The sequence below is a fragment of the Schistocerca gregaria genome, chromosome 10 (assembly GCF_023897955.1).
Source record: "Schistocerca gregaria isolate iqSchGreg1 chromosome 10, iqSchGreg1.2, whole genome shotgun sequence".
Lineage (NCBI taxonomy): Eukaryota > Metazoa > Arthropoda > Insecta > Orthoptera > Acrididae > Schistocerca > Schistocerca gregaria.
In genome coordinates, this window is record NC_064929.1 from 122,665,737 (window position 1) to 122,737,825 (window position 72,089).

At 43.8% G+C, this 72,089-nt stretch overlaps 1 protein-coding gene across 1 annotated transcript; it reads right to left on the reverse strand.

Moving 5' to 3' along the window:
* Window positions 1–11,414: 11,414 nt before the first annotated feature.
* Window positions 11,415–48,984, reverse strand: LOC126293466 (uncharacterized). The gene is made up of 5 exons (XM_049986708.1): window positions 48,841–48,984; window positions 39,650–39,776; window positions 27,118–27,273; window positions 22,872–23,023; window positions 11,415–11,730 (listed from the first exon to the last, which is right to left on the reverse strand). Exons 1-5 carry the CDS (start codon window positions 48,933–48,935, stop codon window positions 11,538–11,540), a joined length of 723 nt encoding a protein of 240 aa, XP_049842665.1. The 5' UTR covers window positions 48,936–48,984; the 3' UTR covers window positions 11,415–11,537.
* Between the last annotated feature and the right edge of the window lie 23,105 nt (window positions 48,985–72,089).

Here is a 72,089-nt window from a genome sequence, read left to right on the forward strand (position 1 = left end):
TTATGAGAGCATTTTAAAATTATGTCTGTATTCTTACAAAACATACAAAATCAACTGTCTGTTGCATCAGGAAGTGATCAGACTAGGGTCCATGCAACAAGGATTGGCAGATCGTGCCTTTTAGGCAGCTGTTACGCAAACCAATTCTTTGGAAAAGTTCGTTTGTCAAATAGTCTAATAGGAAACGTTTCTCAAACGTTGCCTTTCTTCAGGTCTACTTCATCAAATGATGTAATTTACCTCTTCGCGGAAGACTTGATAAAAGGGAGTGATCTTCTTTTTTATGCAAGGAGAAATACGACCTCCTGTCTTTTGCAGATACAGTATTTCTGAGATGAGTGTTCCGCTTCGTAATACGATGATCCACTTTGCTGAGCGCTTTACGACCTCGAATTGCAGCTCCCGTAACAAATTCTGTCGACTGCTTTTATCATCTAACCGTGAAACTCACAGCTCCACCCAAGTACGTTTAATTTTTTTCTGCTCCTTGTCCAAATGTAAAAACACTGCAGTTGTATTACACTCAACTGTAGACCGAAGTAACATGTTTTCATCGGCCATTTCGAAATAACTGTAATGAAATATTTTATAACAATGTAATACCTGGCCGGCCGCTGGTGGCCGAGCGGTTCTGGCGCTGCAGTCTGGAACCGCGCGACCGCTACGGTCGCAGGTTCGAATCCTGCCTTGGGCATGGATGCGTGTGTTGTCCTTAGGTTAGTTAGGTTTAAGTAGTTCTAAGTTGTAGGGGACTTATGACCTCAGCAGTTGTGTCCCATAGTGCTCAGAGCTATTTGAACCATTTTTTTTTTTGTAATACCTGTTTTTTACGCAGCGTGAAAATCTCTGTCAAATAAATACGACGAATATTTGATGAATTTTCTTGTGTGTGTGTGTGCGTTCATCAAACACGCAGGAATCTGCCCTGGTGGAAATCTATCAAGTATTGTAGTCTTAAACTGTCGTAGGTACCTTCCTTTGTCCATTACGGCATAGGAATCTCGAAGACCTAATATTAAAGAAACTCTGTTACGTTTTCACGACTGTACTACAGAACTGATTCAGATGATATTTAGTGTCAAAGTAGCTTCAACCCCGAGGAAGGCCATAGGAAACTTTAGAAAGTTTTATCTTTTCGACTGTTATTAATATTTTAAAATATGGTATGTCTGAGAGGCATGCCGACAACACTGTCACGATGATCGGTGACTCTTAAGTGTCTATAAATTATTCCGCGGCAGCGTGTATCCACTTGTATTGTGGACGTGGTGGTGATAAATTCCTATGGGACCGAATTGCTGAAGTCATCAGTCTCTAGGCTTACGCACTACTTAATCTAGCTTAAACTAACGCTAAGGACAACACACACACCCATGCTCCAGGGAAGACTCGAACCTCCGACAAGGGCAGCCGTGCGAACCGTGGCAAGGCGCCTGAGACCGCGCGGATGCCCGCGCGGCTGTGAATGTGGTTCGTGATGTTGAGTCCCTACACTACCTGGCATTGCTGCTGAGTTTTGGTGGAGATACAACAGTAAAATCGGACGGTAATCCTGAGAACCATATTTAAAACTATTGCTATAAACCCCGCAAACGTGATTCTGCTTTAGGGCATAGTTCTAAGAGAGCACACGCTGCGAAAGTTACTCGAATCCAGAGAACCTCAGAGCAATGTCACGTCCGCCTGAACTTGGAGGCAGAGCATCAGGCAGCCTTAAGAGCTACAGAGACATTAGAATAGCTACGGGCCCACCACATTCTAGAGGCTAAATCTCAACCGTCTCCTATAGTTATGGAGACGCTGGAAAACACACAACGTCGGCGTCTTTTAACACTGTGCGACAGTCATGTGGAAAGGGAGGAGGGCTTTTGGTGAGGCTGCATTTGACTATGATCTACACTATGTGATCAAAAGTATCCGGACATCTGGCTGAAAATGACTTACAAGTTCGTGGCGTCCTCCATCGGTAATGCTCTAATTCAATATGGTGTTGGCCCACCCTTAGCCTTGATGACAGTTTCCACTCTAGTAGGCATCCGTTCAACCAGGTGCTGGAAGGTTTCTTGGGGAATGGCAGCCCATTCTTTACGGAGTGCTGTACTGAGGAGAGACATCGATGTCGGTCGGTGACGCCTGGCACGAAGTCGGCGTTCCAAAACATCCCAAAGGTGTTCTGTAGGATTCAGATCAGGACTCTGAGCAGGCCAGTCCATTACAGGGATGTTATTGGCGTGTAACCACTCCGCTCAGGGCCGCGAATTATGAACAGGTGTTCGATTTTGTTCAAAAATGCATTCGCCATCCACGAATTTCTCTTCAGTAGTGGGAAGCAATAAGGTGCTTAAAACATCAGTATAGGTCTCGTCACGCAAGAGAACAAGGGGTGCAAGCCCCTTCCACGAAGAACACGACCACACCACCGCCCCCGAATTTTACCGTTGGCGCCACAGACGCTGGCATTTACCATACTGACACCCTGCCATAGGATCGCCACATTGTGTACCATGATTCGTCACTACACACAAACTTTTTCCACAGTTAAATCGTCCAATGTTTACACTGCTCACACCAAGCAGGACGCCGTTTGGTATTTACCGGCGTGGTGTGTGGCTTATGAGCAGCCGCTCGACCATGAAATTCACATTTTCTAAACTCCCGCCAAACTGTCATAGTACTTGCAGTGGATCCTGATGGAGTTTGGAATTCCTGTGTTATGGTCTGAATAGATGTCTGCCTATTACACATAACGACCCTCTTCAAATGTTGGCGGACGAGATCGGCCTGTAAGATTTTTCGCTGTACGTGTCCCTTCTGTTTCCACGTCACTGTCACATCGGAAGCAGTGGACCTAGGGATGTTTAGGAGTGTGGAAATCTCCTATACAGACGTATGACACAAGTGACATCCAATCACCTGACCACGTTCGAAGTCCATGAGTTCCGCGGAACGTCTCAGTCTGTTCTCTCACAATGTCTAATGACTACTGAGGTCGCTGATATGGAGTACCTGCCAGTAAGTGGCAGCATTTTGCACCTAATATGAAAAACGTTTGTTTTGGGGTGGCCGGATCCTTTTCATCACATAGTGTATTAGTTTCCTATTTTTATCACGAGTTAGTCATCTTAGGAGGATAGATCAAAAAAAATTAGTAGTATACTTAAGGCATTAAAATGGAAGGAAGAAACGGTTTGCTCGTCTTCCCCATATGGCAAAATCTCACATCCAGTACTAGGTGAGCCAGTAGAACCACTCCTTTGGAATGAAACGAGTCGAGGGTCTATTTAAATACAATTACAAAATATGATGCGTGCTTCCGCATTCGACGTACATCACAATAATAGAAACACATTCATTGTGTACTTGCGTACCGGCACTGCGTACATTTTTACACGTACGTCACTAAGGGCATACCACAGAACTGCCGAAGTGCTTAAACAAGTCTGTATTTGCAGTGAGAATGATGTCAGATGTAGGAGATATAAATATAAAGAAAAACTTGTATAGTTTTCTTACTATCCTTCTATTATGTCAAAGGGATCATACTTTGGGGTAACTCATCGAAACGAGCAAAAGTTTTTAGCGTGCAAGAGCGTGTAATAAGGCTCATTTGCACTGTAAACTCAAGAAAGTCATATAGACACCTGTTCGAGGAACTTTGTATTCCAACAACTGATTCTCAGTATATTTATTCCTTAATGAAATTTTGTTGCAAGTAATATATCTCTATTAGCAACCAATAGCTCAATACATAGTATCAATACTAGGAATAAGATCAATCTACATAAAGATCTAATATCCCTTATCTTGGTCCAAAACGGGATCAAATATTCAGGGACTCACAATAAACTGCCAGCAACCATTAAAAACTTGGTATTAGATAAAGCACAGTTTAATGAGAGTTTGAAAGACTTTTTGATAGTTAACTCCTACTGTATAGATGAATATCTTAACAGGGACTGTTACATAAGCTTAAGTAAACATGTCTGTTATATTTCAGTTTTGACAGGTCTTGATCACAACACTCAAGATTAGGTATTTTGTAAAAAGTGGTTCAAACGACTCTGAGCACTATGGGACTTAACATCTGACGTCATCAGTGCCCTAGAACTTAGAACTACTTAAACCAACTAACCTAAGGACATGACACACATCCATGCCCAAGGCAGGATTCGAACCTCCGACTGTAGCGGTTGCGCTGCTCCAAACTGAGGCGCCTACAACCGCTCGGCCACAAGGCCGGCGGTATTTTGTATGTGACAAATTTATTGAAAGTGCGTAGCAATGTTTCATTCTGACAGTGTCTTAATTCTGTAAATATTAGAAGTTGCAGCTTACAGTAATGTATTCACCTATTTTAACAAACTCCTGACAAATGATCAGGGTAGTAAGTATTGCATTCAAATGTTGCGGTGTTAACATCGGCAAATACACGTGTCGTCGCCTGCCAGGGCCCATCGTTATTAGTACTCACTTGTACTCTGCCCAGCATTAAAGTGTGACATTAGTTCCACCTCAGTTCGCTGCCTGTTTTCTTTTACCAGTCTGCTCAGCCTCTGTAATGAGGGGTGGCCGTCCAACCCCACGACGTCTACACGTGGTTTCACCACAGCACTCCTCGAACACCGAAGTAGTGCAGTTTCGAAAGTGCTTATGCCAAGCCTCCAGGCTTTCACAATCTGCCCTCGGTCAAACTCAGCCAGACCTCCCGTCTTCTCCATTCAACACACGGGCAGCACACTCTCTGGTAGCACATGCACCGTGCGTGTGTCTGACTAGCAGGCATTCCTCCGCAGGTGACGCTACTATCTCCTGGACGGATTTCTATCAGTACTAGATAGATTATGGTAAGGCCCCCGGAGTAGGCAACATTCCATTGGAACTACTGACGGCCTTGGGAGAGCCAGTCCTGACAAAACTCTACCATCTGGTGATCAAGATGTATGAAACAGGCGAAATTCCCTCAGACTTCAAGAAGAATATAATAATTCCAATCTCAAAGAAAGCAGGTGTTTACAGATGTGAAAATTACCGAACTATCAGTTTAATAAGTCACAGCTGCAAAATACTAACGCGAATTCTTTACAGACGAATGGGAAAACTGGTAGAAGTCGACCTCAGCGAAGATCAGTTTGGATTCCGTAGAAATGTTGGAACACGTGAGGCAATACTGACCTTACTTCTTATCTTAGAAGAAAGATTAAGGAAAGCCACCCCTACGTTTGTAGGATTTGTAGACTTAGAGAAAGCTTTTGACAATGTTGACTGGAATACTCTCTTTCAAATTCTGAAGGTGGCAGGGGTAAAATACAGGGAGCGAAAGGCTATTTACAATTTATAGAGAAACCAGACGGTAGTTATAAGATTCGAGGGGCATGAAAGGGAAGCAGTGGTTGAGGAGGGAGTGAGACAGGGTTGTAGCCTATCCCCGATGTTATTCAATCTGTATGTTGAGCAAGCAGTAAAGGAAACAAAAGAAAAGTTCGGAGTAAGTATTAAAATCCAAGAAGAAGAAATAAAAACTTTGAGGTTCGCCGATGACATTGTAATTCTGTCAGAGACTGCAACGGACTTGGAAGACCAGCTGAACGGAATGGACAGTGTCTTGAAAGGAGGGTATAAGATGACATAAAAAAAGCAAAACGAGGATAATAGAATGTAGTCAAATTAAGTCAAGCCATGCTGAGAGAATTAGATTAGGAAATGAGACACTTAAAGTAGTAAAGGAGTTTTGCTATTTGGGGAGCAAAATAACTTATGATGGCCGAAGTAGAGAGGATGTAAAATGTAGACTGGCAATGGCAAGGAAAGCGTTTCTGAAGAAGGGAAATTTGTTAATATCGAGTACAGATTTAAGTGTCAGGAAGTCATTTCTGGAAGTATTTGTATGGAGTGTAGCCATGTATGGAAGTGAAATATCGACGATGAATAGTTTGGACAAGAAGAGAATAGAAACTTTCGAAATGTAGTGCTACAGAAGAACGCTGAAGATTAGATGGGTAGATCACATAACTAATGAGGAAGTACTGAATAGGATTTGGGAGAAGAGAAGTTTGTGGCACAATTTGACTAGAAGAAGGGATCGGTTGGTAGGACATGTTCTGAGGCATCAAGGGATCACCAATTTAGTATTGGAGGTCAGCGTGGAGAGCAAAAATCGTAGAGGGAGACCAAGAGATGAATACACTAAGCAAATTCAGAAGGATGTAGGCTGCAGTAGGTACTGGGAGATGAAGAGGCTTGCACAGGATAGCGAAGCATGGAGAGCTGCATCAAACCAGTCTCAGGACTGAAGACCACAACAACAACAACATTGTTCTGGCTGATCAGTGTATACATTTCCTGTATTATGCCTTTTGCCGTTAACTTCCTTTTTGTAGTACATCTCAACCTTTACCATGTGTTCTTCTGCTCCTACGTGACAGATATCTGACACAATGACAGATGGCTCGATATTAAAGTTACTTCTATTATTACTACATGCAAATAAAACAAAAGTTTTGCATCGCCTCGGTTCCGAGAGCTCCGGAACCTGTACAGAAATTGGAATAGAGTTCAACGTGAACATCATTTCCATCCTTTTATCGCTCAATAAAACCACACATTGTATGTCGTACCACCATACAGCGAGAGCTTCAGAGGTGGTGGTATGGATTGCTTTACACACCGGTACCTCTAATACCCAGTAGCGCATCCTCTGGCATTGATGCATGCCTGTATTCTTCGTGGTATACTGTCCACAAGTTATTCAAGGCACTGTTGGTCCAGAATGTCCAAAGCCTTAACGATTCGGCGATTCGGCGTAGATCCCTCACAGTGGTTGGTGGGTCACGTCGTCCATAAACAGCCCTTTTCAATGCGTTCAAATGGTTCAAATGACTATGAGCACCATGGAATTTAACATCCGAGGTCATCAGTCCCCTAGAACTACTGAAACCTAACTAACCTAAGGACATCACACACAACCACGCCCGTGGCAGGATTCGAACCTCTGATCATTGCGGTCGCGCGGTTCCATACTGAAGCGCGTAGAACCGCTCGGCCACTCCGGCCGGCTTTTCAATCTATCACAGGCATGTTCGATAGGGTTTATGCCTTTAGAACATGCTGGCCTCTCTAGTGATGTCATTATCCTGAAGGAAATCATTCTTAAGTTGTGCACGATTGGGGCGCGAATTGTCGTAGATGAAGACGAATGCCTCGCCAATATGCTGCCGATATGGTTGCACTATCGGTCGGAGGATGGCATTCACGTATCGCACGGCCGGTACGGTGCCTTCCATGACCACCAGCGGCGTGCATTGGCACCACATAATGCCACCGCAAAACAGCAGGGAACCTCCACCTTGCTGCACTCGCTGGACAGTGTGTCTAAGGCGATCAGCCTGACCGCGTTGCCTCCAAACACGTCTCAGACGATTGTCTGGTTGAAGGCATTTGAGACACTCATCGGTGAAGAGAACGTGATGCCAATCCTGAGCAGTCGATTCCACATGTTGTTTGGCCCATCTGTACCACACTGCATGTTGTCGTGTTTGCAAAGATGGACCTCGCCATGGACGTCAGGAGTAAAGTTGCGCATCATGCAACACATTGCACACAGCTAAGATCGTAACACGACGTCTTGTGGCTGTACGAAAAGCGTTATTCAACATGGTGGCGTTGCTGTCAGAATTCCTCCGATCCATAATCCGTTGGTATCGGTCATCCACTGCAGTAGTAGCCCTTGGGGGACGGGAGCGAGTCATCGCCGGCCGGTGTGGCCGAGCGGTTCTAGGCGCTTCAGCCTGGAACCGCGGGACCGCCACGGTCGCAGGTTCGAATCCTGCCTCGGGCATGGATGTGTGTGATGTCCTTAGGTTAGTTAGGTTTAAGTAGTTCTAAGTTCTAGGGGACTGATGACCTCAGCAGTTAAGTCCCATAATGCTCAGAGCCACTTCTTTGAGCGAGGCGAGTTCCTGTCTCTCTGTATCTCCTCCTTGTCTGAACAATATCGCTTTGGTTTGGTATTGAGAGCCCTTCCTGGCACAAAGTGACAATGGGGACGCGATCAATCGCGGTATTGACTGTCTAGGCATGGTTGAACTACAGACAACACGAGCCGTGTACCTCCTTCCTGGCGGAATGACTAGAACTGATCGGATGACGGACCCCCTCCGTCTAATAGGCGCTGCTCATGCATGGTTGTTTACATCTTTGGGCGGGTTTAGTGACACCTCAGAACAGTCAAAGGGACTGTGTCTGTGATACAGTATCCACAGTCAACATATATCTTCAAGAGTTCTGGGAACTTGAGCGATGCAAAACTTGTTTTGATGTGAGTATAAATTATTACTTGTACGAATAAAAATGAAGAAATATGCACGTTCACACCATCAGGCTTTCAACAGGAGCCATTCAATAATATCCCCACATTTCAAGCATTTCAGAAACTGAATGGTATATACGTGCACAAACCAGTACGTCTGTGACGTGAAGTACGTACAAAAGATTTGTAAATTTACATACCTCTTTGTCGTCTGGGTCATTTGGAAGTTATTCAGCATCCTGGTCGGATGCATCAGAGTCACTGAGAATGTCTTCATTACCTTGTAACTCGTAAAATGTGGCTATAATCTCGGAAAAAGTACGCTAGTCCCTCTTAGCGCCAACCGTTTTACCTGTCGATTGCCATTATGTTAACGTGGCAGGCACACTGGTATTTTCCACGAAGCATCGCCCTGACTCCCATTGTGTGACATTAGAACTTTTTCCTGGTTTATTACACATTTTGGTGACGAAAATCGTGTGATAGCGGTATGCACACACGCAGATGGCAGAAGTATCGCATACGCAACGCATAATAGGGCAGTGCATTGGTGGAACTGCCATTTGTGCTCTGGAGGTTCTAACAATACCACCGCATGCAAAGCAGGTACGAAATCAGATTCATAACGTTGCTCACGCAGCATATGTTCGCTTTATCGGGCAACAACAAAGTTATTGAGTATGGATGGTATCGTCAGAATCGAAATAATGAAGTCACTGTAAGGAAGTCATTAATTTTGGCACTTACCTTGAATCGATTCCCACATAGACGAAGTTGTTATGGCTCATGCTGCTGATTCTAGGTTGATTCCACTTTGACTGCTAGAAGGTCCAGATCTGTATTTTAGCAATATTTGAAGACCTAACAAATGCGTTTTTCAGGAAATTCTTAATGATCAAGCAATCCAAGATCAGAACAATGGTATGGTAGATATAATTTTTGACTTGGTCTTCACGATCTGCATTTTTGTTAAACTTCTTGTAAATTCACATATACTTCTTAATTGTCACATCATGAAGAATACATTTTTGTATCAATCGTCATATATTTAATTTCCACTTTAACCAAATGCAAGACTTGACTATTCTTTTACAAAGTGAAACAAAGACTGCACTGTGCGCATTCGCGCCAAAACGGTTGCAAGTAAGTCGAAGATTATGACAGTCTCACAGAAATGAATACACGAAGGATCCATATCACTGTAATATATCGATACATCTGAGTACCTATACATTAATAAAACCAAATGTGAATATTGTCACGAATTATGACTAACTGAAACTCTCAGCTGCCGACAGGTGTTGTTGGTATACCTCGATGTGGACAGCTGAAAATATGTGCCCGGACCGGGAGTCGAACCCGGGATTTCCTGCTTACATGGCAGACGCTCTATCCGCCTGTTTTTGTTTTGTTTTTTTGTTCTTTGTTTTTTTGTTTTTGTAATCTCATTTTCGTTCGTTATAGTTTGCTGCAATTGTTCGTGACGGACGTCCCCTGACGCCCGTTGAAGTTCGTTAGTGATCCATTCACACAGTTTTTTTTATTACAGAGGGCAGCTAACCCTCTGACCTACTGCTAGACGCTGAGCTACCGTGCCGGCTCCATCTGAGCCACCAAGGACACAGATGAATAGCGTGACTGCAGGGACTTATCCCTTGCACACTTCCCGTGAGACTCACATTCCCAACTGTCCACAATTCTACTTATGTAATGTACCTTACAGACATTTGCCCATTCACTCATTGCTCGCGCACGCATTGGCGATTCCCGTAAGAGTTTGGGCAACCTGTGCGCTTTCGCACAGATGAAGGTCAAAGGCTGGGTAGCCTTTTCACTATATATATATATATATATGAAGACGGTAACTGTTCTCCAAAGAACAGATTACTGTTGTTCACCGTGCAGCTTTTCCCTGGAATAAATGGTGACTAACTGAAACCCTCAGCTGCCGACAGGTGTTGTTCATATACCTCGATGTGGACAGCTGAAAATGTGTGCCCCGACCGGGACTCGAACCCGGGATCTCCTGCTTACATGGCAGACGCTGTTTCCATCTGAGCCACCGAGTACACAGATGAATAGCGCGACTGCAGGGACTTATCCCTTGCTGGCTTCCGGCAGAAAAGTAGTGCGATATTACTGGTATCGAGAACTGGGGTTGGAGTGCCGTAATGGTAAATAAAGAACCTTCATAAGGTACATCTGAAAAGTTTTCCGACGTGACTGTAATCGCCCGACGGGAATTAATAGCCTTTGCGCGAGGGATGGTAGTTAGAGCTGGACACATGGGAAATTCCATTTCGGAAATCGTTGGTGAATTCGATATCTCGAGATCCACAATGTCAAGAGTGCGCCGAGAGTACTCAGTTTCAAGCATATTCTCTCATTGAGTAGCTGTGTCCCCAGATGTGGAGGACTCAAATAATGTCCGATCAGGTACTGGGGGAGACAAGCTCAGAGGTGATGAAAACATTTGTTGATTAAGTGAATACAACTGGTAATCGGTATAAAGGTTAGTTTATTTATACCATCAGATCTGACAAGTAGGGCACCCATGGTCGTTTTAGATGTGTACAGACAGAACCAGCCAGTTGGGTAGCTGTGTCCCCAGATGTGGAGGACTCAAATAATGTCCGATCAGGTACTGGGGGAGACAAGGTCAGAGGTGATGAAAATATTTGTTGATTAAGTGAATCGGTATAAAGGTATAAAGGTTAGTTTATTTATACCATCATATCTGACAAGTAGGGCACCCATGGTCGTTTTAGATATGTACAGACAGAACCAGCCAGTTGAGTAGCTGTGTCCCCAGATGTGGAGGACTCAAATAATGTCCGATCAGGTACTGGGGGAGGCAAGGTCAGAGGTGATGAAAATATTTGTTGATTAAGTGAATACAACTGGTAATCGGTATAAAGGTTAGTTTATTTATACCATCATATCTGACAAGTAAGGCACCCATGGTCGTTTTAGATATGTACAGACAGAACCAGCCAGTTGAGTAGCTGTGTCCCCAGATGTGGAGGACTCAAATAATGTCCGATCAGGTACTGGGGGAGACAAGGTCAGAGGTGATGAAAATATTTGTTGAGAAAATTAATACAACTGGTAATCGTTATAAAGATCACTTTATTTGTACCATCAGAGCTGACAATCAGTGCACCTGTGTCGTGATAGGTATGTACAGACAGAATTACCCACTCGTACAATCGCATCCCCAGATGTGGAGGACTCAGAGCCCACACCTGACGCCGCCGCCGATTATGTCGGTCAGGTCGATCCTCTCCAGCAGCTGGGTGATGACTTCGCGCAGGGCGGTCTCCACGAATTCCATGATGGGCCCGCGGAATAGCGTCGTCACCACATCCAGGATCGCATTCCCGATGAAGTCCAGGATGTTGCCCTCGAGGTGGAAAGTCACTTTCCTGCAAGGAACGGAAACGGCAACAAGTAAGATTACAGCAAAGGACGCAACTCCAGAAACATCCAATGTACGGTAGCAGATCGAGCAACCAAACTACACTACTAGCCATTAGTGCTACAGACGCGAAATTATACCGACAGGAAGAAGATGCTGTGATATGCAAATGATTAGCTTTTCAGAGTATTCACGCATGACACGAGGAAAGTTTCCAACCGATTTCTCATACACAAACAGTAGTTGACCGGCGCTGCCTGGTGAGAGGTTGTTGTTATGCCTCGTGTAAGGAGGAGAAACGCGTACCATCATGTTTCCGACTTTGATAAAGGTCGGATTGTAGCCTATCGCGAGTGCGGTTTATCGTATCGCGACATTGCTGCTCGCCTTGGTCGAGATCCAATGACTGTTAGCAGAATATGGAATCGGTGGATTCAGGAGGGCAATGCGGAACGCCGTGCTGGCTCCCAACGGCCTCGTATCACTAGCAGTCGAGATGATAGGCATCTGATCCGCATGGCTGTAACGGATCGTGCAGCAACGTCTCGACCCATAAGTGAACAGATGGGGACATTTGAAGGACAACAACCATCTGCACGAACAGTTCGACCACGTTTGCAACATCATGGACTATCAGCTCGTAGACCAAGGTTGCGGTTACCCTTGATTCTGCATCACAGACAGGAGCGCCTGCAATGGTGAACTCAAGGACGAACCTGCGTGCACGAATGGCAAAACGTTATTTTATGGATGAATCCAGGTTCGTTTTACAGCATCGTGATGGTTGCATCCGTGTTTTGTGACATCGCGCATTGGAAGCGTGTATTCGTCATCGCCATACTGTGGTGTCATCCGGCGTGATTGTATGTGGTGTCATTGGTTACACGTCTCAGTCACCTCTTGTTCGCATTGCCGGCACTTTGAACAGTGGGAATTTCATTTCAGATGTGTTACGAGCCGTGGCGCTATCCTTCTTTCTATCCCAGCGAAACCCTACATTTCAGCAGGATAATGCACAACCACACGTTGCAGGACCTGTAAGGGCCTTTCTGGATACAGAAAATGTTCGACTGCTGCCCTGGCCAGCACATTCACCAGATCTCTCACCAATTGGAAACGCCTGGTCAATGGTGGCCGAGCAACTTGCTCGTCACAATAACCCAGTCACTACTCTTGATGAACTGCGGTATTGTGTTGAAGCTGCATGGGCAGCTGTACCTGTACACGTCATCCAAGGTCTGTTTGACTCAATGCCCGGGCGTATCAAGGCCGGTATTACGGCCAGAGGTGGTTGTTCTGGGTACTGATTTTTCAGGGTCTATGCACCCAAATTGCGTGAAAATGTTATCACATTCAGTTCTAGTATAATACATTTGTGCAATGTATGTCGGTTTATCATCTGCATTTGTTCTTAGTGTAGAAATTTTAATGGTCAGTAGTGTAATAAGTAGAACAATACACAAAATAATAGAAGGAAAAACTGAAGAACCACTCGACGGAAATAAGTTTCCACAAGGGAAAATGTGGCAGAGAAGTAGTTCCGCCCTTAGCGATGAATGACAGATTTAAGGAAGCTCTACAATCCAGACATCTAAAGTAGGAAACAATGTCCACAATCCCTAGAAAAAAAATATGGCTACAATTTACAGGCAAACGAATAATCTGCAAATACTATAGTAATTGCATTTACAGTGGGGGGGGGGGGCAATTATTGAACTATATCATAAAAAAAAACTTAAATTAGTTTCAAACTACGGCTTGCACACAGTTTATTCAAGATGGAAACGTCACTACAGACATTCGGGTTGAGGTTATTGCATGTTCGATACGCGTGCCATCATTGGCGATGATGTGACGCATATGAATAGCGAAATTCTGGATGACCGGCTGCAACATCGATGCTGTCAGTGACATCCTGAATTGCTGTTTCCAGCCCATCAATAGTTTTGGAGTTATTGCCGTACACCTTGTCCTTAATGCAGCCGCACGAAAAGGAGTCACGTGAGTTCAGATCCGGAGAATATGGCGGCCAATCGAAGCCCATGGCAGTGGGGTCTGGGAACCCCAGAACCAGAATGCGGTCTCCAAAGTGCCCCTCCAGGTCATCAAACACAATCCTGCTTCGATGGGGTCGAGCTCCATCTTGCATAAAACACACCTTGTCGACATCAGGCTCACTTTGGATCATAGGTACGAATTCATCTTCTAAACCCTTCAAGTACCATTCGGTAGTTGTCGAGGAATATCGCACCGTTTGTTTCGTGACTGGATACTGCACACCACACAGTTGAAGGTGAAGATACTTCTCCATCGGGAAATGCGGGGTCTCAGTTAACAGTCCCCAAATGCTCCAATTTTGCTTACTGACCAATCCAGCCAAATGAAATCGGGCTTCGTCGTTAAACCAAACCATATAGTGTATACTAATTCCCATCATGCCCCGCGGCCATCCCAGCAGGTCGAACGTCCTAACACAAACAGTTCAGAAGTTATCACTGTTTTATTTAATATAGTTCAATAACTGGTATCCTGTATCATCACAATCAGAGAACGTCATAAGTATGTGCCTTCTGGTCGTCATGGACATCTAGTTGCGAGGAAAAAAGTGAAGAAGTGACATTTTGAGACTTTGCCTCAGTACAAAATATAGGTTGGTTTATTCAGGGAAAAGGGGGGGGGGTGTCCAAACAGCGAGGTCATCGGATGGAGACGGAAGTCAGCAGTGCCCTTTCGAAGGAACCATCCCAGCATTTGCCTGAAGCGATTTAGGGAAATCACGAAAAACCTAAATCAGGTTGGCCGGACGCGGGTTTGAACCGTCGTCCTTCCGAATGCGAGTCCAGTGTGCAAACCACTGCGCCACCTCGCTCTGTACAAAATATAGGCTGATTCTTTCAAACAAAAACATAGCATCGCAAATACTACTGACAGTGCTGTCTATTTAAGAAAATAGCGGCGTAATCCACTTGAAACGACAGGTTCATCTTCAGGAGGCTGCTCGTAGGATGGACCCTTACTTGAAATGTACATAATTTGTTTGCATTTTATTACTCCTTGCGGTGAAAGATTCTTGGGCTGGTGGTGCCCTACAGTATATAAAAAACGATGTTGTAAATAACCAATTTAATCGTAACCATCCTTCGTAACAATCAATCACAGTGGTGTGAATAAATTTTTGAGAGTTAGTAGTAATACTACTTACGTCTCACGTCGAAAATACCGCGTAAATTTGTTGGGATGTTATAGTCCTATATTCACAGAAATGACGTAGATTATTCGCCGCACTTTAATGATCTGTACGTAACTACATGCGCAAAGCACCACACACAGTCTACACAAACATTCCACGCATTTCCCAAGTGGCATAAACTTTTTGGTGTGTGTGTGGTGCTTTGCGTATTGTACGTAACGCTTATCATGAAAAGCACTGCATGTGCTCTGTACTATTTCATGAATACAGGGCAGCAACTTAACATCGTTATTACGTGGGATTTGCGACCTAAGTACTGTTCCTACTTAGTCTTCAGTGGTTGTTTGCACTGTGTTCGATCGCTATGGAGGACAGTTACGTTTAAATGGATCTTTTCTAACGTCGCTTTTCACCATAGGGCAGCATCATAGCGAACTTAGAACTACTTAAACCTAACTAACCTAAGGATATCACACGGTTCCAGACTGTAGCGCCTAGAACCGCTCGGCCAGCTCAACGGGGAATAATAATAATAAAAAAAGATAAGATATGCAGAGTCCAAACAAAAGTGCGTTGCAAGTAACGGAGTATTCTGGAGGTAAACACAGGAGATACGTACAGAAGCATAGATACGTAAGAGAAAGCATAAACGGAGACGGCACCGTTGAAAAAGCTAGACGCAGCAGTCAAACAGAAGGCACTGGAGTGGAATCCCCAAGGAACAAGGAAGGGAGCACAAACCAGAGGTAGGCGAAGGGGAACGGAGGAACAGGGAGGAAGCAGAAGTCTGCAAAACCTAGCCGAAATTGAGGGAAATGGCCAAGGACAGAGTTGAGTGGCTAGTTCTCTTGGATGACCTATGCTCCCAAAGGCGCCAAAGAGAGTAAGTAAAGCGAGTGTTTCAATAAAACCGAAGAGGGATGACAGGCGGTGAAGAAATGCAATTTCGCGTTTTGACGCATGTAAGGTAGGGTTTCAGTTTAGCGCCACAGTTACAAACTTCTAAGATTTGTGAAGGAGACCGAGCGGGTAATATTTTGAATTTGAGCCATTCCGTGCTGCAGTCGTTTGAAAATAAGTTGGTAATGCGACCACCTACAAACCCAGTACATCACTTGTTTTTCAGTTTCGTTCTGTAATAACCGTAGGAACAAAAACGAATATTAATCAGCCATTTTTGGGCATTTATGTGACCGTGGGTCTCTTTTGACAGACCCATGTGCAGTGATGTGTTTGTTGTCTATGAGAGTACTTGTTTTGGTATAGCCGTGCTGTCCCTCAACCGTTTCCATGTACTTGGCCGTACACGAACACCATCATGACTTGTTACCGACATGAATATCGGACCATTCTGGTGCTTGCTGAACGCTGCGTCTATCACACAGCTAGCGGCACACGAGGAACACGCGACACGGGGTCAGAGGAACTTTCATTCGTCATCGCCATCTACTATGGCAATGCTGCATTTCCGAACACATGTTAGCATGACCAATTGCCTCCATTTCCACTAAGGAATCCGTTGATGCACTTTGTCGGTTTTATTAGTGTTGACTCCGTATATATCACGAGCTGTAGTCTCCACGCCATTACGTCACGTGCTCTGCTAGTATTGAAAAAGTGCAGTTATTGGTAAATTATGTAGGCCTATGAGTATTATAATGTTACTAAACTGGGATAATAGTACTGATCTTTTAAAAGTAATTTAGTTCAGCGACAGAAACACAATTGAAAACTTTCTTTTTTGCCATTCAGTAAACTGTATTTTACGCGTAAGGCGTGTTGATTAGCTCCACTGTTCTAAAAGGAACTGTAGAGCATAAACCCTGTAGGGAAACGCAGAGGAATATATTCGGCAAACAGCTGATGACGTGGTCTGCAAGTTTACTCTGAGATTAAGAGATTGCCAGAGGAGGGGGAGAAATGAATAGCCATAGCAAACCAGTGAGAGGGTGATGTCTTCACACACTGCTGCCTACTATTTCTCAGATATTGCTACAGTACTGCTATCGGATATTGTTATTCTATACACTCAAATTTAAGCTTCAATTACAAGTGAACCAATAGTCCTGCTTCAGAATGAGTGACGACAATATTTTTTTGTTTTGTTTTATTCAGCGTTAGGCTATACGGAGCAATTTGGTTTTAAAGCTCAAGATGTTTTTTTATCATTTTTTCAGTTTTCCGTCTTTCCCCTAGTTGCTATAGATTCGTCGAGGTAAGTTGCGCCTATGCAACTAACTGAAGGCGGTTTGTTTATGGCCATACACGTTTTGCTTCTTTTATTTGGGAAGCATCTTCAATGGCCTGTAATATATGTTTCTTTTTATACATACAATAAGCGTATTAAGTGGTAGATACAATACGCTGTCACGTTACGATTCCGACATAGAAAACAAGACCAAAACACGACAAAATGTAAGGTAGCAGCATATTGTATCTGCCACATAATACGTTTATGTATGTATAAAAAGAAAAAACCCCTTACAAGCCACTAAATATGTTCCCCCCCCCCCCCCCCCAAAAAAAAGCGAAACGGGTATGGCAATAAACAAACTGCCTTCAATTACTCACACAGAAGGAACTTACCTCCATGAATGTATTTTTTAATTTTAACCTGTAGTACGGACCGTCCGGTTTTCGGCGTCTTCGCTACGAACTGCTCACTTCAGCACTACATAGCTTCAAATGTATTTGTCCGATGTTAACATAACTGTAATGTGTTTTAGGAAGATATGTTAGTAGTATAAATCTCAAGTTATAGAATTTTTCAGTCATGTACAAAAATGTTCTTATGTTTCTTCTGAAGTAACTTTTTCTCAGCCCAGCAGAAACAAATAAGAGAAATCGTGGGGTTATTTCGAACATCTCTTTTCTTGTCGTAACAACCCACGACCACTGCGCCGTTCAGTGTGGTACTGATTTTATAAAGAGACAAAATGGTTCAAATGGCTCTGAGCACTATGGGACTTAACTTATGAGGTCATCAGTCCCCTAGAACTTAGAACTACTTAAACCTAACTAACCTAAGAACATCACACACATCCATGCCCGAGGCATATGAAGAGACATATTTAAGACGGGTTGTGTGCGTCGTGTACCGTGGAATAACAGCGGGTGCTCCATACGTGAATGGAACAGGAAGAAACGCAAAAAACTGGGACAATGGGACGTACCCTCTGCCATGCACCTCACGGTGGTTTACATACTACAGATGTAGATATAGAATCGGGTACGACCGTTGCCAGCCCCAGCCTCTGGGGTTAATCGCGAGGTCCAACACGCACAGAACCAGCCTTAAATATCAACCTTTATAAAATCTGTATCACTTTGATGGCCCAGATTGCTTGTAGCTCCTTACAACCACAAAAGAGACCTCCAAAACAAATCGACGCGTATTGTTGTATGTTTATCCTAGGCTGAGATGAAGTTACTGTAGATCAAAAGAACCTTCCTGTGTGTGAGTGATGAGTTTTGTATGTTGGGATTTCTACTGCCAATAAGCTAAAACATTGTGACAAAAGTACGTAAGCGGAACAGACACGGACAGGGATCACTGTAGCAAAGATGTGAGCTGCTGGTGGGAAAATTCATTGAGATAAAGGACTTTGACAGCGGGAAAATTGTTATTACGCAGAGCCTGTGGACGAGTATCTCGAAAACGGCGGAGCTGGTCGAATGCTCACGTGCTACTGTCGTGAGCACCTACGGAAAGGCATAGAAGGACAGTGAAACTACCATCAGGCGCTAGATGGTTGGACGTCCGAGACCCTTCACAGAATGTTGGCTTCGGAGGCTTTTCTGCTCTGTAAAGTAGGATAGATGGCGAACAGTGGCATCTTTGCCGTAGGATCGTAATGCTGGTGCCGACACAAGTGTTCCGGAGTACACTGTTCGTGGTACGATGTCGAAATTGGAGCTCCGCAGCTGAACACGCTGACGTGTCCACATGTTGCCGCTACGACTTCGTAAATTACGACTGCTGAGGACACGCGTGGCTCGGGATTCGGCCAACGATTAATGGAAACGTGTCGGCCCTTCGGGTGAATCACGTTTTCGCGCCAGTATGTCGATGGTCGTCTCCCCAAATGCCGTTATCGTGGCGAACGGAGGCTCGAAACGTGCAGCGCGCGACGTACTCGTGGTGCTGGGAGTAGTATTACGCTACAGGAAACATTATGAAATGGTTCAAATGGCTCTGAGCCCTATGGGACTTAACTTCTGAGGTCATCAGTCCCCTAGAACGTAGAGCTACTTAAACCTAACTAACCTAAGGACGTGACACACATCCATGCCCGAGGCCATACATAGCGATCGTTTTGTTCACAATAGCCATACATCAACGCGATATCGACCTTTCTCGCAATTGGTAAACGGTCCATTTTAACACGGGTAATGTATCACGAAGCAAATACCGTCCACACTGCTGGAATGTTCCGTGATACCACGTACTTATACGTTTGTGACTATTACAGCGCCATCTATCACAAAGCGAAAAAAGTGATTCAACTAAAACATTCATATGTCTTTACGTTCTACACGAATATGTAATAAAAAAAGGGCTCCTGTTTAAAAAAAAAATGCAGCTTTAAAACCAAGTTGCTGCCTATAGCCTTACGAAGAAAAATAAAAACAGGGAAAATATAGGTATAACTCGTTTCGTGGAAGAGCTCTTGGTTTGCTTGTAATGAAAGATTAAGCTCATGTCTCCGTAACAAAGTAGCCAATAGCAGCTCGTTTCACGAGAAGAGTAATGAATGTCGGAGGAGACTGTAAGGGGTCCGTAGGCCCTTACTATAACTTTGCACTTGGCACAGGTCGATAGGGTGAACAATCGATTGTGACGTGTTGCGAGAGCTAGTGTGGAGATGCGCCAGTGTGGTTGGCGGGAATGGTGTGTGTGTGTGTGTGTGTGTGGAGGCAATTATTGAAATACAGGGTTTTTAACCGAGAAGGGTGTTACCATCGCCTTGGTTAGATCCCTAAATAATAAATAAATACCGGCAAAGTGACGAAGTATCTTTATAAAAGTGATCAGTGAAGTTACTAGGGGCGATATATAGTTTCGCGTCTACCACGCCGGCCCAACATTGGATTGCAGTTTTGGATGCAGTGATGGATTAGCGTGTGACGGTAGTGGCAAATGAAGAAAGCCTGTGCTAAGATTTGCCGTAATTAGATATGTATGACGAAGGCTGTGGCTGTCTCCGTTTAGTGTTCTGAGAAGAATATAAGTTTGTAATTAGTAAAACTGTGTTGGTGTTCCTTAGTACCATACATTCAGTATTATAGTATTGAACAGGTCGAAATGGAAAGTAGCAACTTCCGTAGCAGTCAATTCCGATTACCAGCCCCATTAGGCTCACGGTCATCATCATCATCATCATTTAAGACTGACTACGCCCTTCAGCGCTCAGTCTGGAGCATAGCCCCCCTTATAAAATTCCTCCATGATCCCCTATTCCGTGCTAACATTGGTGCCTCTTCTGATGTTAAACCTATTACTTCAAAATCATTCTTAACCGAATCCAGGTACCTTTTCCTTGGTCTGCCCCGACTCCTCCTACCCTCTACTGCTGAACCCATGAGTCTCTTGGGTAACCTTGCTTCTCCCATGCGTGTAACATGACCCCACCATCTAAGCCTGTTCGCCCTGACTGCTACATCTATAGAGTTCATTCCCAGTTTTTCTTTGAGTTCCTCATTGTGGACACCCTCCTGCCATTGTTCCCATCTACTAGTATCTGCAATCATCCTAGCTACTTTCATATCCGTTATCTCAACCTTATAGATAAGGTACCCTGAATCCACCCAGCTTTCACTCCCATACAACAAAGTTGGTCGAAAGATTGAACGGTGCACCGATAACGTAGTCTTGGTACTGACTTCCTTCTTGCAGAAGAGAGTAGATCGTAGCTGAGCACTCACTGCATTAGCTTTGCTACACCTCGCTTCCAGTTCTTTCACTATGTTGCCATCCTGTGACAATATGCCTCCTAAGTACTTGACCCGTCCACCTGTTCTAACTTTGTTCCGCCTATTTGGCACTCAATCCGCTCATATCTCTTTCCCACTGACATTACTTTCGTTTTGGAGATGCTACTCGTCATACCATAGTCATTACATTTCTGATCTAGCTCTGAAATATTACTTTGCAACATTTCAATCGAATCTGCCATCACAACTACGTCATAGTGGGCTGCTGTTCGATCAGATCAGGTCGGGATAAAAATGGAGGTGTTACAAGACCACATGCTCCTTCTGCTACTATGGCATACCTAAGGGAACGAAAATGGCGACGGAAAAAAGATGGTTCAAATGGCTCTAAGGACTATGAGACGTAACATACACTCCTGGAAATTGAAATAAGAACACCGTGAATTCATTGTCCCAGGAAGGGGAAACTTTATTGACACATTCCTAGGGTCAGATACATCACATGATCACACTGACAGAACCACACGCACATAGACACAGGCAATAGAGCATGCACAATGTCGGCACTAGTACAGTGTATATCCACCTTTCGCAGCAACGCATGCTGCTATTCCCCCATGGAGACGATCGTAGAGATGCTGGATGTAGTCCTGTGGAACGGCTTGCCATGCCATTTCCACCTGGCGCCTCAGTTGGACCAGCGTTCGTGCTGGACGTGCAGACCGCGTGAGACGACGCTTCATCCAGTCCCAAACATGCTCAATGGGGGACAGATCCGGAGATCTTGCTGGCCAGGGTAGTTGACTTACACCTTCTAGAGCACGTTGGGTGGCACGGGATACATGCGGACGTGCATTGTCATGTTGGAACAGCAAGTTCCCTTCAGGTCTAGGAATGGTAGAACGATGGGTTCGATGACAGTTTGGATGTACCGTGCACTATTCAGTGTACCCTCGACGATCACCAGAGGTGTCCCCACACCATGATGCCGGGTGTTGGCCCTGTGTGCCTCAGTCGTATGCAGTCCTGATTGTGGCGCTCAGCTGCACGGCGCCAAACACGCATACGACCATCATTGGCACCAAGGCAGAAGCGACTCTCATCGCTGAAGACGACACGTCTCCATTCGTCCCTCCATTCACGCCTGTCGCGACACCACTGGAGGCGGGCTGCACGATGTTGGGGCGTGAGCGGAAGTCGGCCTAACGGTGTGCGGGACCGTAGCCCAGCTTCATGGAGACGGTTGCGAATGGTCCTCGCCGATACCCCTGGAGCAACAGTGTCCCTAATTTGCTGGGAAGTGGCGGTGCGGTCCCCTACGGCACTGCGTAGGATCCTACGGTCTTGGCGTGCATCCGTGCGTCGCTGCGGTCCGGTCCCAGGTCGACGGGCACGTGCACCTTCCGCCGACCACTGGCGACAACATCGATGTACTGTGGAGACCTCACGACCCACGTGTTGAGCAATTCGGCCGTGCGTCTACCCGGGCTCCCGCATGCCCACTATACGCCCTCGCTCAAAGTCCGTCAACTGCACATACGGTTCACGTCCACGCTGTCGCGGCATGCTACCAGTGTTAAAGACTGCGATGGAGCTCCGTATGCCACGGCAAACTGGCTGACACTGACGGCGGCGGTGCACAAATGCTGCACAGCTAGCGCCATTCGACGGCCAACACCGCGGTTCCTGGTGCGTCCACTGTGCCGTGCGTGTGATCATTGCTTGTACAGCCCTCTCGCAGTGTCCGGAGCAAGTATGGTGGGTCTGACACACCGGTGTCAATGTATTTTTTTTTTCCATTTCCATGAGTGTATGACGTCAACAGTCCCCTGGACTTAGAACTATTTAAACCTAACTAACCTAAGGACATCACACACATCCATGGCTGAGGCAGGATTCGAACCTGCGACCGTAGCAGCAACGCCGTTCCGGACTGGAGCGCTTACAACCGCTGGCGACGGAAGTCAACAGCTTGCAGCGGAGCGACTGCGGGCGAAGGGTGGAGAGGCAGACGGAGTACTCACCCGTAGTCCAGGTATTGGAAGTCGTAGAGCGCCAGCTTCAGATCGGACAGCTTGCCGCCCGCTTCGATGTGCACGATCAGGTTCTCCACCTTGCCGTGCACCGCGCCCTCTGGTCCGATGCCCATGATCTGCGCCACGTAGTCGTACGATAGCTGCGCACACGACCAACGAGCACGTCAGCATCTCATCGACCTCGGTACAAACGGTGGAGGCACCAATTTGGAATGGAATACCGGCAACGTAAGGAAACATTGACCTGGGCTTGCATGGGTGCATGGCAGGTTTGGACTATGTTAACATTATTGTCTACCTCCTGCATCCTTACATACCTGCTGCCTTCCTCAGTAGCTATGAAATCTTCCAGCAGGATAACACACTATGTCACAACGCCATCATCGGGCTATAGTGGTTTGAGGAGCAAGACAGTGAAATCAATATAATGTCTTAGCCACCAAATTCATGTACAGTGTAACATTTATGATTAAGAGCGATCAGTGCATTACAGAAGCGTCCGATTCCACTTGTCTGCTTTTTAGCCATGACGTTATCAATATGGTGGAATTGGCTAGTTCTCAATCTGAGGGAAGACAACTGGGGTGCTATTCAGCGCCCACAAACAATGTCTGCGTGGTAGCATGGGACAATGGCAGCTTTGGACTACGTCAACATTACTGTCGACCTCCTGCACCCTCATATACCTGCTGCCTTACTCAGTAGCTTTGGAATCTTCCAGTAGGATAACAGACTATGTCACAATGCCAGCATCGGGCTATAGTGGTTTGAGGAGCAAAATAGTGAATTTGAGATAATGTCTTAGCCACCAAATTCATGTACAGTGGAACATTTATGGACAAGGGCGATCAGTGCGTCACAGAAGCGTCTGATTCCACCTGTCTGCCTTGACGCATGACGTAATCAATATGGCGGAAAGGGCTCGTTCTCAATCTGATGGAAGACAACTGGGGTGCTATTCGGCGCCCGCAAACCATGGCAGCATGGGAGCATGGCAACTTTGGACTATGTCAACATTACTGTCGACCTCCGGCACCCTCGTATAGGTGCTACCTTCCTCAGTAGCCATGGAATCTTCCAGCAGGATAACACTCTACAATACCACGCCAGCGTCTGGCTATAGGGGTTTGAAGAGGAAGACAGTGAATTCACGATTAAGTCTTAACTACCAAATTCACTCACATTAGGTCAAATATGAATGAGAAAAATCAGGGGAATATAGAAGCGACCGATTCCACCTGTCTGCTTTCACTATCGCGGAAACGTCTAGTTTTCAATCTGGTGAATGATAATTGGGGTGCTATTCGGCGCCAGCAAACTACCAGCCCTGAATGTACAGCGATTCTGTGACCTGTGCAGAGGCATTTGGTGCCACAGCCGCCTGGAAACCTCATCAAGGACATGTCCAATTGCAAGCCACGTAGAATCCCTGCTATGCTGATTTCCAGAGATGAATCAGCTTGCTGTTAATCAATTGGGGGTAATATTTTGGTTCACCTCTGTGTGTCCATATAAACATACTTTTCTTAATCGCAATACAATTGAAGCGGTTGCAGTTTTTGAACAAGCATCTCCACATCACCAAAACGTACTGTGGATCGAGTACGAATAAGGGCAATCAGGGCATTACAGAAGTGTCCGATTCTGCCCGTCTGCTTGGATCATTGACGTCATCAATATGACGGAAACGGCTACTTCCAGCGTATACAACATAACGAATTTGACGTTACTACATACACACGCCAACAGACACTAACAAAAATAGAAGGGACACCGTAACGTCTCACTCGAAAAATAAAATGAAACTAACATGACTACAGCGAAAAATTGGGAATTAAGGGCAGCTTAAGGGCAAGTTTAACATACAACAATAAAAAAAACACCCCACCATCCCAAAACAAATAACATATAAAAATTGAAATTACAACTTTCCGCTAAACCAACAAAACAACAGGAATCGGATATTTCCCTTGAACTTAGCTGAACCGCAGCAATCGATGCCAAAACACACCTGTAACCATGAAAAATGGATTCAGTCATTTCCATTGACCTACAGCTCAAATGCAGCTATCTATACCAAAAAACAAGCCCCTGCAACCCCGGAAAGTTGAACCAAAACCCCAACAACTCAGAAACCAAAATACTCCCTATTAACTACATCAATTAAAACACAAGCTACCTACCATAAATATACATCACACAAAACATCGCAATTACTGTAGAATAACACTAAAACAAAAATTGGTTACCAACAGAAGCCTCCTGCAGTACCACATAGATTGACCACCCCACACACATACGCACACACGCACCGACGAAGCCATATATACATGTCCCTCTCCGATGCGCCTGAAATCTCGTCAACCTCATGTTGTTGCCACAAACGTGACACCTAATATATTAAGCAATAAGACCGAACACCTGCACAAACTGTATCTCAGATACATCATCATCCATCTCAGAACGTAATGAAACACTCATGAACTTCATTGTCATATCCATACCCAACAACAAATAAAATTAAATATTAGACTTCCTTCCACACATTAAACACCAAACTAATCAGCTCCAAGAAAAGCTCCAAATACTTACACAAAAAAGCCTCAATAACTCACTGAAAACACTTTCCACAACCCAGGTTACCACACCAACTGCCTAAATTCAAAATCACGGCGGTGACAACCAAAACTCAAATGAAACCAACAACACACGGTAAACTCAACAAGCTCACGTCCACCACCAGAGGGCACGATCAAATACAACAATACGACATCTACAAACACAACAAACTCCAAAATTCTGTGCCATAGTGACGTCACACACCAGAACACCATTATGTCATGGGTTAAGGCAGACAAGTGGAATCAGTTGCTCGGTGAAAGTTCAAGATAATTAGAATTAATAAGAAAGCGTTGAGAATGAAGACAAATTAACCCATAAACCGTCTTATGTAATTGAAACTATGAAATACGCTGTGAGATGTGACAACTGAGCGTACACACCAAACAGTAAACCGCCAATGCAATCAAAACGTGTCTAGTCAACTGGGAAAATGGTACACGGTCACTATCAGACTCATCGCTGTCAAACACTGTTGTAATCATGTAGCGTACCGCATCTCCAACTTCTGGGAACTAACACCATTAGAATCATGTTCAGTAAAAAAGCGAAGTTCAAATCTAACCTTCAGACGTACAATTCATATTCGGCTTACACGAGGGTCTCAAATATTTTTGTCATATGTCACTTTGTCGATTAAAATAAAAAAAAATAGCTGATGAAACGAAAGAACAAATTTGCTGTTACCAGTCACTGTTTATTTATCTCTACGACGCGTTTCAAAGGTTTGAACCTCCATCATCAGTTCGATTTACATTTGTTAATATGACATTTGTGTGTGTGTTGTGTTACGATTTTCGTTTTTCTTTGAGGAACTTATGGCACTGTCTCCAGTGGTCACAGGTTCCTTTCACAGTCGTAACACATCACATGTATACTGTCATACTTGGTAAATATTTGTTTACCTCAGTTATCAAAATATGACAGTATATATGTGACGTGTTTCGACAGTGAAAAGAACCTGTGACCAAACACACAAATGTCATATTAACAAATGTAGATCAACCTGATGATAGAAGTTTAAACCTTTGAAACGCGTCTTGGAGATAAATAAACAGTGACTGGTAGCAGTAAACTTGTTGTTTCATTTAATGTCGATAACAATCACGGTAAAGGCTAACCTAAAATGTTCGCATTTAAAAATAAAAGCTGATCCTGAAGAAGTGAAAGATCGGAAATGTCAGCTCGAAATAATACAAATGTGTATCCTCTGAGTCTGTAGTGGTAGCTCACTAAAGTAATATCTTCACAGTTTTCAAGATTTGTCATTTTTAATTAATCATTTGAGCCTTCGAAAGATGCCCCAACCATCATATGATAAGTGCTGGCTCTTTGGACTGGCTGACATCACTAGGTCCTGTGGAAGGACAACACTTGCTCACAGCACAACCCTTCCTGAAGGTCTTCGACACAATGCTATCGAGCAAATTTAAGCAGAAAGCTCTGACAGGCGCAGGAGTCGGCTATTTTTTGGTGCTGATGACGATTGCAGAGACAGGTGCTGAAAGCTGAGGCTTGACAACTGGAAAGATTTTATTCAGTATGTTACTACTGGTCACATGGAGAAGATAATAGATCAGTTAGCTTCTGCTGTGTGGCTTGGTGTGGTACTCACCGCCACGTCTGGGAACGCCAGGCTGATGCTGACGTTGAGCTCCAGATCGTCGTAGCTGACGTAAGCATCTCCGCTCCTCTGGAAGAGCGACAGGTCAGTCAGCCAGCCAGTCTTCAGCCCCAGTTCTCCAGTCCATTCGATACCCAGCAGGTCTGTCTGAAAAAAATAAAGAATCCAAGCTGAATGGTCAATCCAGTTCACTCCTCACCACCTCATCTACATCTACAACCAGATCATGTGAACCAGCTGGTCTTGAGTCTCAGGTCGCCACAATATTCAACACCCAGCATGTCTGGCTGGAAAATAAGGAACCGAAGATGAATGGTCACTCCAATTCATCCCTCAGCACCTCATCTACATCTACATCCAGACCAGGGTGTCTTGAGCCCCAGATCGTCCTTCCCAAGATGCTCAGCAGAACCGTCTGGAAGAACGCCCAACCCAAACGTTCACTTCACTTCAGTACTCCCCACAAAAAAATGGTTCAAATCGCTCTGAGCACTATGGGACTTAACATCTGTGGTCATCAGTCCCCTAGAACTTAGAACTACTTAAACCTAACTAACCTAAGGACATCACACAACACCCAGTCATCTGAAGGGTAGGGCCATGGGCCATAACACATCTGACATATAACGTCCACTGTTCAACGTGCCGTCAATGCGAACAAGGGGAGACCGAGACCTGTATCCAGTGGCACCCCATACCATGACGCCGGGTGAGACCCCATTATGGTGATGACAAACACACACTTCCAATGTGTGTTCACCGCGATGTCGCCAAGCAGGGATGCGACCATCATGATGCTGTAAACAGAACCTGGATTCATCCGAAAAGATGACGTTTTGCATTTCGTGCACCCAGGTTCGTCGTTGAGTACACCATTGCAGGCGCTCCTCATTGAGATGCAGCGTCAAGGGTAACCGCAGCCATGGTCTCCGAGCTGATAGTCCATGCTGCTGCAAATGTCATCGAACTGTTCGTGCACATGGTTGTTGTCTTGCAAACGTCCCCATCTGTTGACTCAGGGATCGAGACGTGGCTGCACGATCCGTTACAGCCATGCAGATAAGATGCCTGTCATCTCGACTGCTAGTGATACGATGCCGTTGGGATCCAGCACGGCGTTCCGTATTACCCTCCTGAACCCACAGATTCCAATTTCTGCTAACAGTCATTGGATCACGACCAAGGGGAGCAGCAATGTCACGATACGATAAACCGCAATCGCGATAGGCTACAATCCGACGTTTATAAAAGTCGAAAACGTGATGGTACGCATTTCTCCCCTTTACACGAGGCATCAAAACAACGTTTCACCAGGCAACGCTCGTCAACTGCTGTTTGTGTATGAGAAATCGGTGGAAACTTTCCTCATATTAGCACGTTTTAGGTGTCGCCACCGGCGCCAACATTGTGTGAATGCTCTGAAAAGTTATTTATTTTCACATCACAGCACCTTCTTCCAGTCGGTTAAATTTGATGTCTGTAGCACGTCATCTTCATGGTGTAGCAATTTTAACGGCCAATAGTGTACATCTACATCCCGTGCGCCAGCCAGGTCTAAGACCCACCTTAGCGTACCACAAGATGCCCAGCAGGTCCCTCTGGAAAGAGAGTCCAAACCAAATGGCCACTTCAGTTCAGTCCCCACCACATCATCCCCATACACATCTGCATTAATACACTATAAATCACTGTTGAATTCATGGTTCTCAGAACTTCGTGAGTATCCTTCCACAGTGTAGTTTTTGAATGTCTTGAAACATATTCCACTTAAATTTTCTGAACCCCTCTGTGGCTCTTTCTCACAGACGAAGCAGATACGTGATCATTCGCACAAACTCCTTTGCATCTGTTACGGCCAAAGTACGAAGACCGATCAGTTGACTTGAAAACGAATTGGCCGGCAATTTTGCATTTGTGCATAGAGGACTGGCCAAAGTCCGATTACTTGAAAGAATCGGTGTACATCTGACTTTGGCCAGCCATTTCACTAATTTTTCTGACCGAACCGCGACATGATTACACATACGTCTGGAAATCCCTGGTTAAGTCGCACTGCGTAATGTGAAGAGGCAACAATGTACAGTACATAGGACTCCTCTCACCCTTGGTGTTGTTAACTGTACCGTGCACATAGTAGCCGGTGCTTTTCGGAGAAGGTCCTACCTAAGATTTTTTTTTCTTCCTGACGAATTCAACAGCCACTGTGGAGGTCGAAGCATCGGAAAGTCGAGACCAGTTAGCTGACTATTTTGTTGTTGTGGTCTCCAGTCTAGGGATTGGTCTGATGCAACTCTCCATGCTTCTCTATCCTATGTAAGGTTCTTCATCTCTTAAGTGGCTATTTCAACCTACAGCCTTCTGAATATGTTCAGTGTACTCATGCCTTAGTCACCCTCTACAATTTTTACCCTCCGTACATCCATCCAATACTAAACGGGTGACCCCTTGATGACTCAGAACGTGTCCAACCAACCGATCCCTTCTTCTAGTCAAGTTGTGCCACTTATTCCTCTTCTCCCCACTTCTATTTAGTATCTCCTCATTAGTTATGTGATCTACAATTTTATCTTCATCATTCTTCTGTAGCACCACATTTCGGAAGCTTCTATTCTCTTCTTGTGTTAACTATTTTATCGTCCACTTCCTTACATGGCTACACTCCATACAAATACTTTCAGAAACGACTACCTGACACTTAAATCTATACTCGATGTTAACAAATTTATCTTCTTCCGAAACTCTTTCCTTGTCATTGCCAATCTACATTTTATATCCTCTCTACTTCGACCATCAGCAGTTATTTTGCTCCCCAGATAGCAAAACTCCTGTACCACTTTAAGTGTCTTATTTCCTAATCTAATTCCCTCAGCATCACCCGACTTAATCTGACTACATTCCATTATCCTCGTTTTGCTTTTGTTGATGTTCATATTATAGCCTCCTTTCAAGACACTCTCCATTCCGTTCAACTGCCCTTCCACGTCCTTTATCATCTCTGACAGAAATACAAGGTCATCGGCAAACCTCAAAGATTTTATTTCTTCTCCATGGATTTTAATCCCTACTCTAAATATTTCTTTTCATTTCTATACTGCCTTCTCATTATACAGATTGAATAACATCATGGATAGGATCTAACCCTGTCTCACTCCCTTCTCAACCACTGCTTCTCTTTCGCACGCCTCGTCTCTTATAACTGCCGTAGTTTCTGTTCAAATTGTAAATAGCCTGTCGCCTCCTAATTTTTGTTCCCTGCCACCTTCAGAGTTTGAAAGAGAGTCTACAAATGATGGAAACGTACGTTTGTCCTTCGTTAATCTACCTTATAAGATAAGTCGTAGGTTCATTATTGCCTCACGTGTTCCAGGATTTCTACGGAACTCAAAATTCTTAGCCGTAGCCCAAACACTTTTGTCTAAACTGATGAGTTTCCTCCTGGCTCACTCCTTCTATTCTGTCAAGGAGCTCCTGGAAGAGCTGAAAAATTAAGCAAATTCCAATGTTACATTGTTTATTTTCTTTATCTAAACTTACGACTTGTTGCCTGAATATGTTTCTTATATTTTATTTTATCTGTTTCTATTATCGTGTTATTGTTCCATGTATTGACTCGTTCCAAGACGATGGACACTTCTCCTTAATTTTGTCCGACGAAATAATAAATAAATAAATAAATAAATAAAAAGAATTCAAATTGATCTTCCATGTGGTCGGCTTGTATCAGTTTTTCCATTCGTCAGTAAAGAATTTGTATTAGTATTTTGCATGCTTGACTTATTAAACTAATAGTTCGGTAATTTTCACACCTGTCAACACTTACTTTCTTTGGGATTGGAATTAATACATTCTTCTTGGTGTCTGGGAGTGTTTCACCAGAGTCACACATCTTCTTCACCAAATAGTAGAGTTTAGTCACGGCTGGCTCTTCCAAGGCTATCAGTAATTGTAATGGAATGTTGTCTACTCCAAGGGACTTGTTTCGACTGAAGTCTTTTAGTACTTTGTCAAATTCTTCACACCGTGTAGTATCTTCCATCTCATTAAGTCCTCTTCACTTCAAGCACATCGCCCTTGTATAGACCCTCTATATACTCATTCCACCTTTCTGTCTACCGTTCTTTGCTTAGACCTGCTGACAATAACAAGGTTAAACTGTTACGTGTGATTTTTGAAGAGCAGTGTGGTGCAGCTCATTGTTGTATATACTGTAGCAAAGATGTGCATGCAATTTGTAAAGGAAGGAATGAAGCAGTGGAACGAAATGGGTGGAAAATTATTTGGAAACTATGCAATAATTGGCGAGAGATTTAGGAGGAAAAGGGCAGGAGCACACGACGATTTGCAAGCACAAATTGCGAAGATGCTTAGAAAATCATGTGAAAAATCCCCATTTTCAAAAAGTTGGAGACTATGTTCGCATTCGTACATCAGACGTTGACGCAGTGTGCGGAGATCCCGGAAGCGTTCTTGCAGTTGTTATGAAAGTCGTTGGCGCTTTCTACAGGCTGGAAAGAGAATTTGTCTATTCTGCACGAGAAACTGGGTACGCTCGAATCCGTGAGCAAAGAAGAATAGTCACCACGAACCATTTCGTCTTCACAGTCACTGACCAGTGGCCAATTATGCAGTCGATGCCCAGCTGCTCTCCTAAATCGCTGCAAATGTAGAAATAAGTAAATACTGCGGAATTGCAAATGTCATAAAAGCTTCACTTGTAACAAGTAAATACCTGTTCTTCCAAAGGAAGATTTATAAAGTGAATGTAAAAAGTTTATATTTTTTATAAGTGAGACTGATAAAGTAAATAGACTGCACGCAGCTTGAAATTATACATATTCGTCCACTCTTTATTTATCTTCCAATTCTGGCCGATCTGTGTACGCCACTGGCCAAACTAGCCGGCGAGATCCCGAACTGAACAAAAGATACAGAATTTGAAACTGCTCAATCATATCTGCTTTGCTTATTTCTTCGGAGTTTGGGGGTCCCAGACACTTGGCGAAGTGGCCGGCCGATTCAGCAATTTGAAACGACATTGGCCACTTCGCGACTTTGCCGGCCAGTTCCCGCTTTGGACAATTTCGAGCTTTGGCCGTATCATATACGTTCAATATCTCTTTTGATGCCTGCAGCTCATATTCTGATTGTGAGCATTGTAGCTTCTAGACTGTAGAGCCGTTGGTCCAATTTCGTCCCCAAGAAGTGGGTGTTCTGTTGTCCTGATTATCATTTCGTTATCATCGGTACACTGCATCTCCTTTAGCCCTGATTGCTACGAGTTCCACACACTAGACCAGTGTTCTAGGTAGGTTCACAAGAGTGGTTTGTAAGCAGTTTCTTTTGAAGACTGATTAGGTTTTCCTTGTATTCTAGCAATTAACTGAAATTTTCCACTCGCTTTGCGAATGACTTAGTCCATGTTATGCTTCCATTCAATACCCCTACAAATTGTTACACACAGCTATTTGTGAGACTTGAACGATTCCAATATTCTCTCATTGATATTGTCGTCACACCATACTAAAAGTTTTTCGTTCTGTGAAGTACAGAATTTTACTTTGCTGAGCATTTGAAGCAAGTTACCAATGAAACTTCCTGGCAGATTAAAATGAAAACTGTGTGCCTGACCGAGACTCGAACTCGGCACCTTTTGTGGCCAAGTGCTCTACCAACTGAGCTACTCAGGCACGACTCGCGACCCCTCCTCACAGTTTTACTTCCGTCAGTACCTCGTCTCCTATCTTACAGAATTCACAGTAGCTTGACTGCGAAACTTACACGACAAACCCTTCTGGAAAACTGGGTATTCTTCGTCTGATATCCTTTGATTTTGACGTGACTAATGAGCTTGAACATTTATATGAGTTTGGACATTTACGACGTAGCTTACGACCACGACCAAATTATTTCGAGGACAAACTTTTATGGCAGTTAATCCAAACAAATACATTAATTACCATTTCCATTAATGTTCTAACTTGGAGGCCAGAACGAATTGTTTTTTCCCAGTCGATTCTGCGTGGTTTAAACCGACTAGCGGTATTGAACTGTGATACGTAGAATGATATCAAAACAGTGAAATCTGACGTACAACAGTTTTTCATTCGACATCTCCCAGAGTTTTAGTGTAGCACTTTTTCCTGTGGTACCCACCGTGATCGTATTTGTTTGGGCCACCAGGGAAACTGTTAGACGTAAATATGATTAACGGGGCGGGACCTGTTAATCATATGGCTTCCAACTTGATAACCGCTAATAATGTATCAGTCGAAGGACTTTACAAGGTAAATGGCGTTTTATCTTATCTGCATTACAGAAAGTAGAGAGCATCAGACACACGGGTCGATCAAAGAACAATAGCCACTCGTAATCAAAGCAATTACACTGGTATACCACAGCGCATAATTTTTTATAGCGTGATTTTGTACATGCATCGTGCGGATATGCAAAATCTGTTATTATAGCAGATGATACTAGTGTGCCAATAAAAAGCAGCTTACAGAAATGGATTTCATGGGATTCTTGAACACTAACGACCGATTAAAGGTAAACGGATTATTATTAATAATTTATAAGAAGAGGAGTATGAGGCACAACTAGACAAAAAGGAGGGACCGGTTAGTAGGACATGTTCTGAGGCACCAAGGGATCACAAATTTAGCACTGGAGGGCAGCGTGGAGGGTAAAATTCGTAGAGGGAGACCAAGAGATGAATACACAAAGCAGATTCAGAAGGACGTGGGTTGCACTAAGTACTGGGAGATGACGAATCTTGCTCAGGATAGGGTAGCATGGAGAGCTGCATGAATCCAGACTCAGGACTAAAGACCACAACAAAAACAACAAGTCTCAGTACAAAAATTTCAGACAGAAGACAAGGACAAAACAAACAGTCAACTCAATAACGAAGTACATGAAATGGATTGTGTTAAACTATTTCGACTATCGACAAATGAGAGCTATATTTGCAGAAAACGCTCAATAGAATTAATGGAGCGGCTTAGTTGAGTGGTGATTGCAGTAGATATGATCGTCACTGTAAACTACTTCCAATCGAAGAAACTAGGTTAATTCTCATACTTCCATTTTCTAATGACTTACATGATAATAATATGGGGAAACATAATTAAAAGGAAGGTTATTACCAGATCAGAAGCATATTTAAAGAAAGTACGTAGTATTTGATTCAGAATATCTTGAGCATACCTCTTCAAAGTAGAGAGTATCTAAAATATATATTGGCAATGTCAAGCAAATTGTTTCTGACGAGGGAAAATTTGTTAAGATTGAATACATTCTTAAGTGTAAGGAAGCCTTTTCTGAAGGTATTTGAGTGGAGTGTAGCCATGTATGGAAGCCAAACATGGTCGATAAACAGTTTAGACAAGAAGAGAACTGAAGCTTTTGTAATATAGTGCTACAGAACACTCATGAAGATTAGATGGGTAGATGAAGTAACTGATGAGGAGGTACTGAAGACAATTGAGGAGTCAAGAAATGTGTCGCACAAATTGTCTAAAACAAGGGATTAGTTGGTAGGATACCAATTAACGCAAATATGGGAAAAACGCATATATGGGAAAAACGCAAATATGGGAAAAACGCAAATATGGGAAAAACGCAAATATGGGGGAAGCCAAATGTGGGGCACAAAATGACTAGAAGAAGGAAACGAATGGTAGGATGGGTTCGTGAGATACGGGAAAAATGCAAATATGGGAAAAACGCACATATGAGAAAAACGCAAATATCGAAAAAACGCAAATATGGGAAAAATGCAAATATGGGAAAAACGCAAATATTGGAAAAACGCAAATATTGGTAAAACGCAACTACGGGAAAAACGCAAATATGGGAAAACGCAAATATGGGATGAACGCAAATATGGGAAAAACGCAAATGTGGGAAAAATGCAAATGTGGGAAAAACGCAAATATACGAAAAACGCAAATATGGGAAAAACGCAAATATGGGAAAAACGCAAATATGGGAAATACGCAAATATGGGATGAACGCAAATATGGGAAAAACGCAAACGTGGGAAAAATGCAAATGTGGGAAATACGCAAATATGGGAAAAACGCAAATATGGGAAAAATGCAAATATGGGAAATACGCAAAAATGGGAAAAACTCAAATATGGGAAAAACGCAAATATCGGAAAAACGCAAATATCGGAAAAACGCAAATGTGGGAAAACACGCAAATGTGGGAAATATGCAAATATGGGAAAAACGCAAATATGGGAAAAACGCAAATATGGCAAAAACGCAAATATGGCAAAAATGCAAATATGGGAAATACGCAAATATGGGGAAAGCCAAATGTGGGGCACAAAATGACTAGAAGAGGGGACGGTAAAATAATTGAGGGAGAGAAAGAGATGAATACAGTAAGCAGGTTCAGGATGTAGGTTGCAGTACTTAGGCGGAGATAAAGAGGCTCGCAGAGGACATATTAACACGGAAAGCTGCATCAAATCTGTCTTCGGACTAAAGAGCACAATAGCGAAAACAACAAAAAAAATAACATCAACAACCTCATAAAAAATTGTTTCATATGATACTAATGATGTTAAGCGTTCCCAACAACTACCGGCTCTGAAAAATTGAAAGTGCAGAACGTCAATCTAATACTAGGAATACAACCAACCTATGTAAGTTTTTCAAGGGCTTAAAATCAAAGGACATATATGTTACATACTTGGATCACGTGCATTCAGCAGCCTGCTACAACGTCTTCTCATGGAACACCTGTCCTACTGTATTGAAAATTATCTTCACAAATACTATTCAAATCAATACCCCAGAAATCTTCTAATTACTATTAGGACAACAATACAGTAAATTTTAATTAGGTTAAGTCACATCATAATATTCACCCATACCCTTGAAGAGTACTCCAAGCCAGTTATTTATTTACAGACAAACTATAGTTCCCTGCTTCCATGTAATGAGTCAAAGCCTGTAATTTGCATTAGATAAAAGTTAGTCTATGTGACTGTTTGGCTTTGCGTAGATACAAATCGTTACCACCAGCTATTTGAATGAGGTGACAGATTGTATCCTCAGCTCATGAAGACCAACTTCCACTTTGAGAAGCCACGTATCCATTTCCCTACTGTTGAATTGTTGGAGATACGAAGTGGAGCAATCAAATGACACTACGTTTATGTGATTTTTGGGACTTTATTAGTCATGGTTTATGGGAAAGCCTCATCTGAGGAACCTGTTGTTCATTAATATATAGACCTTATATAGGTGTAGTACCAACTACAAACACCCAGTCCATAGCCTTGGTATTGATGTAGATGAGTTATGAAAAACTAGTATATAGGTATGGGGAAATAGTTGCAGCTACCAATGTCTAATTTCAGACACTAGACATAGATGTGGGCATAGCTACAAACGTCAAGTTTGGGTGCGCTGAGATATATTTAAATTTAGCTACAAGCTTCTAGTCTCAGAGTCCAGATAAAGATGCAGACACAGCTACAAACCTCTGGTACATGTTTAGATATAGCTACTAACACCTAGTCTCAGAAAATTAGTTTAGAAGTAGTCAGTTCTTACTAAAAATATTTGTGTTACTGATAAATCAGTCTTTAACAATCATTCACTAAGCATTGCTGGAGAATTAAATAAAAGTCATACAATTCTCCTGGCAAATGCCTTTCTGAGACTGATGTCTGATACACTCATCTGTGATACAGACAAGAGTGGAGAACCGCTTAGTAATTAAATCACTGAAGACTAAGGAGTCTCATGGAAATGATGGAGTGCCTAGCAGAATATGAAAGTACTGTGCTGCACATGTTAGCTCTGTACTTAGCCATATCTGTAATTTCTCCTTTAGGAACGATCACTTTCCTCCTCGATTATAGTACTCAGTAGTAAAGCCACTTTATAACAAGGGAGAAAGGGATAATGTAGATAATTTTAGACCTGTTTCTATGCCATCAGTATTTGCTAAAGTTATTGAAAAGGCTGTGTATATAAGGATAATTTATTATTTTATATCACATAATTTGCCATGAAATGTACAGCTGGGCCTTAGAAATCGTTTAACAACTGACAAAGCTACATTCTCTTTTCTCTGTTAGGTACTGGATGGGTTAAACAAGAGGTTCCGACCACTCGGCATATTTTTTCGTTTAAGTAAGACGTTTGATTGTGTTAATCAGGAAATATTGATCCAGAAGTAGAACAATTACAGAATATGCTGAGTAACTCACAATTGCTTCACCTCTTACTTTATGAAGAGGCAGCAAAAAATCATTATTGACGGTTTTGAGAATGGCTGTGATGTGGGATATGAGTGGGGTGCAGTCAAATGTGGGATGCCCCAAGGATCAGTGTTGGGGCCACTCCTGTTCCTTATCTATATAAATGATATGCCCTCTAGTGTTACAGGTAACTCTAAAGTATTTCTGTTTGCTGATGACACTAGCTTGGTAGTAAAGGATGTTGTGTGCAACACTGGCCCTGTTTCAAACAGAGCTGTTCATGACATAAGTTAATGGCTTGTAGAAAATAAGCTGACGCTAAATCACAGTAAGACAAAGTTTTTACTGTTTCTAACACACCATCAATTTCACAGACAGGGCGCATGATTAGTGAAACTGAACAGTTAAAATTTCTAGGCGTTCAGATAGATAGTAAGCTGTCGTGGAAAGCCCACGTTCAGAATTTTGTTCAAAGACTTGTAAGTAGGCTGTTTAGGTTTTTTTTTATTGGTAACACCAGATAGCGTTCTGTATGAAAATCACTGGCTGTGCTGTGTGCAGTCTGTGGCTGGTTGGCATTGTTGTAATACTCGCCATTGTAGTGTTGGGCAGCGGCAGCTGGATGTTAACAGCGCGTGGTGTTGCGCAGTTGGAGGGTGACAGCCTAAAGGCCGAAATACAAAATGTCTTTTTCCAAAGCTGTTTCACAGAGGAAGACTGCACTGTAGTTCCTTCCCTAGATTGTCGTGCAGATGACAAAATGGTAGATATCGAAATAGACGACAGAGGGATAGAGATACAATTAAAATCGCTCAAAAGAGGAAAGGCCGCTAGACCTGATGGGATACCAGTTCGATTTTACATAGAGTGCGCGAAGGAACTTGCCCCCATTCTTGCACCGGTGTACCGTAGGTCTCTAGAAGAGCGTAGCGTTTCAAAGGATTGGAAAATGGCACAGGTCATCCCCGTTTTCAAGAAGGGACTTCGAACAGATGTGCAGAACTATAGACCTATATCTCTAACGTCAATCGAATTTTGGAAGACGTATTATGTTCGAGTATGATGGCTTTTCTGGAAATTAGAAATCTACACTGTAGGAATCAGCATGGATTTCGAAAGAGACGGTCGTGTGAAACCCAGCTCGCTCTATTCGTCCACGAGACTCAGAGGGCCATAGACACGGGTTCATAGGTAGATGTTTCTTGACTTCCACAAGGCGTTCGATACAGTACCCCACAGACGTTTAATGATCAAAGTAAGAACATATGGACTATCAGACCAATTGTTTGATTGGACTGAAGAGTTCCTAGATAACTGAACGCAGCATGTCATTCTCAATGGAGAGAAGTCATCCGAAGTAAGAGTGATTTCAGGTGTGCCGCAGGGGAGTGTCATAGGACCGTTGCTATTCACAATAGACATAAATGACCTTGTGGATGACATCGGAAGTTCACTGAGCATTTTTGCGGATGATGCTGTGGTATATCGAGAGGTTATAACAATGGAAAATCGTACTGAAATGCAGGAGAATCTACAGCGAATTGATACGTGGTGCAGGGAATGGCAATTGAATCTCAATGTAGACAAGTGTAATGTGCAGCGAATACACGGAAAGATAGATCCCTTATCATTTAGCTACAATATAGTAGGTCAGCAACTGGAAGCAGTTAATTCCATTAATTATCTGGGAGTACACATTAGGAGTGATTTAAAATGGAATGATCATATGAAGTTGATCGTCGGTAAAGCAGATGCCAGACTGAGATTTATTGGAAGAATCCGAAGGAAATGCAATCCGAAAACAAAGAAAGTATGATACAGTACGCTTGTTCGACCACTGCTTGCATACTGCTCAGTGGGGTGGGATCCGTACCAGATAGGGTTGATAGAGGAGATAGAGAAGATCCAACGGAGAACAGCGCGCTTCGTTACAGGATCGTTTAGTAATCGCGAAAGCGTTACGGAGATAATACATAAACTCCAGTGGAAGACTCTGCAGGAGATACGCTCAGTAGTTCGGTACGCGCTTTTGTTAAAGTTTCGAGAATACACGTTCACCGAAGAGTCAGTCAGTATATTGCTCCCTCCTACTCATATCTCGCGAAGAGACAATGAGGATAAAATCAGAGAGATTAGAGCCCACACGGAAGCATACCGACAATCCTTTATTCCACGAACAATAGGAGACTGGAACAGAAGGGAGAACCGATAGAGGTACTCAGGGTACCCTCCGCCACACACCGTCAGGTGGCTTGCGGAGTATGGATGTATATGTAGGTGTAGATGCAGAAGACTCACCACGCTGAAGTTCTGGACGAGGTCTGGCAACTGCAGAGGGTCGAGTCCTGCCGTGATGAAGAAGTCCTTGATCTGGGGGGTGATCTCGTCGAAGTATTCGTTGATGTTCGCTTGCGTCCTTTTCATCCTGCAAAGGACAACGGCATTGAAGTCTCACACAGAAATGAGCAAGATAATTTGAGCACACATCAAATAGTAACCGAACAAGTGTCTGTTACTTCGGGAACGGATTTTACAACTCAGGTATACACTGTGCGATCAAAAGTATCCGGAGACTCCCAAAAACATACATTTTTCATATTAGGTGCATTGTGCTGCCACCTACTGCTGGTACTGCAAATCAGCGACTTCAGTACGCATTAGACATCGTGAGAGAGCAGAATGGGACGCTCCACCAACTCGCGGACTTACAGCGTGGTCATGTGTCACTTGTGTCATACGTCTGTACGCGAGATTTCCACACTCCTAAATATCCCTAGGTCCACTGTTTCCGAGGTTATAGTGAAGTGGAAACGTTAAGGGACACGTACAGCACAAAAACATACAGGCCGATCTATTCTGTAGACTGACAGAGACTGGCGACAACGTGTAATAGGCACCTCGGTGTTTGGCCATGCGGTGCATTTGACCTGCGGTCGTAGCACGGTGGCACTGGCAGCAGTCCACATATGCAGACGTGTGTTCGTTCGTGTCAGAGTACGGTAAAGCGAGTAAGTATACACACGTTTTCAGACGTGCTAGCCGGTCGCGGTGGCCGTGCGGTTCTGGCGCTGCAGTCCGGACACCCGGGACTGCTACGGTCGCAGGTTCGAATCCTGCCTCGGGCATAGGTGTGTGTGATGTCCTTAGGTTAGCTATGTTTAAGTAGTTCTAAGTTCTAGGGGACTTATGGCCTAAGATGTTGAGTCCCATAGTGCTCAGAGCCATTTGAACTTTTTTTTTTTCAGACTTGCTAATGGTGACTGTATGTTGAAAATGGCTCAAAGAACACATATTGATGACGTTATGAGGGGTAGAATACTAGGGCGACTGGAGACTGGTCAAACACAGCAGGTCGTAGGATGGGCCTTCCGTGTGCCACAAAATGTAATCTCAAAGTTATGGCAACGATTCCAGCAGACAGGAAACGTGTCCAGGCGCTACAGTACGGGACGTCTACAGTGGATAACACCACAAGAAGACCGATATCTCACCATCAGTGCCTGCATACGACCACGGAGTACTGCAGGTAGCCTTGCTCGGGACCTTACCGCAGCCACTGGAACAGTAGTCTCCACAGTCTACAGACGACTGAACAGACACGGTTTATTGGCCTGGAGAAGTGCAAAGTGCATTCCACTGACCCCTCGTCACAGGAGAGCCCGTAAAGGCTGGTGTCAAGAAGACAGTACATGGTCATTGGAACAGTGGTCCCAGGTTACATTCACGGACGAGTCCTGGTATAGTCTGAATGTGATTCTCTGCGGGTTTTCATCTGGCATTAACCCGATACCAACCCCTTAATTAGCTTGAAAAGGACCTATATGGAGGTCGTGGTTTGATGATGTAGGGTGGGATTGGTGCGCGTACACCTCTGCATGTCTTTGATAGAGGAAATGTAACAGGTCAGGTGTATCGGGACATCATTTTGCACCAGCACGTACGTCTTTTCCGGGGGTGCAGAGACACACATCTGTGCCAACCTTTACCGAATTTTACCACTGCTGTCCATTTTGCAACCGATCGGATCTTACAAGGGTGAGTGAAATGGAAACCTTACATTTCTAATAACAGATCGAAATTTCGCGCCGTCGTCCTGTAAGTTGGTAAGCGTGTGACAAACATCGTGCAAAAAATGGCCTGTAGGTGGGAGCATAGTGCAGATGGACACATACTATCGTAGTGTCAGTATAAAGATGGCCCTCCCACTTGTGGCTTGCACCAGGGAAGAACAACGTTCTGTTATTCTGTTTTTGCGTAGTTAAGGTGTGAAACCTATTGAAATTCATCGACGAATGAAGGTTCAGTACGGTGATGCATGTTTGTCATAGCAGCAAGTCTACGAATGGAGTAGGAAGTTCGCAAATGGTATGACTTCAGTGGAACATGCTCCTCGTCCAGGTCAGGCACAACGAGTTGTGACTCCACAGAACATTGCAGCAGTTGAAGTCATAGTGAAGGTAAACAGCCCAGCGACATTGTGCATGATGTGCACCAATTTCACCAAGTACGAGGGCTATCCACAAAGTACATTACGTTTTGGAATTAAAAATAAATAAAGTATTGGAAATTTTTTATTATATACAGATGAAAGCCACACTTAAATACTTCTTTTCTACATACAGGGAGTTTCAAAAATGACCGATATATTTGAAACGGCAATAAAAACTAAACGAGCAGCGATAGAAATACAGCGTTTGTTGCAATATGCTTGGGACAACAGTACGTTTTCAGGCGGACAAACTTCCCAAGTTACAGTAGTTACAATTTTCAACAACAGATGGCGCTGCAAGTGATGTGAAAGATATAGAAGACAACGCAGTCTGTGGGTGCGCCATTCTGTACGTCGTCTTTCTGCTGTAAGAGTGTGCTGTTCACAACGTGCAAGTGTGCTGTGGACAACATGGTTTATTCCTTAGAACAGAGGATTTTGCTGGTGTTGGAATTCCACCATCTAGAACACAGTGTTGTTGCAACAAGACCAAGTTTTCAACGGAGGTTTAATGTAACCAAAGGACCGAAAAGCAATACAATAAAGGATCTGTTTGAAAAATTTCAACGGACTGGGAACGTGACGGATGAACGTGCTGGAAAGGTAGGGCGACCGCGTACAGCAACCACAGAGGGCAACGCGCAGCTAGTGCAGCAGGTGATCCAACATCAGCCTCGGGTTTCCCTTCGCCGTGTTGCAGCTGCGGTCCAAATGACGCCAACGTCCACATATCGTCTCACGCGCCAGAGTTTACACCACTATCCATACAAAATTCAAACGCGGCAACCTCTCAGCGCCGCTACCATTGCTGCACGAGAGACATTCGCTAACGATATAGTGCACAGGATTGATGACGGCGATATGCATGTGGGCAGCATTTGGTTTACTGACGAAGCTTATTTTTACCTCGACGGCTTCGTCAATAAACAGAACTGGCGCATATGGGGAACCAAAAAGCCCCATGTTGCAGTCCCATCGTCCCTGCATCCTCAAAAAGTACTGGTCTGGGCCGCCATTTCTTCCAAAGGAATCATTGGCCCATTTTTCAGATCCGAAACGATTACTGCATCACGCTATCTGGACATTCTTTGTGAATTTGTGGCGGTACAAACTGCCTTAGACGACACTGCGAACACCTCGTGGTTTATGCAAGATGGTGCCCGGCCACATCGCTCGGCCGACGTCTTTAATTTCCTGAATGAATATTTCGATGATCGTGTGATTCCTTTGGGCTATCCGAAACATACAGGAGGCGGCGTGGAATGGCCTCCCTATTCGCCAGACATGAACCCCTGTGACTTCTTTCTGTGGGGACACTTGAAAGACCAGGTGTACCGCCAGAATCCAGAAACAGTTGAATAGCTGAAGCAGTACATCTCATCTGCATGTGAAGCCATTCCGCCAGACACGTTGTCAAAGGTTTCGGGTAATTTCATTCAGAGACTACGCCATATTATTGCTACGCATGGTGGATATGTGGAAAATATCGTACTATAGAGTTTCCCAGACCGCAGCGCCATCTGTTGTTGACAATTGTAACTACTGTAATTTCGAAAGTCTGTCTGCCTGAAAATGTACTGTTGTCCCAAGCATATTGCAACAAACGGTGTATTTCTATCGCTGCTCGTTTAGTTTGTATTGCCGTTTCAAATATACCGGTCATTTTTGAAACACACTGTAGTTTCCATTTAAATTAAGGCACTTATCTTAGCGTTGGACGAGCTTGGAAATTCCTTCGTCGTAAAATTCGGCCGCCTGCGCCTTCAACCACGTGGATACCTCTTCTTGAAGCTGTGCGTCGTCATCAAAACGCTGCACAGCCAGCCACTTCTTCATTGCTGGGAATAAGTGGAAGTCGCTCGGTGCCAGGTCGGGACTGTACGGCGGATGAGGAAACAAATCCCACTTAAAAGATTCGAGAACTTCACGAGTGGCATATGCCGTGTGGGCCCGGGCGTTGTCGTGAATCAGCATCATCTTTGAGCCAACTTTCCCTTGCGCTTGTTTTGTATTGCTCTTCTGATGTTGTGCAGAGTTTGGAAATACCTTTGAGAGTTTATTGGAGTGCGTCTTTCCAGGAAATCCACAAAAATCACACCTTTTCTGTCCCAAAAGAAGCGGTAACCACGTGGTTGAAGGCGCAGGTGGCCGAATTTTACGACGAAGGAATTACCAAACTCGTCCATCGCTACGGTACGTGCCTTAATTTAAATGGCAACTTTGTAGAAAAGTTGTATTTAAGTGTGGCTTTCATCTGTATATAATAAAAAAATTCCAATACTTTCTTTATTTTTAATTCCAAAATGTAATGTACTTTGAGGATAACCCTCGTATCTGCAAGATGGGTGCCACGGCAGCTGACTCCTGAAATGAGAGAACGACGTGTTGATGCTTGTGGTTCTTCGGCACTTTGAACGAGAAAGTGATGGCCCCCTTGCAAGAATCGTTACTGGGAACGAAACCTGGGTTCACTTCCACCAACCGGAAACGGAGAGAGCAAGCAACCCAGACCTTGCCCCAAGTGATTTCCATATGTTTGGACCACTCAAAGACGCAACGGGCAGTAAGAAGTTACGTTCTGATGAAGAGGTACGCCACGCGGAGCATGAGTGGTTGCGCGGACTACCAAAAGAATTTTTTTCTAAAGGAATTTATGCACTTTGTAAGCGCTGGAGGACTCGCATTGGTCATGGGGGAGATTATGTTGAAAAGTTATACAGCTTTGTACCACTTCTGCACAATAAATACTATTTAAAAAAATATTGAAGGTTATCATTTGACTCACCCTCGTACTTTCTGGACAACCCTCGTATTATGTTAACAGTATTAATAATTTGTGATCATCAGTTCCCTAGACTTAGAAGTATTTAAACCTAACTAACCTAAGGACATCACACACATCCATGCCCAAGGCAGGATTCGAACCTGCAGCAGCGCGGTTCCGGACCGTAGCGCCTAGAACCGCTCGGCCATAGCCGCCTGCTTGCCCCAATCGCTCCAGGCAAGTGCCGGGATGGTTCCTTTGAAAGGACACAGCCGACGTACTTCCCTACCCTTCCCTAATCTGATGAGCCGATGACCTCGCAGTTTGGTCTCCTCCTGCCCATATCAACCCAACCCAACTTCTGGCTGTTGTGTCCAGCACTCAAATTGCTAACTTAGCTGCATTGAAATCACGCAGTGCGCAACACACTCTGAATGTGACCCTGGAAACACTTTGGTCAGTTGTGAAACATGGTGTTTCTCGATTTCAACTTGTTGCAGAAAAGTGTGGAAAGCATAGTGAACGTGTTTAGCGCCAATCCCACCGAAATTAATAATCCGATTTGATTTTGACTGATGCTTTTTATGCGGTTTTTGGCCTCAGGACAATTAAAAACCGCTTTTTCCCATCCGTCGCGATATGATGTTGCCGTGGTTGATGAGCTTACGTAACTAACAGTACCACACCTATACACCCATGCACACTGAGTAGTTCAGTTTGTTTAATGTCAAACGTACACCTTGGGCGTTGTTGTATGATACGTTTGTCATTTGTAGTCGACCACTATTATATTATTATGCTTACCGTTGCAACATTTTTTAGCTACTCGTATTTATTTTTCTCCTGCCATATGTTTTCCCCCTTCTCCGACAATATTCCGTTGAAACTTGACGTAATTTAATTTTATATATCTACCCATATAGTCCGCAAGCCACCGAACGGTGTGTGGCGGAGGGCACTTTACCTGCCACTGTCATTACCTCCCTTTCCTCTCCTATTCACGCATGGTTCGCGGGAAGAATGACTGCCGGAAAGCCTCCGTGCGCGCTCGAATCTCTCTAATTTTACATTCGTGATCTCCTCGGGAGTTATAAGTAGGGGGAAGCAATATATTCGATACCTCATCCAGAAACGCACCCTCTCGAAACCTGGCGAGCAAGCTTCACCGCGATGCGGAGCGCCTCTCTTGCAGAATCTGCCACTTGAGTTTGCTAAACATCTCCGTAACGCTATCACGCTCACCAAATAACCCTGTGATGAAACGCGCCGCTCTTCTTTGGATCTTCCCTATCTCATCTGTCAACCCGACCTGGTACAGATCCCACACTGATAAGCGATACTCAAATATAGGTCGAACGAGTGTTTTGAAAGCCACCTCCTTTGTTGATAGACTACATTTTTTAAGGGCTTTCCCAATGAATCTAAACCTGGCACCCACCTTACCAACAATTAATTTTATATCATCATTCCACTTCAGATCGTTGCGTACGCATACTCCCAGATATTTTACAGAAGTAACTGCTATCAGTGTTTGTTTCGCTATCATATAATCATACAATAAAGGATCCTTCTTTCTATGTACTCGCAATACATTACATTTGTCTATTTTAAGGGTCAGTTGCCACTCCCTGCTCCAAGTGCCTATCCGCTGCAGATCTTCCTGCATTTAGCTACAATTTTCTGGTGCTGCAACCTCTCTGTATACTACAGCATCATCCACGAAAAGTCGCATGGAACTTCCGACACTGTCTACTCGATCATTTATGTTGTGAAAAGAAATGGTCCCATAACACTCACCTGTGGCACGCCAGAGGTTACTTTAACGTCTGTAGACGTCTATCCATTGAGAACAACATGCTGTGTTCTGTTCGCTAAAAACTCTTCAGTCCTGCCACGGAGCTGGTCAGATATTCCGTTCTTACTTTGTTTATCAGGCGACATTGCGGAACTGCATCGAACGCCTTCCGGAAGTCAAGGAAAATGGCATATAACTGGGAGCCTGTCTCTAATATTCTGTGGGTCTCAGACTGGTTCAAATGGCTCTGAGCACTATGGGACTTAACATCTGTGGTCATCAGTCCCCTAGAACTTAGAACTACTTAAACCTAACTAAGCTAAAGACATTAGACACATCAATGCCCGAGGCAGGATTCGAACATGCGAGCATAGCGGTCGCGCGCTTCCAGGCTGTAGCACGTAGAAGCGCTCGGCCACTCCAGCCGGCTCCCTAGATCTCATGAACAAATAAAGCGAGCTGGGTTTCACACGATCGCTGTTTCCGGAATCCATGTTGATTCCTACAGAGTAGATTTTAGGTTTCGCGTACAAAAAACAGTTCTAAAATTCTACAACAGACCGATGTCAGAGATATAGACCTGTAGTTTTGCGCATCTGCTAGACGACCCTTCTTGCAAACTGGAACTACCTGTGCTCTTTTGCAATCTACTGCTACATCTACATGATTACTCTGCAATTCACATTTAAGTGCTTGGAAGAGGTTTCATCGAACCGCAATCATACTATCTCTCTACCATTCCGCTCCCGAACAGCGCGCGGGAAAAACGAGCATCTAAACGTTTCTGTTCGAGCTCTGAATTCTCTTATTTTATTTTCATGATCATACCTACCTATGTAGGTTGGGCTCAACAAAATATTTTCGCATTCGGAAGAGAAAGTTGGTGATTGAAATTTCGTAAATAGATCTGGCCGCTACGAAAAACATCTTTGCTTTAATGACTTCCATCCGAACTCGCTTATCATATCTGCCACACACTCTCCCCTATTACGTGATAATACAAAACGAGTTGCCCTTTTTGCACCCTTTCGATGTCCTCTGTCAATCCCTCCTGGTAAGGATCCTAACCGCGCAGCAATATTCCAACACAGGACGGACGAGTTTAGTGTAAGCTGTCTCTTTAGTGGACTTGTTGCATCTCCTAAGTGTCCTGCCAATGAAACGCAACCTTTGGCTTGTCTTCCCCACAATATTATCTAAGTGGTCTTTCCAACTGAAGTTGTTCGTAATTTTAACACCCAGGTACTTAGTTGAATTGACAGCCTTGAGAATTGTACTATTTATCGAGTAATTGAATTCCAACTGATTTCTTTTGGAACTCATGTGGATCACCTCACACTTTTCGTTATTTAGCGTCAACTGCCACCTTCCACACCATACAGCAATCTTTTCTAAATCGCTTTGAAACTGATACTGGTCTTCAGATGACCTTACTAGACGGTAAATTACAGCATCATCTGCGAACAATCTAAGAGAACTGCTCAGATTGTCACCCCAGTCATTTATATAGATCAGGAACAGCAGAGGTTCCAGGACGCTTCCCTGGGGAACACTTGATTTCATTTCAGTTTTACTCGATGATTTGCCGTCTATTACTACGAACTGCGAATCCAGTCGCACAACTGAGACGATACCGCATAGGCGCGCAGCTTGATTAGAAGTCGTTTGTGAGGAACGGTGTCAAAAGCTTTTCGGAAATCTAGAAATACGGAATTAACATGAGATCCCCTGTTGATAGCGGCCATTACTTCGTGCGAATAAAGAGCTAGCTGCGTTGCACAAGAGCGATGTTTTCTGAAGCCATGGTGATTACGTATCAATAGATCGTTTCCTTAGAGGTGATTCATAATGTTTGAATGCAGTATATGCTCCAAAACACTACTGCAAACCGACGTCAATTATATAGGTCTGTAGTTAGATGGATTACTCCTACTACCATTCATGAACACTGGTGCGACCTGCGCAATTTTCCAATCTGCAGGTACAGATCTATCGGTGAGCGTGCGGTTGTATATGATTGCTGGGTATGGAGCTATTGTATCAGCGTAATCAGAAAGGAACTAAATCGGTGTACAATCTGGACCTGAAGACTTGCCAGTATCAAGCGATTTGAGTTGCTTCACAACCTCTAAGGTATCTACTTCTAAGAAACTCATGCTAGCAGCTGTCAGTGTTTCAAATTCTGGAATATTCCATTCGTCTTCCCCGGTGAAGGAATTTCGGAAAACTGCGTCCAATAACTACGCTTTACAATCATTCGGAAGCTTTAATTAAAATTACCCTGTATGTCTTCCCACTCTGCAGATAGCAGCGCCGATAATACTGTCTGTACCTTGCGATACCACTCCGATATGGATTCCATTTTACCACCAAAGTGAATGGTAGCAGACAGAGCTCAGTGGTAAGGAAGAGATCTGCCGATATGGTGCTATTGTCCGTACCTTGGCAAGTGTATCTTCCCACGCTGCGGATAGCAGGTGGTCGCGCCAATGGCGGCCAGGACGACGACGACCGCGAGCAGCCTCGATGATGCCATTGGAGCTCTGCGCGGGTCCCTTCAGGTAGTCCAACACCCGCGGCGAACAGGTGTTGTTGTTTATATACTTGGCAGCCCCAGGTGGGGGACGACTATCTGGACGGCAGATCGCACCACCTGTGGCGCCGGATGCGATGCTAATCTCTGGAGAGGCACTCTAGGGCCTTCCGTCAGGCGATAGCTCAAGTGGATCGGTCGTCACCATCACATGGTGCGGGAACAGATGTTGATAGGCGCGACTAACCACGCGTGATAAGCTCGGTATCCAAGGACTTTGCCTCCCAACACCCCGACATCCAACGTGCCCCACACAGGACATTCTTGAACCAGATATACAATAAAGAGGCACAAGCATGAGAAAATCAGTAGCAACTCACGAGCACATCACAGAACATAAAATATTTTTAGCAACTAGAAGATATTATTAATCCTAGAACGCCTAAGGGGGGGGGGGGGGGCGGTTCATTGAACCCACATTTTTTTATGTACCCTGCTTTTGCCCAAGTAACTTTCATACTACATATTCCCTTTGAGTTATTGTTTGTTGGCTATTTTATGAAACATTAATGTCAATATGTTTTACAGAAAATTCCTGCTTTGACCGAAAAAATAAATAAACTTATTATGGGTCCAACAAACCCTCCCCCCTTAGGCTTCCATGCTATAGAAAATTTCCCTTTTGGTATTTCTCATCTCTACAACCATGCAAGTTAGTTTCTCGTCGGTTGGTATTCTTGATATTCACAACAATCGGTTTATTTTCAGAGGGAGTGACTGTTGATGTCAGTCAGCTGTTATTTATCTCGTAAACTTGCAGTCAGTTAGTGCAGTTCCCAACACACAGGCCTCCAGTAACTTTGGTGTCCTACACAGCTAAAACGAGACCAAGTAAAAATTTACTGATGTTTACTGATGTTGTGAACAATGCACCAAGATAATGGCACTGTTGGAGGAGAGAAAAATAAAACCGAGATAAATGCATATTATAATTCCACTAAAGGTGGAATTAATACAATTCATCAAATTGCGTGTATGTACACCTGCAGGAGGGAAACAAAGAGATGGCCTCTATCTGTATTTTACTCCCTCATCGACATTTGTGCTATCAATGCAACCACCATATTCATCCAGAAACATCCAAGATGGAATGAAAAGAAACACAACAAACGGAAACTTTATCTTCTGCAAGCTGGGATGGAACTAGTGAAATTACAGGCAGAAGAAAGAAGTGCAAATGCAAGAGGGTTATCTAACCAAATTGTTCAATCAATGGAGACTATTCTACAAAAGAAAACCAAAGAAGTGACAACAGAAGCACGTCAGCCTCCTGCAAGGAACGGTCAGTGCCATATTTGTGTAAGAGAAGCTAAAACAAAGAAGCTGAAGTACAACAATATAAGTAAACCAAAACAGTCCTGTGGACAGTGTCATAAACATGTGTGTAACGCACATTCAGAAAAAATTATGAAGTGTGTCTCTTGCCTTGAAGTTGAGGACTCAGAGTAGTCTATTGTATATCAACACATCTGTATTTTGTATTGTAATATGTCAATTTTTTATTCGCTCAATCCAATATTTATAACAATTAACAACATTTATGAACTGATGCCTTAGTTAATGTACATAAACCATTTTGAAAGTTGTAATTTTTCGTCAATAAACTTATTTAATACCTGTGGGCTCGCCAAACCAACCCCTCCCCCCCCCCCCTTGGGCATCCCAGGTAGAAAAAAAGACTTGGGTGTCCTAGGTTTAAGTCCTCAAATTTTTTACTTAGATATCCTGTTACTCCTTGGGGGATATCAGTCCAGAAAAATATGCAATTTTTCATTGAACTCTAAAGTGTTACTGCAAAAAAATTCTACTCATTAAATTTTTATTGTTGAAGTGTAAAATTTAAAAATCCAAACATAATTTAGATGGATCAAAAATATACACAAGGTTCTGAACGAATGCATTTGATATAACATGCACCTCACTATTAATTTGGGGATCGTTTCTGCTAAGTTTGGTATTCTGTTAAAAATTTCCAGGCTCTCCATGAAGCAGCATTTCTCTGACGAGTTTTCAGTATAAAATGGCTGCGTTTTGGTACGTCGTTGTTGCTTTTCTACCAGAATCGTCCCCAAATGCGTCGACAGAACCACGGTTCTGTATCTTGTCCTAACTTTCTGTGACCGCCTGCAGCATTCACACTTTTCCTCCTTTCAAACACTCTGCTACGTTTCTAGCTTAGAATATCCCTAACTACTTCTTCTACTTCTTCACATCTACATCCACATGGATATTCTGTAAATCACATTTAAGTGCCTCTCAGCGGGTTCATCGAACCACCTTCACAATTTTCTATTACTCCAATCTCGTATAGCGCGCAGAAAGAACGAACACCTATATCTTTCCATGCTAGCTCTAATTTCCCTTATTTTATATGGTGATCGTTTCTCTCTATTTAGGTCTGTGCCAACAAAATATTTTCGCATTTGGAGGAGAAAGTTGGTGATTGGAATTTCTTGAGAAGATTCCTCCTCAACGAAAAACGCTTTTCTTTTAATGACGTCATTCCCAACTCCTGTATTTTTTCAGTGACAATCCTCTCCCCAACTTCGCGACAATACAAAACGTGCTGCCTCTCTTTGAACTTTTTCGATGTACCCTGTCAATCTGATCTGGTAAGGATTCCACTCCACGCAGCAGCATTCCAAAAGAGGACAGACAAGCGCAGTGCAGGCAGTTTCCTTAGTAGGTCTGTTAGGTTTTCTATGTGTCTTGCCAATAAAACGCACTCTTTGGTTAGCCTTCCCCACAACATTTTGTGTTTCTCCCAATTTAAGTTGTTCTTAAATGTAATTCCTAGGTACTTAGTTGAGTTTGCAGCCTTTAGATGTGACTGATTAATCGTGTAACCGAAGATTAACGGGTTTCTTTTACCACTCATGTGGATAAACTCACACTTTTCGTTATTTACGGTCAACTACCAATTTGCGCACCATACACATATCTTTTGTGAATCGTTTGTAATTTGTTTTGATCTTCTGATGACTTAATTAGTCGATAAATGACAGTGTCATCTGCCAACAATATAAGACGGCTGCTCATATTGACTCCCATGTCGTTTATATAGATAAGGAACAACAAAGTGTCTATAACACTACCTTGAGGAACGCCAGAAATCATTTGTTTTACTCAATGACTTCCCGTCAATTACTACGAACTGTGTCGTCTCTGACAGAAAATGAGGAATCCAGTCACATAAGTAAGACAATATTCCACAAACAGGCAATTTCACTACAAGCCACTTGTGTGGTACAGCCTTCCGGAAAACAAGAAATACGAATCAATTTCAAATCCCTTGTTGAGCACTCAATATTTCATGCTAGTACAGACGTAGTTGCGTACCACAAGAGCCATTTTTTCTAAATCCATGTTGACTGTGTGTCAATAGACAGTTTTCTTCAAGGCATTTCATAATGTTAGAATACAATATATGTTCCAAAATCCCACTGTATATCGACGTTAGTAATATGGGTCTGTAATTCAGTGCATTACTCCTTCTACGTTCTTTCACTATTGGTGTGACCTGTGCAACTTTCCAGTATTGGGTACGGATCTTTCGTCGAGTGAGCGGTTGTATATGATTGTTAAGTATGGAGATATTGCTTCATCATACTCTAAAAGGAACCTAATTGGTATACAGTTCGGAAGAGAAGACTTGCTTTTATTAAGTGATTTCAGTTGCTTCACTAGTTCGACAATACTTGTATTGTATTGTATGTATTGTATGTTAACCGCGGACCTAGAAACGACGGAGAGGCTCCGCCCCCGCCGCAGCCGCAGTGATCCACAACCCCTCGACGGCTACCGCAGTCCACTTCACCCCTCCGCCGCCCCACACCGAACCCAGGGTTACTGTGCGGTCTCACACCAGAAGAGTGTTGCCCCTATGTTTGCGTGGTAGAGTAATGGCTGTGTACGCGTACGTGGAGAACTTGTTTGCGCAGCAATCGCCGACATAGTGTAGCTGAGACGGAATAAGGGGAACCAGCCCGCATTCGCCGTGGCAGATGGAAAACTGCCTAAAAACCATCCGCAGACTGGCCGGCTCACCGGACCTCGACACAAGTCCGCCGGGCGGATTCGTGCCGGGGACCAGGCGCTCCTTCCCAGTCTGGAAAGCCGTGCGTTAGACCGAACGGCTAACTGGGCGGGCTTCCGAGGATACTTACTATTACGTTACTCATGTTGGCAGCTGTTCTTTATTATAATTCTGGAATATTTACTGCGTCTTCCTCTGTGAAGACATTTCGGAAGGGTGTGTTTAGTAACTCTGCTTTGGCAGCACTGTCTTCGATACTCTCCCCTCCTTAAATTTTGTGCACTACTGAGTACTGCCTTGCGTTTCCTGGAACGTGGAACAATAGCTCGGGTTTACGGAAGTGTTCAATTTCACCCAACTGCTTTAACCCATGACGTCATTAATATGGTAGAATCGGCTATTCTAAGCGTCTCCAATGTGGCACTTATGATTTCTCTACATACACATGACAACAAAGACGAAAATACGTATAAATAAGACAATAACGTCTCCCTGCAAAAATACGATCAAACTAAAGGAACAACAGTGGGAAAGTGTGGGTTTTAGGGAGGGGACAAGTTAAATATAACAGAAAAAAAAACACACCACGAGCTAAAATACACAGAACGACGAACCAACAATAATGACCTATATAGCTCAACCGCAGCTGACGATACCAAAACAGTGACGTCGACAGCGAAAACTACGAAAATTGGAGTCAGATATTTCAGTTCACCACAGCTGACGATACATAAACACAGATACCTACATTAAAACTCCTAAAATAGGAATCGGTGATTTCCATTGAGCTAAATAGGTCAACCTTAACTATTGACACGAAAAGTAGAACACCTACAACTACTAAAAACAAAATCAAAACCACAACACCTGAAAAAGACAAAAGTCAAACACCTCTACGTAAATTAAAACACATTCAATGCGCAATAAATACTCAAAACAGTACAACACGAGAAAAATAGACCCAAAAAGACAATTATTTACCACCAACACACACACACACACACACACACACACACACACACACACACACACACACACACACAGAGGGTACCATCAAACACAACAAGACGACATCTACAAACACAACCAACTCAAACTCTGCGTCGTAATGAATTCACACACAGCACCATTACGAGATGGGGTCAAAGCAGAAAGGTGAAATCGGACGCTTCCGTTGAGGTAACAGCTCTGTGTTGTGTTTGTCGTAGTTCACACCTACAGAATAAGAACGTAAGAATGGAAATATATGGCAAAGGAGTTCGGAAAGAAATGGATTTGCCCTAACAGCTTGGAAGCAGTCGCAGGAAAACACCTTTCACTCATGCTTCGACCTGATGCACGATCTCAGCTTTTCAGTTAAAGGCCGCGCAGTTAGAGGTGCCATGTCACTGATTGCGTGTCCCCTCCCGCCGAAGGTTCGAGTCCTTCCTAATGCGTGGTTATGTGTGTTTTTCTTAGAATAAGTTCGTCTAAGCAGTGTGTAAGTCTAAGGACTGATGACCTCAGCAGTTTGGTCACTAAGGAATTCACACACATTTGAACATTTTTTTCCGTTAAAAGCACTTTCACTGTAATTTTGTAATGCCATAAGATTGTCTACGCCAGAGCTAAGTACGAACTCATATACTTTCATTACAGCGCAACCAGCTGAACGTATTTATGACGGTGGTGTAATAACAAATGCAGATTTCCATAGGAAACAAATTGCACGTAGAGGTGGACACGGTCGCCAAAGATAGATGCACACTTGTCCTAATCCACTGTGCCTCCCAAAGTGACGAGACAACACGAACTCTATCTTGGTGATGGCGAGACTGATGTGGGTTCCATCTATCAGGGTTCCGAGGATACGAACCGGCCTCATTTAATCGTCGCGAAATGGTTGTGGCAGAGTCATGTATACCGGTAGCGGTTGCAAAATCTGCAGGTACCTCTCTAGGGATGAGATGTCTGTTCCTTTTCGTCATTACGTCTACGTATCGATCCTCCTGCGATGTGGTGGTCCATCTACGACCACCGCCATGTTTTCGGTTCAGCAGGTCAACAGTCGCAGGTCTTTTCGCCCTTAGGCATCTCCGCAGCCGTTGTTCACACCTGTCATCTATCGCCCGTGATGTACCAGAGTTGCCTCGGCGAGTGTTTGACAGAGCGCTATTTTGGCACATTATACTTTCACCATGATAACTCGCGAACGGTTTACAAACTTAGCTGTTTGAGAAATGTTGGCACCCCTGGCCCGAAAGCGATTGATGACGTCCCTCTCGACGTCACACTGTGGTGTTTCTTGGGACCCCTCGGCACGCGTTATACACTGAAGTGACAAAGAAACTGGCAGGGGCATGTGTATTAAAATATAGAGATATGCAAACAAACAGAATACAGCGCAGCGCTCGGCAACGCCTACATAAGACAAGTCACTGGCGCTGTTGTTCGATCTGTTACTGCTGCAATGGCAGGTTGTCAAGATTTTTTGTGTTACAGTCAGCGCACGGCTGCGATACAGCATCTCCGAGGTAGCGATGATGTGGGGATTTTCTCGTACGACCATTTCACGAGTGCACCGTGAATATCAGGAATCCGGCGAAATATCAAATCTCCGACACCGCTGCTGCCGGAAAAACATCTTACAAGAATAGGACCATTGACGACTGAAGAGAATCATTTGATATGACAGAAGTGCAATTCCTCCACAAATTAGTACATATTTGAATGCTTGGGCACCGCCAGTTTCGGTGTGCGAACTATTCAACGAAACATCCTCGATATCGGCTTTCGGAGCTGAAAGGCCACTCGTGTACTCTTGATGATGGCACAACACAGAGACTCGCAACTCGCCCGGGCCCGTGAACACCGACATTGGACTATTGATGACTGGAAACATATTACCTTGTCGGACGAGCCGCGTTTCAAATTGTATCGAGTGGAGGGACATGTACGGGTATGGAGACAACCTGATGCTGGCCGGTGTGGCCGTGCTGTTCTAGGCGCTTCAGTCTGGAACCGCGTGACCGCTATGGATGTGTGTGATGGCCTTAGGTTAGTAAAGTTTAAGTAGTTGTAAGTTCTAGGGGACTGATGACCACAGATGTTATGTCCCATAGTGCCTATGTAAGGTGTCAGGCCAATCTAACACCTTCCATGAAAACCGTGACATGATAAGCAAATCCAGTAGTATGTCACATAGCTCCGAGTAAATCGTGACATTAAATTAACCAAAGTAATACGAGTAAGGAGTGAACAAATGGAATACTATAGACTAACACAAGAAAGCCTAAATGCATGTCTTACCTTCCCACCGTGAGACCGACGCAGTTCCGAGGGGAGAAACGAGAACACAAGCCGAGAGCAGAACCGTGTTAAGCTAGAAGGCCCTACGTAAGGGACGGACTGGACACCCACGTCGCCAGCCTACCGCTAAGACCACACCATCCGCACGTTTCGGCGTGAAACTTTTTCACGTCTCTGTTACATCAAGGACCACCCCCCCCCCCCCCCCCCCCCGCCCATGTTAAAAGCTAGAGCCCTCCAGAAAAACAGTATAGATCCTACGATAACACAAAAAGGGCCACTAACACCCAGAAGTTTTAGCGTGAGACTTTTTCGCGTGTCTGTTACATTAGGACCACCCCCAGCCCACGTTAAAAGACAGAGCCATCCAGAAGAACAGTATAGATCTAACGATAACGCTAAAAGGACCACATCAGCTGCAGGTTTTAGCGTGCGACTTTTTCGCGTCTCTGTTACATTGCAAACTTTAAAAACATTGCCCCACCACGAAAACTATAACGTTTCTCGTTGGATAGACAGAATTTTTGTAGCCGGAGCTTAAGGTTACCATTGAGACCAGGATTGGTTAGATGAAAACACAGCCAGATAGTTTTTTTTTTTTTAAACCAACTTCGGTAAACTGTAGTAAGGAGAAGTTAGGAGAGAGTTTTTCCGAGAGGGCGAGCTGGACGGAGCTGCGCCGGCCGCCGTCCCCCTGACGAACACCGACAAGGTAATGAACGCACGCGATGCCGCATAACAGCGCATAGAGCTTCACTCAGAAATGCAGAAGTCTCATCTGTTACACCCCCTTTTTGCGTAATATTAGTGTCGATCGTTAATTAAAACTCATGGTGTTCACATTTGCCACTTGAAGGACAGATCTGAAAGACGATGATTTTTCTTTTATATAGTTATTGTGAAGCCACATCAGCCACTGTAATTTACGACAAGTTAGATAAGTAATTAAAGATAACTGAGGGTCACTGTAGACCATTTTGGTAGTTTTCTCTTTTGTGAAACTTAAAGTAAACCTAGATTATAGACGTGATATGGCATAGGTCATCCTTCGATCCATTGTAGAACTTGGAAACCCATTCAGGGAATATTCGTTCACATTTTTGTTGAACACAGTTGGTTTTTACCATCCTGTATTAAAACATTTCCTTTTATCAATAGTGCAATTTATAAACGATGTTTTGTAAGTAGAATAAAATTTAGAATGGTAAACTTAACTTCTTCTTCGACGTTATTTTACCAGCTAACTAAAAATAGGAAAGCCTTGAACCCTTTCCACTAAATTTAGTTAGTATTAAGATTCTTTTACAGGGAGTGCAGTGGAGCTGAGGCTGAGATCATTTAGTATTTGGTTATATCATCGCTAGTCTCACTGAACTCTTCTGAATTCTACATGTCATGTGTGGTCTGGCGTCTCCTTACCAGCAACAGGTCCCAGGTTCAGACTAGTCAATTCCCTAAAAAACACGCTCGGAGCGTCGTTGCGCGAAAGTGGTAGGGAGACACGATACAGAACAAACTGACACCACCATGAATGTTTAAACCTAGAGCCATTTGAGACAACCTCATGAATCCATGGACTCTCTATGTCAGCAGGGGACTGTTCATGCTGGTGGAGGCTGTTTAATGGTGTGGGGCGTGTGGGGTATTGTGGGATCCCTGCTGCGTCTATATGGAAGCCTTACACACGTAAGCATCCCATCTGGGGACTTGCCTCATGTCCATTGCGCACTCTGACGGACTTGGACAATTCCAGCAGGACACTGCGACACCCCATGCGTCCAGATTGCTACAGAGTGGCTCGAGGAACACTCTTCTGTGTTTAATCACTGCCACAGGCGGCCAAACTACCCAGACATAAACATTATTAATCATATCTGGGATGCCTTGCAACGTGCTTTTCAGAAGGCATCTCCACCCACTGGTACTCTTACTGTTTTATAGACAGTCCTGCAGGATTCATGGTGTTAGTTCCATCCATCAATACTTAAGACATTAGTCTAGTCCATGCCATGTCGTGTTGCGGCACTTGGCGTGCTCGCAGGGACATTACATGATATTTCGCAGACGTACCAGTTTCTTTGTCTCTTCAGTATATATTTCCACAGCCTGTGGTGCCCCCCTCCGCCTATGGGTCAATCTTCCACATGGACATCGAACATAGGCGGTACTCATATTAATGAGACTGGACAGTGATTATGAAAATAAGGGCGTCCCTAACGCGTTGTCATCGTGCACTTCGTACGATACCATTGTCTCTGATGAACATCCTCCGTTTCTGTTATCTAAGAAGTGTTCGAGCCCCTCAAATACTGCGTGATTCCGTAAGGGCGTGTAAAAATGTAACAGGACACGGAGGATGCCCCACTGAACAATTCAGTTAGAGAACCTGAGGTAGAAGGAGGCAGATTAAGTACATATGGAAGTATACTTGTCTAGCCCGCCTGTTTAGCCACGCAGGTTAATGCCCTGACACCCTGCTTTCCGAGGGGGGGGGGGGGGGGGGGGAGAAAGGCGCACCAGTCCCCATAACGAATCCGCCCCACAGATTACAGTCGAGGTCCGGTGAGCTGAGCAGCCTGTCGATATCAGTTGCTGCGGAAACACTTTCTCCACGTACATGTACACCATCATTACTCTCCCACTCAAACACTCGTCTGCTGTGAGATATTCACGGGATGGTCCAGAGGGAGGCAAACCACACAAGAACCTTGGGTTCGGTGTGGGGCGGCGGTGGGGTGATTGGACTGCTGTAGCCTGTTGTGGGTTTTAAAAAATGTTCAAATGTGTGTGAATTCCTAAGGGACCAAACTGCTGAGGTCATCGGTCCCTAGATTTACACACTACCTAAACTAAATTATGCTGAGAACAATACACACACCCACGACCGAGGGAGGGCTCGAACCCCAGCAAGAGGAGTTGCGCAGTCCGGGACTTGGCCCCTCAAACCGCTCGGCCACTCTGCACAGCGTTGTGGGGTTATTGACCACTGAGAACTACGTCGGGGACGAAACGTCTCCGTCGTTTCTAGGCCCCCCTTTCCTTGTCTAGCATTACAGTATTCCAGCTTATTTACCATGCGTGTAAGTTTGCACGCACTGTCCTCTTTATTTACTTCTACATTCTTTATTTCCTGCAAGGATACTAGGAGAACGAACCTGATTTGTAGGAATTGATGATGCAGGTATTGTTTACTTTATTTGTCCGATGGATGGCTCTCCTGTATTTACATTGTCCCATGACAGAAGGTGGTGTGAATCAGCGACAGACCCATTCATTACCCAGTGCTGTTCAGAGACATACAGTACAATACTACGGATTGTTCCAAAGGAGTGGAAACGGGCACAGGTCATCCCCGTCTTCAAGAAGGGTAGTCGAACAGATGTGCCGAACTATAGACAAATATCTCCAACGTCGATCAGTTGTACAATTTTGGAACACTATTATGTTCGAGTATAATGACTTTTCTGGAGACTAGACATCTACCCTGTTGGAATCAGCATGGGTTTCGAAAAAGACGGTCGTGTGAAACCCAGCTCGCGCTATTCGTCCACATGACGCAGAGGGCCATAGACACGGGTTCACAGGTAGATGCCGTGTTTCTTGACTTACGCAAGGCGATCGATACAGTTCCCCACAGTCGTTTAATGAACAAATTAAGAGCATATGGACTACCAGACCAATTGTGTGATTGGATTGAAGAGTTCCTAGACAACAGAACGCAGCATGTCATTCTCAATGGAGAGAAGTCTTCCGAAGTAAGAGTGAATTTAGGTGTGCCGTATGGGAGTGTCGTATGACCGTTGCTATTCACAATATACACAAATGACCTTGTGGATAACACCGGAAGTTCACTGAGGCATTTTGCGGATGATGATGTAGAATATCGAGAGGTTGTAACTATGGAAAATTATGCTGAAATGCAAGAGGATCTGCAAGGAATTGAAGCACGGTGCAGGGAATGGCAACTGAAACTCATTGTAGACAAGTGTAATGTGCAGCGAATACCTAGAAAGAAAGATTCTTTATCATTTAGCTAAAATATAGCAGGTGGCAGGGGTAAAATATAGGTGGCAGGGGTAAAATATAGGGAGCGATAGGCTATTTACAATTTGTACAGAACCAGATGGCAGTTATAAGAGTCGAGGGACATGAAAGGGAAGCAGTGGTTGGGGAGGGACTGAGACAGGGTTGTAGTCTCTCCCCGATGTTATTCAATCTGTATATTGAGCAAGCAGTAAAGGAAACAAAAGAAAAATTCGGAGTATGTATTAAAATCCATGGAGAAGAAATAAAAACTTTGAGGTTTGCCGACGACTTTGTAATTCTGTCAATGACAGCAAAGGACTTGGAAGAGCAGTTGAACGGAATGGATAGTGTCTTGAAAGGAGGATATAAGATGAACATCAACAAGTGCAAAACGAGGATAATGGAATGTAGTCGAATGAAGTCTGGTGATGCTGAGGGAATTAGATTAGGAAATGAGACACTTAAAGTAGTAAAGGAGTTTTGCTATTTGGGGAGCAAAATAACTTATGATGGTCGAAGTAGAGAGGATGTAAAATGTAGACTGGCAATGGCAAGGAAAGCGTTGCTGAAGAAGAGAAATTTGTTAACATCGAGTATAGATTTAAGTGTCAGGAAGTCGTTTCTGAAAGTATTTGTATGGAGTGTAGCCATGTATGGAAGTGAAACATGGACGATAAATAATTTGGACAAGAAGAGAATAGAAGCTTTCGAAATGTGGTGCTACAGAAGAATGCTGAAGATTAGATGGGTAGATCACATAACTAATGAGGAAGTATGGAATCGGACTGGGGAGAAGAGAATTTTGTGGCACAACTTGACGAGAAGAAGGGATCTGTTGGTAGAACATGTTCTGAGGCATCAAGGGATCATCAATTTAGTATTGGAGGGCAGCGTAGAGGGTAAAAATCGTAGAGGGAGACCAAGAGATGACTACATTAAGCAGATTCAGAAGGATGTGGGTTGCAGTGGGTTCTGGGAGAAGAAAGAAGCTTGCACAGGATAGAGTATCATGGAGAGCTGCATCAAACCAGTCTCAGGACTGAAGACCACAACAACAACAACAACATAGCAGGTCAGCAACTGGAAGCAGTTGATTCCATAAATTACCTGGGAGTAGGCATTAGGAGTGATTTAAAATGGAATGATCACATAAAGATGATCGTTGGTGAAGCAAATGTAAGACTGAGATTCATTGGAAGAATCCTAAGGAAATGTAGTGCGAAAGCAAAGGAAGTAGGTTACAGTACGCTTGTTCGCCCACTGCTTGAGTACTGCTCACCGGTGTGGGATCCGTACCAGATTTGTTTGATAGAAGAAATAGAGAAGATCCAACGGAGAGCAGCGGGCTTCGTTACAGGATCATTTAGTAACGCGAAAGCGTTACGCAGATGATAGATAAACTCCAGTGGAAGACTCTGCAGGTGAGACGCTCAGTAGCTCGGTACGGGCTTTTGTTAAAGTTTCGAGAATACACCTTCACCGAAGAGTCAAGCAGTATATTGCTCCCTCCTACGTATATCTCGCGAAGAGACTGTGAGGATAAAATCAGAGAGATTAGAGACCACACAGAGGCATACCGACAACTTTATTCCCACGAGCAGTACGAGACTGGAGCAGAAGGGAGAACCGATAGAGGCACTCAAAGTACCCTCCGCCACACACCGTCCGGTGGCTTGCGGAGTATGGATGTAGATGTATATGTAGATGTAGATAGTTTCGCAAAACTCAGTGACATGCACGTCGTGTATGGGGAAGTATGTTGCAATGCTCTCGCTGATCAAAGGCTGTACAGGGAACGATTTGTTAACAGGCTTCATCCGTCACGGTGAGTGTTTATTTCTCCCGAACGACGAATGCTGGAGACTGGTTCACAGGAAAGGATAAACGAGGGAGCATGAGGATCAGTGGCAAACACCATGTTGGATTTTTTAGAGGCCTGTTGCACCGTACTCCACTACAAGCAGTCGCCGTATTGCCCGTGAAATGCACGGTGCACACACTAGCGGGTGGCGAGCGCTCCACCAACAACAACTACACCCATGTCTTCCACAACGTGTCCATGCAATGCTTGTGAAGGACTTTGCACCGAGGTCGCATTGTGTCAGTTGTAGCTCCAACAATGGATTGATCGACCAGATTTCCTCCAAATCGTGCTGTTCACTGACGAGGCCTCATTTGGTCGTGAGGGTGTTCTGAACAGCAGGAACAGCCATGTGCGGCACAAGGAAAACCATCACGCTGTAATACAGTCGCACCATCAACTACGGTTTGTTGTGAATATCTGGTGTGGCATTGTAGGCGACAATCTCATTTTGCGGAATCTTCTACCTCGCCGTCTGAATAGCCACCTGTACTTGAGGTTCGTGCAAAGAGTTCTACCTGAGTTGTTGGAAATGTAACCTTGGCTGGTCGTGAGAGGATGTGGATACAACATGGCGGTGCACAGCCTCAGTTCAGTATGGATGTCTGAACCCTCTCAGTGCTAGTCGCGCGGGGTAGACGCACGGTCTAGGGCGCCTTGCACGGTTCGCACGGCTCTCCCCATCTGAGGTTTCAGTCCTCCCTCGGGCATAGGTGTGACTGTTTGTTGTTGTTAGCGTAAGTTAGTTTAAGCTAGGTTAAGTAGTTTGTAAGCCAAATCATTGCTTTATTTCCTGGTCGCTGGATTGGAGGAGGTCCTATTCCATGGCCTGAGAGGTAACATGACCTGAATCCCCTTGGTTATTTGCTATGGGGATATCTAAAGTGACTAGTGTACGAGACCCTGGAGGATACACAGATGGAATTAGTTCCCAGGACTGTAGTGGCCTGTGAAGAGATTCGAAACACGCCAGGGATATTTCTCAGGGAGTGTCACGATCGTCTTCACTGATGTCATTGTTCTATAAAGGTTGACGGCCGTCAGTTCCAACACATTTTGAAAGACGCAGTACAGATGGTACGCTCATTGTGTCAATGAGGGTATTTGCAGTTAACTGTAACTAATGAAAATAAAAGAAGTACACAGTAATGTGATTTAATTCATGTTGTCTTTTTTAAGCTAGCTTCTCCCTGCCTCAAATTGATCAGTGGAGCATCGTCTATGTCCTGTGAATTTTTTGCGTGCTCTCACGAAACACTGGAAACTCATTTCGTGTGATCGGACATTCGTCAACAGTCTACACTCGGTCACTGTGTCAATTGCTTTCTGGAAATCTAGGAACACAGAACCTGCCTATTGTCTATTAGCATGTTTCACAGGTTGTCATGTGAAATCACGGCAAGTTAAGAGTGCAAGAACGATGCTTTTTAAATCCGTGCTTAGAAGGACATCAATCTCCAATTGTGTCGGTTCGTTCTTCTCTGTTTTTATATGCACAACTCAACTTTTTTTTTTTTTTTATTTGCGCGCAGTCGCTTGGGACTTTTATCTGGCCGAGAGATTCGCGATAAATCGCGGGCTATGTAAGAGGCCAATGCCAAACCCAACTGGCATTCCATTTGTACGTTGGGATTAACTTGTTTTCATCCCTTTCAGATCTTTCTCTGTCCCAGAGGAGCCTGTTTGTAAGTCCTCCATGCGCGAGTCTATGCGACAGGCAAGCGACAGTACGTTTGCACGATCAGCCTGCGTAAATGATTTCCTAAACGTGAAATTTAAATCTCCGCCATTTCTTGGTTCAAATGGCTCTGAGCACTATGGGACTTAACATCTGTGGTCATCAGTCCCCTATAAATTCTTAAACCTAACTAACATAAGGACATCACACACATCCATGCCCGAGGCAGGATTCGAACCTGCGACCGTAGCAGACTGAGCGCCTTAACCGCGAGACCACCGCGGCCGGCTCCGCCATTTATTCCGATATCTTGTATTGCCTCACTAGATTGGTCAAGTAGTGACTGGAAAGAAGGCTGCGACCTCCTTAGCAATATTACATAGGACCAGAGTTATCTCGGTTCTCGTTTACACCTTTTGATAAAGTATGACGATGGTAGTAGCCTTGTTACCGGCATACGAATTTCTGCTACCTTTTACCTGTCGACATTTGCGCGTCCCTTTTTGAACCAAACGTGCTACATACTCTGCTTCTTTACCATACTTCAGAATTTTATTGTTAAACCGCGGTGGGTTTCGGAGAGCAAAATGTCACTACGAGAATATTAGAAAATGAGAGGGGAAAGAAGGAGGGGCGGAAATGGGTGGCGAGGAAATGGTGGAGAGGAAATGGGGGGGGGGGGGGGGAGAGGGGCAGAGAACGGGTATACCGAAGCTCGCAGTCAAGGGGATGGCGGAAGTGACAACGGGGTTGGTGGTAGGGGAAGTGACTACAAAATATACACCACTTTGGAACAGTCCAAGAACTGGCTATAACGAAAATCGAATTGTTCGTTCAACATTTTATCTAGCTCCTTCATTCTGTTCTTAAAAATCCCAAATTACTCCAAAATATCCCACTGCATACCTTTCGATGCGTGATGCAGAACCTTCAGTTTGTTATCTATAGTACCAACGCGATGACCCTCATTTTTAGATGTTGTCCAAAGGCAGTCCTATTAGATGCACACGCCCGTTCTTAAAAATAATTGTTGTAGAACACTTTAGTAAATGCAGGAGGTTTCCAGTATCCATATACGGCGCCCATTTCCCGAGTTGTCCTTACGGCAGCGGAAGGAGTAGACTCGCAGTTATCTACGGCACTGTCACTGTTCGTTTGTACATATTTCTCATGGTTTCTATATTATCGGTAAAGCTATTTTTGACTATGTTACGTAAGTCTTGAAACGATATGTTCAGTATTTTTGGCACGTGCTTTAAAAAAAGAAAGGAAATTGGTAATACCTGTGTTATACATCAGTGTAAATTTGGTTCTGTGCCTTACATGTGGTGGTGGCGGTTAGTGTTTAACGTCCCGTCGACAACGAGGTCATTAGAGACGGAGAGCAAGCTCGGGTTAGGGAAGGATTGGGAATAAAATCGGCCGTGCCCCTTCGAAGGAACCATCCCGGCATTTGCCTGAAACGATTTAGGGAAATCACGGAAAACATAAATCAGGATCGCTGGAGACGGGATTGAACCGTCGTCCTCCCGAATGCGAGTCCAGTGTGCCAACCACTGCGCCACCTCGCTCGGTCTCTGCCTTACAGGATGACTTGAAAATTGGTCATGGGCAGAAACTATGTAAGTAGCCTGTTTGTATGTTGGCAGCGCTATAGGCTGTTTTCATATCGCTGACAGCGCTCTCCTCCCTGGGCTAGAGATTCTGTGGTTGGATGGACTAGCATCTAGCGAGTGGATAGGAAAGTGTATGGACATGATATTCTTGGTGGAGACTCTGTGTTGGTAGGACATGCATTGAAAAGTGAGATGCAGTGATGTGTTTATAAGAAAATACGCAAGGCAATGTATGAGGATGTATGTATGGTTGATAGTGTTCGGGCAGTGGAATTATTGACAACTACAGAATTTTTGGAACTGGATGTCACATGAATAAGGTAAAATTTTCTAAATACATTGTTTTTTCTTCAACAAAAGCTTTCGTTTGCTAACGATATACCACCTAGTAGGTATAGTCTATAGTTGTTAGAATCTTTTTATGTAGCTGGTTGTAGAGGCTACTTGCTGTAGTTGCTGTTGTTTGTGTTATGAAGATTTTCGGTGAGGTAAGTGACTTATGAAAAAGAATGGGGTTCCCACTATCGGCATTCATGACTGAAATGAGTTTAGGCAATTAACACAGTTGGAGGTAGTTTCATATGTTTTTGATTTCAACATTTTTGCATTTGCAGTATCGTTATCCCTTGCAGTTCAGGGCCATTCTTTTGTGTTAATTATTGGAAGTCATGTTGTCAATGTATAGCAGTCAGACGGCGATCGGCTTGTATATTGTGGGTAGTAAATGAATAAGATAAGTTTGAGTTGTCTTCGTCAGGGAAAATTCTGTAGGTCAGTGTTTAATCAAAAAATACTTAAAGAGTTATTTTCAACTAGTCATCGAGTGAAAAAAAAATGAAATTTGCCACTCTGGCTAGTTTGTTGTTGTAAGGATTAAGGTTAAGTTGCTGATCCACAGCTATTCCAGCACGCCAGAAGTTCGTAAATATAAGCGACATCAGACTTTAAGGGATGCATACGCCTATGTGGACAGAAGGCTGAAATTGGCGAACGCATGTGCGAAGACACAGTTCTTTCGGAAATGACTCCAGAATGGTATTTTTCCGAAATGGGCAAAGGTGACTATCAACAACTGGTGAAGAAGTAGAGTGACAGAGAAAAGTAGGGTGAAAGACATGTTGGTTACGAAGGAGATTAGGATGGTCCATTGTACAGAAGACAAACTTAACAAAGAGCCTTAATTGTTACATTTGGGATGCCACGTACTTGGCACATAGGCCTCAAGAGCGCGATTTACAATCAGTTTAAACTTTGCCAATAAATCCACTATGTCTTTCAAACTGAAACCAACTTCGCCCCTGCTAGCTGAGTGGTCAAGGCAACGGCATGTCATACCTAACGGCCCGGGTTCAATTCCCGGCTGGTTCGGAGATTTTCTCCACTCAGAGACTGGGTGTTGTGTTCTCCTAATCATCTACATTTCATCACAATCGACACGCAAGTCGCCGAAGTGGCGTCAAATCGATAGACCTGGACCATGCCAACGGTCTATCCGACGGGCGGTCCTAGCCACACGGCATTTCCATGTTTTACTGAAACCAAATGATACTAACAACTGGTTCTCTGCCCTTTCGGAGATGTATAATCTCCCAGCCATCTTGCTGGAGTTACTAATATTTCTAACGATCGTGCCAGTAATGAGACCATAAACAGTAATCCCTGTCCCTCTATTGACTCCAGAAAATGAGACCTGTGTGTCGTGTCTTATTCACTTCATCACTTCCAGAAACTCGCAAATATGTACAGGGTGATCAAAAAGTCAGTATAAATTTGAAAACTTAATTAACTACGGAATAATGTAGATAGAGATGTTAAAACTGACACACATGCTTGGAATGACATGGGGTTTTATTAGAACCAAAAAAAGAACAAAGTTCACCAAATGTCTGACAGATGGTGCTACAGAGCAAAAGGTCAGTAACTGCTACCGTGACGGGTGAGAGGTACGCCGATATGTTTCACAATCGCATCATCCCCACCCAGGCTCATAAACACCTTCTGGGACGTACGATGTTTATACAGGATTTCGCCGCATCCCATGTTGCTAGACGCGTGAAAGATCTCTTGCGCGCATCGTTTGGTGATGATCGTGTGCTCAACCGCCACTTTCGTCATGCTTCGCCTCCCAGGTCCCCAAACCTCAGTCCGTGTTTTAATTGGCTTTGGGGTTTACCTGAAGTCGCAAGTGTATCGTGATCGACCCACATCTCTAGGGATGCTGAAGGACAACATCCTATGCCAATGCCTCACCATAAATCCGGACATGCTTTACAGTGCTGTTCACAACATTATTCCTCGACTACAGATATCGTTGAGGAATGATGGTGGACATATTGAGCATTTCCTGTAAAGACCATCATCTTTGCTTTGTCTTACTTTGCTACGCTAATTATTGCTATTCTGGTCAGATGAAGCGCCATCTGTCGGACGTTTTTAGAACTTTTGTATGTATTTGGTTCTAATAAAACCCCATGCCATTCCAAGCATGTATCAATTATTACCTTTCTATCTACATTATTCCGTGATTTATTCAGTTTTCAAATTTATACTGACTTTTTAATCACCCAGTACATTTAATTTCTGTAGCTTTCACTCACTCATTGTGCTTTTGTGAAATTGTACTCAGTTTATCCCGGAAAACCCTCGCGCTATTCTGCTTCTTACAGCGTTGCTGCTGACCTGGTTTTAACCGCTCATATGGTAGTGCGTTCCTCAGCTCTTCATTATATTGAACAAACGGTTTTGTCTTCCCTGCGATCGTGACTTAGCTATTCGTCCAAAACCCAATCTCTGCCGCTCCTTCCAGACCGTCGAAGAAAGACGGTATGTCCTGAGTTGACTTGCCAGAGAACAGTGACTAAATTGGACGTGACTGGATCCACCAATGGAGTAGCCAAACTCGATGATGATTTATCTTCCCTCACAGCAACCACTTGTCTATGCATCCCTTCGTAATCGGACTTCAGTAGAGCTACTTGATTTATTAACCAATCAGTCACCTCCTGTCCGAAACCACGCTGCGTCCTGGACTCCAGCACAATGGACACTTTACCGACAACACACAACCAGGTACACACCAAACGGCAGTGCTGTTGTTCAGCTCGGCCTCATCACATCGTATCACAGCTAGCCAGAATGCGGATGGAAACCATTTCTGCCGTCCTACATTGCAGTGTGAATCACAGCTTGAGGGACATCTAAAGACATGCGTTATCAGCTTTTCAGACTCAATCAAACGATTGCAAAAGTAGTGAAGCGTGTTTGAACACAGTTTCCAGAACGTCCAGATAAATTTGAAATTAGCTACCACGGCTAGCGTAGATTATTTCGAAAAAGAGCAAAACTGATTCACTTTGTGTCTTCTGCTTTCTTTGTTTTACATTGCCAAGTGCATTAGAGTCAAAATAATGTACAGCACACGTGTGTCAGCATTCTTTACCAATCTGTGTTGTCCAGGTGTAACGTTTCCGGTCTTTGAGAGTTTATGGCGTCCACAACCACATGTGCGATAAGGTAAGAGACATCTGCGCACGTGAAAGGTCGTGAACTAAGATTTGATTTTTTATACGTTGGTGAAAGGGAAATGAGATATGAGGTGGTATCTCAGATTACACATAGGATAACAACAGACACTTGTTTGTATGACGTTTTGTTTTGTTAAAAGCTTTATTTTTTTCCACAAAGTAATTATGGACAAAGAAAATGAATCATCGTCATCACCATTTAAGACTGATTATGCCTTTCAGCGTTTAGTCCGGAGCATAGCTCCCTTATAAAATTCCTCCATGATCCCCTATTCAGTGCTAACATTGGTGCCTCTTCTAAAGTTAAACCTATTACTTCAAAATCTTTCTTAACCGAATCCAGTTACCTTCTCCTTGGTCTGCCCCGACTCCTCCTGCCCTCTACTGCTGAGCCCATGAGTCTCTTGGGTAACCTTGCATCTCCCATGCGTGTAACATGACCCCACCATCTAAGCCTGTTCGCCCTGACTGCTACATCTATGAATGAATCAAAAAGTTAATTACGCAGAACACTATTCGTGTTCCACATGGTTCGATATTAGGTCCACTGTTATTCACAACGTGATTGAAGGCTCAGGTGATAAAATGTTCAGAGACATTAGAATGACCCCTGAAAGGAAAACATACTCAAATAAAGTGCAAATATAGTTGCAAGTTATGTGAGCAATTATAACGACAAAATTTTCTGGAAGGCACAATCATGCTCTATCATCTCTAATAGATTAAATAAAAATTTAGTTTCCACATGGACCAAATACCTCTCTTTGCAAAAGCCTTTCCGAGCTGGATTACTGAAACACCCCTCTGTAATACTGACAAGGAGGAGATTGAGTCAGTAATTAAGTCACTGAAGACTGTGGACTCTCATGGATATGATGGAGCGCCTAGCAGAATATTAACGTAGTGTACTGCACGTGTTAGCCCTGTACTTATCCACATTTCTAATTTTCCGTTTAAGAATGGCCAGTTTCCTAAACGATTAAAGTGCTCAGCAGTAAATCCACTTTATAAAAATGGGCGAAGGGATAATGTAAGTAATTGTACACATATTTCTATAACATCAGTGGGGGCTAAAGTTATTGAAAAGGCTGTGTACGTAAGGATCATTTTGATCATTTTACATCATATAATTTGTTAGCATATTTACAGTTCGACTTTAGAAATGGTTTAACAACTGAATATGCTATATTCTCTTTTCTCTGTGAGGTGCTGGATGGATTAAATAAAAGATTTCGATCACTAGGCATATTTTGTGATTTAATTAAGGCGTTTTACTGTATGGATCACGAAATATTGCTCCAGAAGTCGGACCACTATCGAATATGGGGAGTAGCTCACAATGGTTAACCTCTTACTTCAACAACAGACAGCAAGACGTCGTTATTTACAGTGTTGAGAAAGGTTATTGTGTAGGGTCTGAGTGGTGCATTGTCAGATGGCTGCAGCCACTCCTGTTGCTTACACACATAAATGATCTGTCCTCTAGTATTACGGATAATTCTAAAATGTTTCTGTTTAATGATTCTACCTTGGCAATAAAGCATGTTGAGTGCAACATTGGCTCTGTTTCAAATCGTGCATAAAGATGTTACAGTGGATTCAGGTCGAGATTCTGAGCACACCAGTCCATTTCAGGATTGTTGTTGTCGACAAACCATTATCTCACAGATAATGCCTTATAAGAAGGTGCTTGAACTCTGCAGTGGACTGATATTTGAGGTATATGAACGTCTGTGGAGAAATTCCACCTACACATCGTGGAGACATGAAACCAGGGATGGTAGTTATATTGGACGTTGGTTACTCGAACCAAGTCGACCTTCAGACACATCCCAAATATGTTACAGTGGGTTCAGGTCGAGATTCTGGGCACATTAGCCGATTTCAGGATTGTTGTTATCGACGAACCATTATCTCACAGATAATGCGTTATAACAGGTTGCTTGAATTCTGCAGTGGGCTCATCACTGAAGTGTATGGAAGTCTGTGGAGGAATGCCCCCTATAGGTCGTCAGGACCTGGAAACAAGAAAGGTAGATATACTGCACGCAGGTATCTCGAACCAAGTCGACATTCAAACATATCCCAAGGATTTTACAATGGGTTATGGTCCAGATTGATGGCACACCAATGCACCTTCACGACTGCTGCTGTCGAAAAAACATTGTCTCACAGAAATGCCTTATAACAATGGCATTGTTGCGCTGATACAAATGATGACTGCCTCTGGGCTGATCTTCTACTGAATGCACAACACAATACTGTGAAATGCGATCATTTCCGACTAGATTTACCTTTTTCTTAATCTTAATAAGGGGACCATACCCTAACTGCTAGAATCACCTCCATACCGTAGCGTCACCTCTTTCGCACTTCGATGTTCACACTATATACGATGTCAGGTAACATTCTCATGGTGTTGGCTAAATACAAACCCTTTTGTCACACGAAATCAGTAATTTCCAATCATCCAATGTCTACTTGCGTCGTTCTTTGCACCTCCTTACGTGTCGTTTAGTACTGATTAAAAGAAAATGTAGCTTACGAGGAGCTGCTCGAGTTTTGTCCCCCAATCCCCTCTGCTCAGTCATTGTAGTATCTGGACTGCTGGTACCACTTTGGAACGCCAGCGTACTTTCTTGCGCTGATTTCGTGCAATTTCTTACCCCCCCCCCCCCCCCACCCACCCCCCACCCCCCAATGACGCTGGTCTCCATCTGTCAGTACATGGGGACTGCCTGCTCTCGGTTTAGCTGTCGGCACCACATTGCAATTCCAGGCCACAACATCACCAACAGATAACACCGAATGACTAGTTCACATGTGGGGAGCCGGGTTAATAATAAAACATCAGTAATAAGAAATATTAGAATACTCTTCGTCGTCTTTTACGAGAGCCTTGAAATTATTTCTGTGGTCGGTCAGAAAGAGATGGAGAACATACTGACCATTGTTTCCAGTCTGCAAGTCCACATACCTGTCCAGGCCACTGAAAGAAATGTTTCTATTATCTGCTTACTCATTACGGTGAGGAACTACGACTATAATCGAAGATTTTCAGTTCTAAT

Coding starts and splice junctions, on each gene's coding strand:
- LOC126293466 (XM_049986708.1), bottom strand. CDS start 48,935: ATGGCATCATCGAGGCTGCTCGCGGTCGTCGTCGTCCTGGCCGCCATT. Junction 27,274..39,649: donor TCGTCCAGAACTTCAGCGTG/GTGAGTCTTCTG, acceptor TATTTTTTTCAG/ACAGACCTGCTGGGTATCGA. Junction 11,731..22,871: donor TTCCAATACCTGGACTACGG/GTGAGTACTCCG, acceptor CGTTCCTTGCAG/GAAAGTGACTTTCCACCTCG.